Source organism: Lepus europaeus, chromosome 19 (genome assembly GCF_033115175.1).
Source record: "Lepus europaeus isolate LE1 chromosome 19, mLepTim1.pri, whole genome shotgun sequence".
In the NCBI taxonomy this organism is placed as follows: domain Eukaryota; kingdom Metazoa; phylum Chordata; class Mammalia; order Lagomorpha; family Leporidae; genus Lepus; species Lepus europaeus.
Window position 1 is genome coordinate 4,669,072 of NC_084845.1, and position 72,089 is coordinate 4,741,160.

The 72,089-nt window shown below is 41.3% G+C and overlaps 3 protein-coding genes across 3 annotated transcripts; all 3 read right to left on the reverse strand.

Annotated features, from left to right (window-relative positions):
- Positions 1 to 20,113: 20,113 nt before the first annotated feature.
- Positions 20,114 to 21,046, reverse strand: LOC133748717 (vomeronasal type-1 receptor 4-like). Its single transcript, XM_062177649.1, has one exon. The coding sequence runs from the start codon at positions 21,044 to 21,046 to the stop codon at positions 20,114 to 20,116; it is 933 nt and encodes a 310-aa protein (XP_062033633.1).
- Positions 21,047 to 21,068: 22 nt separating this feature from the next.
- LOC133748718 (vomeronasal type-1 receptor 4-like) lies at positions 21,069 to 30,672 on the reverse strand. Its single transcript, XM_062177650.1, has 3 exons — positions 30,575 to 30,672; positions 28,092 to 29,019; positions 21,069 to 21,092 (listed from the first exon to the last, which is right to left on the reverse strand). The coding sequence occupies exons 1-3, from the start codon at positions 30,670 to 30,672 to the stop codon at positions 21,069 to 21,071; spliced, it is 1,050 nt and encodes a 349-aa protein (XP_062033634.1).
- Positions 30,673 to 30,677: 5 nt separating this feature from the next.
- On the reverse strand, positions 30,678 to 58,279 carry LOC133748719 (uncharacterized). The gene is given in 8 exon segments (XM_062177651.1): positions 30,678 to 30,784; positions 32,824 to 33,043; positions 37,572 to 37,674; positions 37,676 to 38,084; positions 38,087 to 38,493; positions 43,712 to 43,856; positions 56,547 to 56,697; positions 57,410 to 58,279. Coding segments are annotated over 8 exon segments (2,412 nt in total).
- Positions 58,280 to 72,089: the final 13,810 nt, after the last annotated feature.

Here is a 72,089-nt window from a genome sequence, read left to right on the forward strand (position 1 = left end):
AAAAAATCTTTTTTTAAAAAAATAGACATGGCCTAATAATCTGGATATGTGATTAGAGCATGGCCTGAATTTAGACACAAGTTCTTTGTACTTTTTGCTATTATAAAGAAGGTCAAAATAGCTGCCCTAAGCAGGCTGTTTTACTATAGATATCTGAGGGTTCTTCTGGGTTGAGCAACTTGAAGCAAGAGTGGTACATTTTATATTTTGACAGGTTCTGGCAAGTTGCCCTACCCCAAAGCTACGGAGATACCCTTTTGGTCATAAACATGTGAAATTTAAACAATATTTGATTTTATATAACTTTCATATTTTGGAAATAGAGAAATTTCAACTCTTTATATTTCCATTTCCCAACTGCTTGTGAGTCTGAATAAATTCCATTGCTTTGTAGAAGTCTAAAATAGATTTTCAGGTTTTTCTGGGTTTTTCTTTGACATGTCATTAGGGACTTCTATCAGTTAATTTTTATGTATACCCTGATTCTTACAGTTTATAGTTTTTTGCATTTACCTGTGTTTGAGCCAACCTTCTTTTTTTTTTTTAAAGAGTTTATTTATTTATTTATTTGAAAGTCAGAATTACACAGAGAAAAGAGGAGAAGCAGAGAGAGAGAGTGGTAGGTCTTCATCCGCTGGTTCACTCCCCAGTTGGTTGCAGCGGCCAGCCAGGGCTGAGCTGAACCAAAGCCAGGAGCCAGGAGATTCTCCCACGTCTCCATTGCAGGTGCAGGTGCCCAAAGACTTGGCATGCATCGTCTACTGCTTTCCCAGGCCGTAGCAGTGAGCTAGATTGGATGTGGAGCAACTGGGACCCGAACCAGTGCCCATATGGGATGCCGGCACTGCAGGTGGGGTCTTTACCCACTACACCACTGCGCTGGCCCCACTTCCAACCCTTTTAAGGACACATCCAGTGTTGCCAACCAGAGCACCCAAAGTTTGGTGTCCTCACTTTTTATTGAAGTCTTTGTACATAGACATCATTGGTAAAATCATTGACAATGTTATTGAACTGCTGTGCCCTAGAGGTCATGTTGGTATCAACCAGACTGAAAACCCCAGTCCTACAATCTTGTGGGTGGTCTTCCTGACCTGGTCAGTCCTCCAACCTCAGTTTCATCCCATTGGCATAAATTATCAGGGCCACCATGACTGACAGAGGTGCTCCATTCACTCACTACAGAAATTTTGAGAGTTTAGCAGTTAATTCCTAGGAACAGAACTGAGGCCAGCCCAAAGCATCAAAACCTATCTTTCTTTGTGCTCTCTGCTTTTTATCTTGCTTTGGAATGCTTCACCTTTGCAGGATGACAAAATATGTTCCCTTTAATCCTAATATTCAAAATTATGTTGAATTCTTTATTTAACTTGGATATCTTGTAGCTATTTTACTAATTCATTTTTAAGTTTCAGGTAGCACAAAACTGTCTGTGTCTGTGATCAAAGCTCCACTCGTAAGTTAGCAAGCCCTTCCATTCTGTTTTTCTTCAAAGGTTATGTTGGCTGCCCTAGATATAGCAGAGAATTTTATTTGGAAGCCTTCCATTTCTTTTGAGTATGGATTGCTCTTTCTTCCACTGACGTCTTTATGTTACCACATATTCCAAATAAGATCTGTGCTTGCCATATTTTGTTAAGTCCCTCAGTAAAGCTAGAAATGTGTTAGAAATAGATATCGTACTACATTTGCTAATAGACAAAGATTTTCTTGTATAATGTGTATTGATTTCTAATTAATATCACTAGAGAAGAAAGGTTGTTTTATTTATTTATTTATTTGTTGACAGGCATAACTGAGAGAGAGAGAGAAAGGTCTTCCTTCCATTGGTTCACCCCCCAAATGGCCGCTACGGCCGGTGTACTGTGATGATCAGGAGCCAGGTGCTTCCTCCTGGTCTCCCATGTGGGTGCAGAGCCCAAGCACTTGGGCCATCCTCCACTGCCTTGCTGGACCACAGCAGAGAGCTGGACTGGAAGAGGAGCAACTGGGACTAGAACCCGGGGTACAAGCGCTGCAGGCAGAGGGTTAGCCTAGTGAGCCACAGTGCTGGAAGGTTGTTTTTAATATGTTCTCATGAATTCTTTTTAAAAATATTTTAGTAATATAAAGAGAACATGTTTCATATGTTTCTTTGTTTTTTTCTTTTTTTTTTTATTTGACAGGTAGAGTTATAGACAGAGAGACAGAGAGAAAGGTCTTCCTTCCATTGGTTCATTCCCCAAATGGCCACTATGGCCAGCACTGTGCTGATCTGAAGCCGGGAGCCAGGTGATTCTTCCTGGTCTCCCATGTGGGTGCAGGGGCCCAAGGACTTGGGCCATCCTCCACTGCCCTCCTGGGCCACAGCAGAGAGCTGGACTGGAAGAGGAGCCACCGAGACTAGAACCCGGTGCCCATATGGGATGCCAGCACTGCAGACGGAGGATTAACCAAGTGAGCCACGGCACTGGCCCGCTCATATATTTCTAAACTATAATTCTAAGAACATAAGGATACTTCCCTCCACCTTCCTCCTTCTTTTTTTTTTTTAATTTTGCAATAACAGACTTTTGATTTACTTTATAATCACAGGTTTAATAATTCACTAAATATAGTTTTCAACATGTAAAAAGTAGAAAGGCCACTGTTCCACAGGACTGTAGCTAGCCAGGGGCTATAAATGACAATTAAATCATAATATGTCAGTTTCACTCAAATGTTCAGGGATTTTGTTGTTATATATATATATATATATATATATATATATATATGTATGTATATATATATATATATATATATATTAGCTACCACAAATCAGAGAAAACATGATATTTTTCTCTTTGGGTCTGGCTTATTTCACTAAGCCTAATGATCTCCAGTTGCATCCATTTTGTTGCAAAAGACAGGACTTCGTTCTTTATTATAGCTGAGTAGCATTCCATCATTTATATATACCACGTGTTCTATATCATCAGTTGATAAACATCTGGGTTGATTCCTTTTATGAGTCCTTATAGTTCAAACATTTTTTTTCCTAGATTTCAGTCATGTCATCTGTGGAAAATAATAGTTCCAAGCTTTCACTGTATTAGTGTTTGCTCCTTTCCATCTTCTACTGGTCCTGCCCAGGCATTCTGTTCACTGGTGAAAGGCAGGACTCTACCCACAACCCTGGTGTCAGCCTACTTTCCTAGAAGTGCTTCCATTGTTTACTCCTGATCCTGATGTGCTGGAATTTTCTTGCTTAATAAAGATTCTTTTAATTTTCTATTTTTCATGATTTTAATTATTCAGTAACTTTTTTTCAAGAATCTACTGCTTTCATATATTTTTCTATCTCTTTATTTTAATGTATAATATTAATACATTTTCTATTTTTAAAGATTTTTTAATTTGAGAGAGAGAGAGATAGGTATCTTCCATTCACTTGGGCCAATCCAAAACCAGGAACCAGGAGCTTCTTCCAGGTCTCCCGTGTCGGTTCAGTGATCCAAGGACTTGAGCCATCATCTTTAGCTGCTTTCCCAGGCACATGAGCAGAGAGCTATATTGAAAGTGGAGCAGCCAGGACTCTAACCAGTGCCAGTATGGGATGCTGGCATTGCAAGGGCAACTTTATCCACAATGCCACAGCACTGGCCCCTTATTAATACATTTTCTAATCCTCATTCCTTTACTATTAGATAAACTCTATTTACCTATATTAATGGCTAAATACTGAAATTTAAATGTATAAGATTAAACTGATATTTACATGTGTTTATTTAGTGGAGACTGGAGTTGAAGTTTTATTAAACTTGTTTTGTCATGTTGCAGTTGTCATTCACTAGGTTACTATAATAATGCTGGAAATGACCAATTAAAATGAAGTATAATTTGTAAGTGTTCATTGTTCCAAAAATACTATTTTGTTATTAATTCACATAAGCAAAAAAATTAGCCAAAAACAATTCATTCAAACATATATGTTAGAGACCAACACATTTACTACCTATGGTGTGTATAGAAGACATGCCATCATTGCATAAGTAAGTTTTATATTTATTTTCACCTTGGATGTTTCCATAGCCTTACATCTATTCTGTACTATCACATTAATGAGTTAATAATAGTAAGAATAGTAACATGTGCATGCATGCATTTTTGTATATAATCACATTTAATGTGGTTTTATGTATCAGACTTGAATTTGTTTCAAGTTTTCTCAGGAAACTCACAACATATTTTAATGCTGTACCTGTCACTTAACTGTGTGATTCTCTTTTTTTTAAAGATTATTTTATTTATTTGAAAGGCGGATTTACAGAGAAGCAGAGGCAGAGACAGAGAGAGAGAGTTTTTCCATCTGCTGGTTCATTCTCCAAATGGCCCCTATGGCTGAGTCTCCCACATGGGTGCAGGGGCCCAAGGTCCTACACCATCCTCTACTGCCTTCCCAGGCCATAGCAGAGAGCTGGATGAGAAGTAGAGCATCTGAGACTAGAACCAGTGCCCCTGTGGGATGCTGGCATTGCAGGCAGTGGCCTCACTCTTTACACCACTGGCCCCTAGATCCCTATTTTTAATGGAGAAAATGAAGCTGTGTTGTATCAGAAAAGAAAGGCTTCATAATGTGGCATCTGTGCTCTAACCTTCCCCTTTGTTCAGATGATCTGCCTAATTCATGCTGGATTAATCATGCTTCCACAATCATAAAACTGGATAGCAAAATTTCAAAATACCTGATTTGTTGGTTTTACCTTTATGTTTTTTACTCAGTAATTCTTTTTTTATTATAATTATTTATTTGTGAGGTAGATATAGACAGTGAGAGGGAAAGATGAGAGAAAGGTCTTCGTTCCATTGGTTCACTCCCCAAATGGTTGTAACAATCAGAGCTACACCAATCCAAAGCCAGGTGCTTCTTCCCGGTCTTCCATGTGGGTGCAGGGGCCCAAGCACATGGGCATCTTCAGCACTGCTTTCCCAGGCCACAGAAGAGAGCTGGACTGGCAAAGGAACAGCCGGGCTGTGTGGGATGCCAGTGCTGTGGGAAGAGGTTAACCTACTGCACCACAGCACCAGCTGCAACTCTGTAATTCTTGGAAAGAGTGCTAGATATCTGTGTATTTAAGATGCTCCTAAATAGTCAAAAGGAGATATGAAAAAAATTATAAACAAAATTTTAAACTGTGTTCTAGATCCATATTAAGTACTCTCCTGTTAGTTGAATAAAGGGCTGGAATTATATTTTAGAGAAGCCACAATACATCATGTTCCTTTTTACTTATAAGCAGAAATCTCTCTCTCTCTCTCTCTCTCTCTCTCTCTCTCTCTCTCTCTCTTTGATTAGTATAGTATTTCCATCATGGAGCAAAGGAAAGAGCCCTGGACTGTGGAGAGTGAGCTGAAAATAGAAAAAAAAAAATCTTCGGAGCTCTCAAGGGTGTCTTCTTCTCCCATACTGCTCTGTAGACATGTAAAAAGTGTATCCCCCCACCCTCTCATGGAGCTGCAGCTCAGGTGGAGACAAAGGCAAAGTCTGTGTCATGACCTGCAGAGCTCTGTTACCTGGCTCCTGGGACCCCTCTGATCCATTATTATTGAGAGGGACAGGAGGACAACTTCAAAGTGTCCACTGTCCCCATCAGTCTCTCTCTATGTGTGCTGTACTGCATCTGGTCCTCAGTTCTTAATTCACAAGGAACAGAATGTCTGATACCAGGAGCTGCCTGGGTTTCATGCTCACCTCATGTATTGGGGAGATATTCTTAAGAGATGGGAAAACACTGGCTGTTCTTCCTTTGCATTTGCAGCCCTAGGACACTGCCTGGAGCTGTCTCAAAGTTGCTTTACCTCTTTAGGCCCCTCAGATATTTCTTTAGTTTTGCTTTTGCACCGTGTCAGGAATATGTAATGGGAGATTAGGGTGGAACCTCTGCGATGGTTATTCAGCAGGACCATAAAGACAGTAGGTAGAGCCATTGTCTTCTTTACCCCCAGTCCTACATGAAAAGCTTATCTCTATCTTTCAGATGCTCAGTCTATTCTTCTAAAATAAGGAATTTTATTTTAGTGCAGTCCTTGTCCCATAAATGTACAAGCTTTATCTGTGTTCCTCTATTTCTTGGATTTTTTATTGATCTCAGTATAGCACACTACTACTTAGCATATTAATTTTTAGTGCTTGGATACCCAAGTTTCCTCAGGACTTCCCATGCTGCTTCCCATATTGCATAGGGAAAGATTCTACATTCTTCCAAAGATCAGCTTACATAGAATAACACTGTGGTCTGGTGACTATCTAAATCAGTATGCCAGGGAGTAATTAATTAGTTGCCCTTCACTATGCAGGAGGCTTATCTCAGTAACACTATTTGGAACACAACTCAGTTCCTGGCCTTCTCTGGAAACATTTCTTTAAGTTGTACTGAGACCTTTATGCCAAGTCCTGAGTGGACCATAATGTTTAATGCTCAAGAATGTTTAAGGCAGCCTGAGCCTGAAGGCCCAGGTTGAAACTCTGACTCCAGTTTATATACTGTGTGAATTAGTGTTAGATCCAGAAATGCCATATGCCTAATATTTTGTCTGAAAAATTGTAAGAATTTTTCTCAAGAATGTTTAAATGAAAACGATTAGATTGCTTAGACTAAACATTCCCTTAAATTTTACCTTTTACATTTTAAGATTTATTTGGAAAAGTCACAGAGGGAGAAGGAGAAACAGAGAGAGACCTTCTACCAGCTGGTTCACTCCCCAGATGGCCACAATGACCATGGCTCAGCCAGGCCAAAGCCAGAAGCTAGGAGCTTCTTCTGGGTCTCCCACATGGGTAACAGAGGTCCAAGAATTTGGGCCATCCTCTGCTGCTTTCCCAGACCATTAGCAGGGAAGTGGATTGGAAATGGAGCAATTAGAACCCATATGGGATGCCAGTGCCACAGGCAGAGGATTAACCAAGTGAGATTCGCTCACGCTATGTAGGGTAAAAACTTCAGAGTTCTTTGGGTCATTAATGGTTTCAATTATATATATATATATAGATAGATATCTATATATGTGTGTGTGTGTATATATATATATATATATACACATATATGTATATATATATGTGTGTGTATATATATATGTGTGTGTATATATATATATATACACATATATGTATCTTTTTGCCGAGGGTTGCATATTCAGGATCTGGTGCTGAGGCAATTGGTCTGGGAACGAGGATGTCAGTATGAGTGTGGTGTCTGTGTGTCGTGATATTTGGATCTTGCAAACTCAACTCCCACTTAGAATGAAAGCACTTAATTAACATGATGCTGTTCATTCCACTCATGACGTGGGCCAGTGGTGCCATGGTTTTCCTTCTGTATAGGCACAAGCACCAAGTCAGTCACATTCATAGGAACAACATCTCACATCGATCTTCTCCCGAGACCAGAGCTACCCATAGCATCCTTGTCCTGGTGAGCACCTTTGTCTCTTTTAATGCCCTGTCTTCCATCATGGGTGGATAAACAAGTCATGATGCATCTATACAGTGGGATCACAGTGATGGGGAAAGCTGAAGATGATACACAGAACCACGTGGTTAATTATCAGAATTGTTACGCTGAGAAAGTGAAACCAGTGTCAGAAGTCACATAGTGCATGATTCCAGTTAAATGATCACACAATACCTAATTTTTCAGTTTAGCTTGGAAAGCTAACAGTATAATGACAGCAAGCAGATCAGATGTTCCCAGGCTATGGGTGGGGAGAAAATAGTGACTTCACGCATGCAGGAAGGCACTCTTTGTGGGGATGGAGAATCTTTTCTTCCTATACTATGGTGGTGGAAACTAATAGAACTCTACACCTGAAAGGTGTGCATATTCCCTCATGTAAATTGTATCTCTATAAATGACATCTGAATAATACCTATCCCATAACTATAAATATATTCACAATGAGGACTCTTCTTTAACAGAAGTTGCAAATCTCCCAGTTTATTGGATGGAAGATACCATAATTTGTAACACACATCCTCATTTCTTGTTGTCTTTTCCACAAGTCCAGTGAGGGAAAAGAATTACTTTGTGTGTTTTCCTCAGAGAGAGTGCTGAAGCACATAGAGCTTCATCCCTCACAGGCAGATCCCCCATTGGGGCCGGAGCAGGGAAGGTTGAAGGGTTTGGGCACCAGTAGTGGGACCCTCATCAGGAGCTCAGACACAGCTGTGGTTGAGATGTTATGTACAGCGGTGGGAAAGACTCCCTGCCACATCTTCAAGTACAACATTGAGCATAACTTTTCACAAATGCTGTTTGTCACGTTATGAAGTTTTTTATTCTTAGGTGTTGAGTGTCTTCATCATAAAAAGCTGTTGAATTTTGTCAAATGCTTTTTCTTTTAAAAATTTATTTTTATTTATTAGAAAGGCAGTCACAGTGTGTGGGCAGGGGGGATCTTATATCTCATGGTTAACTCCACAAACGGTTGCACTGAACAGGGGTGAGCCAAGCCACTGGGCCCTTATTGCATTCCTTTCCAAGGCACATTAGTAGGTTGCCAGATCAGAAGTGGAGCAACTGGGACTCAAGCTGGTGCTAATAAGGAATGTCAGAGTTGTAGGCCATGGCTTAACCTGCTGTGCCACAACACTGGGACCTCACTTTGCAGCAGCTGTGATGATACATGTGTTCTTCTTTATAATTCCGTTAATGCAGTTTAATGGTTCATTTTTATGTTGAATCACCTTTGGCTTCCACTTCTTCATAATGTATAATCATTTTTTAAGCCACAGCATTGTTTGCTTGTATTCTGCTGAGGATTTTTGCACCTATATTCATCTGGGCTAGTGGTCTGTAGTTTTCCTTGTGACTTCTTTGGCTTTGATATCAGGATAATGCTGATCTCACAGAACAAAGAAGCATTCCACTTTTCTGCTTTTAGGGGAAAGTTTGAGGGTTGGTGTTAATTGTTACTTAAATTTGATAGAATTTACCACAGAAGATATCTGGTCTTTTTCTTTGAGTAGTTTTAGAATTAATTCAGTTATTTTTTCTTCTTAAAAGTTGTGAGTGATATATTAAAAATTATATTTTCATTCGATATCTCAGTTTCCTTGCACAGAGTCCCTAAAGCATTTAGAATATCTTGATGGTGTAAGAGGAGGCTGTTTTCACATAAATAAATCTTTGAAAACAATGAAATATTCACCAGTCACCAACTTGGATTGTTATAAACAGGAAAATGTGAAGCATGATAGGTATTCGAAAGTCAGAGTTACAGAGAGAGAAAATCTTCCATCAACTGGTTCACTCTCCAAAAGGCCAGAAAAGGCAGGGCTAGGCAAAGCTGAATCCACGAGCCAGTAACTCCATTTAGGACTCCCATATGGGTGCATGAACTGAACTGTTAGGGACATCTTCCACTGCTTTCCCAGGCACTACAGCAGGGTGCTGGATTAGAAGCAGGCCAGCTGAAACTTGAACAAGAGCTCTGAGATATGATAGCATCACAAGCAGCAGCTTTACCCACTGTGCCACAATGCACCCCAGAACTTACTATTTTCTACTCCTCCTATAAGTGAGATCATGTATTGATTATCTTTCTGTGTCTCATTTCACTTGCACAATGTCCTTCATGCCCATCCATGTTGGTACAATGCTGGCATTTCCCTCTCTTTAAGGCTGGATATTATTCCACTGTTACGTACAGCATATCTTTGTCCACTCACCTTTCAGTACACATTTAGATGGCTTTCATGTCATAGATCACAGGAACAATGTAGTAAAAAACATGAGTTCAATGACTTATTGAAGGTCTCATTTCTTTTGTTTACAAAGGCACGGGTGGGGCCACAGGATCATATGATTGCCACATTTTTAATTTCTGAGCCACTGCTATGCTATTTTCCATAATGTCTCCATCCAATTTACATTCCTATCAACAGTGTACAAAAATTCACTTTTCTCCATGTTCTCCTGACACTTGTTGCCATTTCTTTATTTGAGGAGCTTTGTTATGTTCCACTTACTTGCTAATTTGTGCCACTTTCATTATGTCAAATTAAGGGAGCACCTGTGACTTTTCCACAGTCTCCACATTTCTTGTTGGAGTGAGGAACATTGAAACATTTCCATAATATAGGAATTAATGTGATAATTATATAGTAATTCATGATTATCACTCAAAGTATATTCCTTAAGTTAAAACATTTATTTATTTGAAAAATAGACTACAGAGAGACAGACACAGGGAGAGAGTGAGAGAGAGAGAGAGAGAGAGAATGTTGCATCCACTGGTTTACTATATAAATGGGTTCAGTGTCCAGGGCTAAGCTAAGGTGAAGACAGGGCAGGAGACAGGAGCTTCAGCCAGGTTTCCTATATGACTGCCAGCAACACAAGCACTCGAGCCATCATCCTCTGCTTCTCTCAGGTAATTACCAGGAAGCTGGGTCAGAAGTGCACAAGAGGCCGGCATTGTGGTTTAGAGGGTGGAGCCACCGCCTTCAGTGCTCAGAGATGGACAGAGCTGGCAGGATTCCCTGCTAGATTTCTCATATGTCTGGAGCCTTTTTCTCCCCAAATCTGACATAAAAATCATCAGATTTTGATACTTCATAAATACTAGTCTGCTTTATGAGTAGAATCAAATATAGCTTTGCAGAATTTAAGATTTAGATTTTTTTCCTTATCAATATTATAAAACATTTCAAATTGTTATAGTGATTAGTGAGGGACAAAGCCAAGATTGCAGTATAGAAACAGGACGTTCTGAGTCACTTGGGGAAAATAGATATTTAATAAGGAAAGGGGATACAGGTTGGCAACAGAGCTGCAAGAGTTTCATGCAGAGAAGCCCAGGAGTCCAGCGAGACTGAGCAGGCCCACACAAAGGGAACAAAGAGTCATGCGGGCATGACAGGGGTGCAGAGGAGAAGCCAAATGGGGAGACTGATGCCACACCCTCCCCCTTCCTGGGCAGACCAGATGAGACTCGAGGTTGCAAGTCCATGGAGCGCCAGTTAGCAGTGGGCAGGAGAACCAGGTGAATTGTGTTTGAAGTTCCAAGTGGGAAGCATAGGGGAGTACACAAGGATCTTGGGCACACCTCTGCCCATCCTTGTCTCCCCATCCCCCCAACAGGAACCCAGATGGGAGAAACCACATTGTCTGTTTACATCTCTGAATGTAAACAGAATGTGACCGCATATGCCTCCTGTGCACATACCCATCAATTGTGGGGACCACTTCACCACATGCCCCCCCATCCAGGAACAAGGATTGCAACATTTCAGAGTAATTTTCCCCCACCACCACACAAACTGTACAATGGAGAAAAGTTCTAAACATTGAAATCCCTAACTTGTTTCACACACCACAGCCTGGCCCAAGTAGGTGAGGCTTAGAGCTCCAGAGCTCTCCTATCTGCCCCCTTCACCATCCAGAAGTGAGCAGGACTTCAGAGGCGGGACTGTATGCTTCCACTGGCAATGCACAGACATATAGCAGCTCACAGCAGAGGGAAATCTCACCACAAGCACCAAGACACATATTTACAATAAAAGGAACCAGAAATGCTGAAGAACAAGTGGAAAAATTCTAGTAAGACTAGGGAAGACAGTATGAGCCACAGAAAGGAACACTACATCTCCTCTTTAATAATAGAAGTGGAAGAAGAGATTGAGGATATGCCAGAAATGGAATTCAGAATATTAATTGCCAGATTACTTAGAAGCAATCAGAAACAAATTCATGAACTAAATGAAAAGTGTTCCCAGGAAATTGAGATATGGAAGAGAAGTCAGAATGAAATACTAGATATGAAGAAATCAATAGAGCAAATAAAAAATACAGTGGAAAGTGTCAATGATAGAGTAAATGAAATGGAAGAAAGAATATCATAACTAGAAGACAAATTCTAGAAATAACACAGACAAAACACAAGAAGAAATCAAGAAATTAAAAAACACGATTGGAGATCTGCAAGATTTCAACAGATGATCCAACATTTGGATCCTAGGAATTCCAGAAGACATCATAACAGAAAGGATTAGAAGGCATTCTTAATGAAATAATAACAGAGAACTCCCCCCTTCTGGAGAAAGATGCACCCAAGTTCAGGAAGTGCACAGAACTCCCAATAGACATGACTAGAAAAGATCCTCACTTCGACAGAGTGGCAAAGCTTTCCTCAGTAACACATAAAAAAAGATCCTAAAATGTGCGTGAAATGCTAAATCACATTTGGAGGAAACACGATTAAATTCAACCCAGACTTCTCATCACAAACCCTACAGGCAAGGAGAGAATGACAAGACAAATTCCAAGTCCTAAGAGACAACAGTTGTCAACCCAGATTACTGTGCCCTGCAAAACTCTCATTTATGAATGAACGAGAAATGAGGATCTTCCACATCAAACAGAAATTGAAAGAATTTGTAACTACTCACTCAGCCCTATGAAACATGCTCAAAGATGTGCTACACAAACAGAGAAACAGGAACATCACTACAAAAGTAGATAATTACCCAGCAAAAGGTTAAATGAAAACCAAAGTACATAAACAGAACTATTTACAGAAACATGCCAGGGCAAAATTGGTACTTAACAATAGTAGCACTGAATGTAAATGGTCTCAACTCCCCAGTAAAAAGACCCAGATGGGCTGAATGGATTAAAAAAGAAAAGCCATCTATTTGCTGCTTACAACAAATGCATTTTACCAACAAAGATGCTTGCAGATTGAAAGTGAAAGGCTGGAAAAAGATAATCCATGCTAACAGAAACCAAAAAAGAGCTGGTTTTGGCCTTCCTAACATCAGACAGAATAGACTTTAACACAAAAACCATCAAGAAAGACAAAGAAGGACACTATATAATGATCAATGGATCAATTTATCAGGAAGGTATGACTACTATAAATGTATATGCACCTAACTACAGGGAACCTGGCTATTTAAAAGAAATAGTAAAGGATTTAAAGGGAGATATAGACTCAAATACAGTAGTAATGGGGGACTTCAGTAACCCACTTCAGCAAAACACAGATCAACCAGACAGAAATTCAACAAGGAAACAACAGTTTTAATCAATACCATCGACCAAATAGACCTAGCAGATATCTATGGAGCCCTCCACCCTACATGACCACATGCTAGGCCATAAAGCAAGTCTCAGCAAAATAGCCATCATACCATGCATCTTTTTGGACCACAATGTAGTGAAGCTGGAAATCAACAATTCAAGAATCTCTCCATCGTATGAAAACACATGGAGGATGAACAACATGTTACTGAATGCACAGTGGGGCATAGAAGAAATCAAAAGAGACATCAAAAAATTTTTTGAAACAAATAAAGATGACAATAAAACATTCGAGAATTTGTGAGAGACAGCAAAAGCAGTGTTAAGAAGAAAGTTTATAACAGTTGGTGGCTACAGCAAAAAATGGGAAAGTCACCAAATAAATTGGGGCCAGCACTGTGTACAGTGAGTTAATGCCCTGGCCTGAAGTGCTGGCATCCCATATGGGGCTGGTTTTAAACCCGGTTGCCCCACTTCCTATCCAGCAATCTGTGATGGCCTGAGAAAGCAGTAGAAGATGGCCCAAGTCCTTGGGGCCCTGCACCCACGTGAGAGACCAGGAAGAAGCTCCTGACTCCAGGCTTTGGATCAGTGGAGCTTGGGCCATTTTGGCCAATTGTGGAGTGAACCAGTGGATGGAAGACCTCTCTCTCTCTCTCTCTCTCTCTGCCTCTCCTCTCTCTGTGTAATTCTGACTTTCAAATAAATAAATAAATCTTTAAAATATAAAATAAAATGATCTATGCACCTCAAGCATCTAGAAAAGAAGAGCAAACCAAACCCAAAACCAATAGAAGGAAAGAAATAATTAAAATTAGGGACAAAATCAGCAATATTGAAACAAAAAATACAAAAGATGAGCAAAATGAAGAGCTGGTTTTTTGAAGAAAAAAAATGAAAATTGACACACCATTGGCCCAAAACCAAAAAAAAAAAAAGAGAGAGAGAACACCCAAATCAGTAAAATTAGAAATGAAAACAGAAATATAACAACAGACACCATAGAAATGAAAAGAATCACCAGAAATTACTATAAAGAGTTGTATGCCAATAAACTGGGAAACCTAGAAGAAATGGACAGATTCCTGGACACATACAACCTACCTAAATTGAGTCATGAAGACATAGAAAACCTAAACAGACCCATAACCAAGATGGATATTGAATCAGTAATAAAGCCCTTCCCAACAAAGAAAAGCCCAGGAAAGGATGGCTTCACTGCCTGACTCTACCAGACATTTAAAGAAGAACTAACTACAGTTAAGCTATTCAAAACAATTGAAAGGAATGAATCACCTTAATTCCTAAATTCAGAAAAGATGCAATAGAGGAAGAAAACTACAGACCAATTTCCCTGATGAACATAGATGTAAAAATTTTCCACAAAATTGTGGCCAATCAAATTCAACAACACATCAGGAAGATCATTCACCCAGACCAAGTGGGATTTATCTGTTGTGTCCAAGGATGGTTCAACATTTGTAAATCAATCAATGTGATGCATCACATTAACAAATTGAAGAAAACAATTATGTGATTATCGCAATAGATGCAGAGGAAGCATTTGTTAAATTATGATACCTTTCATGGAAATTCTCAGCAAATTGGGTCTAGAAGGAATATTCCTTAAAATAAGGCAATTTATGACAAACCCACAGTTAGCAACCGATTGAATGGGGAAAAGTTGGAAACATTCCCACTGAGATCTGGAACCAGACAAGGATGCCCACTGCACTGCTGCTATTCAGTATAGTCCTGGAAGTTTTAGCCAGAGGCATCAGGCAAGAAAATAAATGAAAGGGATTCAAATCAGTAAGGATGAAGTCAAACTATCCTTGTTTGCAGATGATATGATTATACATATAAGGGACCCTACTGGGACTCATAACAAGAATTTGGTAAAATAGCAGGATATAAAATCTACACACAAAAAAAACAACAGCCTTTGTATACACAGACGATGCTGTGGCTGAGAAAGAACATCTAAGGACAATCCCATTCACAATAGCTACAAAAAAAATTAAATTCCTTGGAATAAATTTAACCCAAGAGGTCAAAGATCTCTATAACAAGAATTACAAAACTTTATGCCAGTGCCACTGCCCACTTGGCTAATCCTCCGCCTGCAGGGCCGGCACCCCGGGTTCTAATCCCGGTTGGGGCACTGGATTCTGTCCTGGTTGCTCCTCTTCCAGTCCAGCTCTCTGCTGTGGCCCGAGAAGGCAGTGGAGGATGGCCCAGGTACTTGAGCCCTGCACCCTTATGGGAGACCAGGAGGAAGTACCTGGCTCCTGGCTTCGAATCGGCGAAGTGCGCTGGCCTTAGCGGCCATTTGGGGGTGAAGCAATGGACAGAAGACCTTTCTCTCTCTCTCTCTCACTGTCTAACTCTGCCTGTCCAGAAAAAAAAAAGAATTACAAAACTTTAAAGAATGAAATACAAGAAGACACAAAAAAATGGGAAAAAAACCTTCCATGTTCATGAATTGGAAGAATCAACATCATCAAAATGTCCATTCTTCTGAAAATAATTTACAGATTCAATGATATACCAATTAAAATATCAAGGACATTCTTCTCAGTTCTAGAAAAAATGATGCTGAAATTCACTTGAAAACAGAAGAGACCTCGGACAGCTAAAGCAATCTTAACAAAAACAAAGCCAGAGGCATCACAATACCAGGTTTCAAGACATACTGGGCAAAGGGTAAAGGTCAGTGTCCCACTTGTACCTTTTAGCAATGGCAACATCTGGGGAACCCAGGAGTCCGTCCCAGGTGGAGGCCACCGCCATGGCAGTGGTGGACTCCTGCATTACCGACCTGATCAGGTTAGTGTGGGGCTGGCACACAGGATCTGCGACTCAGGGCAGGGGGCGGACTGTGCTCTGAGCGCTGCTAATTTGGGGGTAGACTATGGTAGTTTGGGTGATGAGCTCTTGGCCTGCCACATGCCTTTTTGACAGTTTGTAAAGATAAATGTTAGGCAAGGGGGTGTGGAGGTGAGTCTAAAGAAACAATGTTTCTAGAAGCACCGCCCAAGACCTGCTCCTGTTTCTTGGCCATGCTGCTAGGCTTCTCCCGTCATTGTCCCAGGGTCATTCACAGAATATCCCTACTTCCAAGGGTTGTAGGGCTTAAGGAGGTGATTTATCAAAAGTAACTTGACCCTTGAGGATATTATTGGTCTGAGCATGTGTAAAATATTAAGTGGAGCAAAGATCGGAAAGATGGCACCCACCTCTGTCCCCATATTAATTGTTGGCAATCCTGTGGTGTGTTATATTGATGACTTATTTTTCAGTATTATAGTAACTGTGGCTTACCTTATAGCAAGCCCTGTGAGTCCAAATAAAAACCCATCAACACAATATTTATAACCTTCGGAAAGCTCTGATCAAAGAGTGAAAGAACATAATGCTAAATGAAAATAGTTGAGTTAGGTCAGATAGCAAGATTCTGATGGTAAAGGGGGAAAGACAGATAGTCCAAGAAAATCCTACCATTCCAGCAGTTCTCACTTTGATACATTGGTGAGTAGCTTTTCATTTCTACTGCTGTCTTAATTGTAAAAATAATAAGTGGAGGCCAGTGCTGTATCACAGCCCATTAAGCCACTGCTCTCAAAGCCAGCATCCCACATGAGAATCTAGCTTCCTGCTATTGCACATAGTAAGACAGGGCACGATGGCCCAATGACATGGGCCCCTGCCACCTGGAGTTCCTGTTATCTGGCTTAAGCATGGCCCAATGCTATGGGCTGTTGTGACTGTTTAGGGAGTGAACCATCATATGGAAAAATACTCTTTCACTCAGCTTTTCAAATAAATTTTTAAAAATAGTAATAAATGATGAGATATACTACAGTAAAAAAAAAGACACACTGCAAGGCAGTTATAATCAAAACAAACTGGTACTGGTACAAAAAGAGATGGATAGACCAATGGAACAGAATAGAAATGCCAGAAATCAATCAAAGTATCTACAACCAACTTATATTCAACCAAGGAGCTAAAACCAATTCCTGGAGCACGGACCATCTCTTCAACAAATGGTACTGGGGAAAATGGATTTCCACTTGCAGCACCTCTACCTTTCACCTTACATAAAAATCCATTCAACATGTATTAAAGACCTAAATCTATGTCCCAATATCATCAAATTACTGGAGTGCATTGAGGAAATTCTGTAAGACATCAGCATAGACAAAGAGTTCCTGGAAAAGACCCCAGAAGAACAGGCAATAAAAAACAAGAATAACAAGTGGAATTACATCAAATTGAGAAGCTTCTGTAAAGCAAAAGAAACAAGAAAGTAAAAGGCGACAAACAGAATGGTAAAGAATGGTAGAAATTATTTGTAAACCAGGCAACTGATAAAGGATTAATAACTAGAAAATCTAATGTGATCAAAAATCTCAACAGCAGCAAAGCAAGCAACCCAGTCTAGAAGTGGCCAAAGGACTTAAACAGACATTTCTCAAAAGAGGAAATTTAAATGGCCTACAGACACATGAAAAAATGCTCAGGGTCACTAGACATCAGGGAGATGCAAATCAATACCACATTGAGGTTTCACCTCACCCCAGTTAGAATGGCTTTGATACAGAAATCAACAAACAACAAATGCTGGTGAGGTTATGGGGAAAAAGGTACCCTAATTCACTGTTGGTGGGAATGCAAACTGGTAAAACCACTATGGAAGACAGTTTGGAGATACCTCAGATATCTGAGTATAGTCCTACCACATGACCCAGCCATCCCACTCCTTGGAATTTACCCAAAGGTAATGAAATAACCAAATAAAAGATTCATCTGCACTTGCATGTTTATTGCAGCTCAATTCACAATAGCTAAGACATAGAAACAACTTAAATGCCCATCAAAGAAGACTGAATAAAGAAACTATGGGATATGTGTTTTATGGAATAATACACAGCAGTTTAAAAAATGAAATCTGGTGTTTTGCAACAAAGTGGATGAACTGGAAAACATCATTCTTAGTGAAATAATCCAGTCCCAAAGGGACAAATACCATATGTTCTCCCTGATCTGTGATAACAGAGCACCTAAAATGTAACCTGTAGTAGTGAAACTGACACTTCGAGAAGCAATTACTTGAACAACACTTGTCTTGACTGTCAAAAAATAGTTTATTTTATTTTGTTATTTATTCTTTTTTTCTACTTAATACCATTGGTTGAACTCTTTACTTAACATAGAATTAATCATAGGTGTATTAAGTCAATTGAAAATAGATCCCAGTTAAAAATAAGAATGGGAATGAGAGAGGAAGGAGATTTATAGTTAAGTATACATTCCCATGGTCTTACACCTAAGGGTAAAACTAAAAACTTGCCATGAGACTCCAAATCCCATTCAGGTGGCAGGTACTAATGCCATCTTACTAGTAAGAGTGATCATTTTAAGTGCATTTAAGTGCATAGTTTAAGTGATCATAAAGATAGGAGTAAGTGTCAGATGATCACATAAGTAAGACCAAGTGTGTGCTAATAACAACAGAATGAAAAAGGAAAGTTTCTACCTGGGAAGCAGTCCACACAGCAGACTCATAGAATGACAAATGCCCTAAGCAGCACTCTGACCTCACAACCAGCCCAAAGCATGCAGATCTTTCTGAAAATCCCATGAGAGAATGTAAGGCGTGGAAAGCCAAGACTTAGTGGCAAAAAATATTCTGCATGAAGGATCTTTGTGAGTGAGAACCCAGTAGAAAGAAGGGGTGATCAAAGAATGATGTATTTTTCTCTGAAGGGAGGAGAGAACTTCCACTTGGCATATGGCCCTTTCTAAATACCTGCGGATTCTGTGGACTCAAAAAGCTTCTACAGCCTTGACAGCTCACATCAAGAGCTTTGGGTAGTCACTGACAAAAATAAGAGTGTTGGGGCCAGCACTGTGGCACAGCGGGTTAAAGCCCTGGCCTGAAGCACTGGCATCTCATAAGGGCGCCAGTTCAAGTCACAGCTGCCCTTCTTCTGATCCAGTTCTCTGCTATTGCCTGGGGTAGCAGTGGAGAATGGCCCAAGTTCTTGGGCCTCTGTGCCTATGTGGTATACCCGGAAGAAGTTCTTGGCTCCTGGCTCCAGCTGTTGTGGCCATCTAGGAAGTAAAGCAGTGGATGGAAGACCTCTCTTTGTCTCTACCGCTCTCTGTAACTCCATCTTCAAATAAATAAAATAAAGCTCTAAAATTAAATTATATAGCTATTAATGTGACAGTTGCATAGTAGTTCATTTTTATTACTTAAAAGCATATTTGCTTTTGAAATTAAAACATTTATTTGTTTACAAGGTATATTTGGGGAGAGAGAGAGAGAGACAGAGTGAGAGAGAGACAGACATGTTCCATCAGTTGGTTTACTACTCAAATGGCTTCAGTATGCAGGGCTGAGGCAAGATAAAACCAGGAGCCAAGAGTCAGGAGCTTCATCCAAGTCTCCTATATAACTGCTAGGGACCCATTTGCTCTGCCCATCATACTTCGCTTTCTCAGGCCAAATAGCAAAGTGTATCAGAAATTGAGTAATCTGTATACAAACTGGGGCCAATATGGTATTTACCCCCCTTGCCACAATGCCGTCCCATGTTCTTATTTCAAAGCACAAATGCATGCTCTCTTATTAACTCCTCTATGGTACTGGGATGGCTTCAGAAATGTGTTTATACTCCTGGATGGATTAGTGAATGAAGAACTCACCATTGTAATGGCAGATGTTTGGCCTATTGGTTAAGATCCCAAATAAAACTACTGCATCAAACATCAGAGTTACCAGGGTTCTGATGCAGCTCTGTCCCTGACCCAAGTTTTCTGCTGATGTAGACCTGGGAGGAATGGACAATGGCTCAGTAATAGTGGGAGATAAAAATAGAGTTCCTTGCTCCCAGTTTTTGTACCCGAGCTATATTACATGCATTTGGGTGTGAATCATGGTATGTTGAGCTCTATCTCTGTCGTCCTGTCATGTACAAGGTAAATTAATTAGTGATTTAATAAAGTGAAAATCATACTGATATCAAACCATTCTGTATAGTCACACCCTTTGCACTCCCAGGCTAAATATGGGATTCTGTATTCCTGGTGCAGGCACAGCAGAGCCTCTGTACCCTGGAGTCGTGGCTCATGAGAATGTAGGGGCTCACAGTGGGGAAACTCCCAGCAAGTAGTGCAGAGGTGTTCACCAGCCAAAAACTGGGATTTCTTATAACAGTCAAGCAAATATGTAAGATGGAGGAGAGAGTGAATAAAGACACAAAGGAGCTCACCAAGATGAGGATGCTTTGGGTGGCTCTGGACTCTGGGGAGGACCTGGAGGAGACGTTGGTCCCATGGATATATTGGATCTGCTTCTTGTGCCTGTACAGGGTGACAACCATGGAGCTGCTGGACCACAGCAAGAGGACCACAAAGAAAACATCTCGTAATAACACCAGTGCTGCATACAGTCTTCCATACTCTTTAAGTTTGTCATTAGTGATTGAATAGCAGTAGCCATAATCAGTTTTCTTTGTGACATTTTTTTCACTCCACTTTGCACTCACACCCGTAGGTACCAGGATATTTAGTATCATGTTCACAATCCAGAAGAGGATAACAGAAGGGCCAATATATTTGTGAGCCTTTGCTTTGAGCTCGGCCCACAGAGTGTTCCTGGGACTGACAGTGATGGCCTGGAAGATGCTCAAGAGGCAGGTGCTGCTAATGGACACATCTCTGCCCACTCTGTGCACATAGAACATGAGCTTGCACCCAATATCACTGAGGAAATGCTTCATCCCCAAAGCAGTCATGGTTTGGGGAACTCCTCTAGAGAGAATGACTAAGCAGTTGGCTACAGTCAGGTGTTTGATGATCAAATCTGTGGACCTAAACTTGCATCCTATGAAGTAGAGATAGAGATAATGAGAAAGAAGAGAGAAGTTCCCCAGGACTCCTGTAATGGTCTGTGATAAGTAAATCGTTCCCGTTGTCCAGTCTCTGGTGACCATACCATAATCTCCCAAAGCCTGATTATTGACTCTGAGCCTTAGATTCCTGTATGGGAAATGAGATAAGAGTTACATGTATTAATATCAACCAAAGTCAACACTCTCTATTCACAATATTGTCCACTTAAGTCAATTCACACTTAGAGGTAGCTCTTAAAATGTTTATGTCTTATTTAAAAAGTGTTGAGGTGCTGGTGCTGTGGCACAGCAGGTTAAAGCCCTGGCCTAAAGCACTGGCATCCCATATGGGGGCCGGTTCTAGTCCCAGCTGCTCCTCTTCTGATGCAACTCTCTGCTATGGCCTGGGAAAGCAGTAGAAGATGGTCCAAGTCCTTGGGTCCCTGCATCCATGTGGAAGACCTGGAAGAAGCTCCTGGCTCCTGGCTTTGGATCAGCACAGCTCTGGCTGTTTTGGCCGTCTGGGGAGGGAACCAATGGATGGAAGGCCTCTCTCTCTCTGTCTCTGCTTCTCTCTCTAACTCTGTCTTTCAAATAAATAAAATAATCCATGAAAATATTGAGGTATTTACAAAATATGACTAACAAATATGTGGTGAATTTGAGTAATTCTTGTATTTGTAAATTCTGAAATAAGCAGTATCCATTTGTTGAATTAAGATTATCACTTAGGCAGCAATAGTCTAGCCATTTGCCTAAATTTTAAGTTTTAGTTGTGTAATTTGGTGAGTTGAACCTGCATGGTCTTATAAAATTATATAAGACTATTGATATTCTTACCAAGCTAGTTATCTGTGTTCTTCAAATAACACATAATCATACATATTTTATTATGATTTCAATTTATTGCAGACTAGTAACTTTTTTATTAATTTTTAGTGCATGTTTAAACATAAACATTTACATCACAAGCCAACTTCAGTATGGATTAAGCATGTAGGTATCTTTTGATGATGTAAATAACTGATTATAGTATTGTTTTCTAATATCTTTCTCCTTTAAAATTTATATTTTATTAACAATGGGGTTGCATATTATGAAAGCAATGCAAACAGTAGTTGGCGTTTTTAGTACGAGAAACAGTTACCTAAGTGCTGGTCACATGTTCTGGTATAGACTATGGGACAGGAAACACTGTGATGAAGTCATTTATGGAGGAAACTAAGTATAACCACTTTACTGTCATATGCTTTCACTGTGACTCATAGATAATTAATGATTGAGTTTTCCATTTGATGATTTTTAAAGGTTACTGAGTTCTAGAGCTTGTAAACCACATGGAATAGCTAGGTTGCCCAATCCTCTGTATTTTATTACTTGAAACTGTGGAGCTTATGAATGACGTGAAAATATTTCCAGTTCAGAACAAATGCTGGAAGAGACATTCGTACATGGAAGCTGCCAGGTGATGTCCATTTACATGACATGCTTTCATGTGTCTTAAAAATCTTCCCTTATGTAAAGACCAGAACTAATCTTACCATCTCCATGGTACAAAGGATGTTTTCAGTAGGAACAATCACTGACCACTTGAGGATTCAGACAACAGAGTTTCAGAAAAACTTGCTGTTCCAGCAACTGCTCCAGGAATCCACAGTTTCTTCCAGAAGCAGAAGATACCTGTAGGATTTCCAAGTCTCTATCATAAGCACATGATAGATAGATATGCATCTCTGATCATTCTGAAACTGGAGTCTATGATTCCCATCCAGTAGTATGGAACAGCAGATTTACAGGTGCCACAGTCATTAAATACATCAATACCAGATTTCAGGATTATTTCTTTGAAACCACGAACATATGTCATTGAGGATGACACTGAATTACATGAGGAGCCCCCAGGATTGGAGTAGGGTGTAGGATCCCATCTCCCTGTCCTAGCTCAGCACACATCCCAGAATGCTTCCTCCTTCCTGTGAGGCTGGGGCACAGGACCAGGAGCAAGCACGGAGAATCCCCTTTCTCACCTGATCACTCACCCAGACTCCAGAGACGCCTCCTTGTTGAAAGCTTCTTTCTTTCCCACTGACATGGAAAATCACCAGTTTCTAGTCTCCAGGACAAGCACTGGAGACTACCCACAGTTGTATTGAGTGGGTTGGAGGCAGCTGGAACACTAGAAATGTGTTTGTGTCTGTGTGACCTCACCAACCTTCAGAATGCAATTATCTTTTCATCGTTAGCTGCAGTGAATTGAAAATTGGGAATCTGAGAATACTGTGAAACTTTTTTCACTCTTGGTAACTACCAGGAACCATTGAATCATTTTAGTTAATATCTCAAAGGAGACTGTTAATCTCTCACACTGACTTGTTTTTTTTCAGCTCCCTGGAGCAAGCAGGGTCTGACCTAGAGGGAGCAGGAGATCCTGAGCCTGACATGGGAGGGTTGGACAGTGAAACACCTGTGTCTCCCTGGATACACAGAAGATTTCTGTCTACCCCACAGGAGTTCCTTCCTGAACTTCAGACCACTAAGCTCAGCATCATTTATGTAATGAGCAGAGCCATTTGAACAATGCTCCTGAGAAAGGTTTTCAGAAACACAGGTGCAAGGGAGAACATGATGACCATAGTTTCCATTAGAAACCAGTGCTCTTTGGTTCAGCATTGTGCTTGCTGGTAAAAGCCACTCCCTGTGATGCCAGCATCCTATATGGACCCCTGTTCCACATTGCATCCCACTTGCTGCTAATGGCAGGGTAAAGCACAGATGATGGCCTAGGTGTTGGGCTGCTAGCACCCACATAGTAGACCCCAGTTTAGTCCTGGCTTTGGACTGGCCCAGCTCCAGCCATTGTGTTCATTTAGGGAGTGAACCTGCTGGTTTGAGATCTCTATATATAATTCTGCCTTTTGAATAATTAATGTTTAAAAAAGAGAAATAAACCATTGTTCTCTTTTGTTAAAAATATTTATTTATTTGAAAGGAAGATTTACAGAGAATCAGAGGCAGAGAGAGAGGGAAAGAGAGGTCTTCTATCCACTGGTTGATTCCTCAAATGGCTGCAATGGCTCAAGCTTGGCCAGTCAGAAGCCAGGAGCCAAGAGCCTCCTCTGGGTCTCAATTGCAGGTGCAGGGTTCCAAGGTCTTGGACATCTTCCGCTTCTTTCTCAGGCCATAGCAGAGAGCTAAATTGGAAGTGGAGCAGCCAGGACTCGAACTGGCACCCATATGGGATGCCAGCACTGCAGGCAGCAGCTTTACCCCATGCCACAGAGCCTGCCCCCATTGTTCTCTTTATATTAATGAAAAAGTGATTAAAAGAAGAAATAAATGGAAGGAATGAAGATGAAGGGAATTGTGTCTATGAAAAAAAGGTATCAAGGAAATTTGTTACATCTTCTTGGAGGAAATAAGTCACTCATTATCCACTAAAGAAAGAAAGCACTAGATTCACCTGGTACTCCATGAAAAACTTTTTGGAATTAAGGAGGATGTAGGGATTTTACACCAAAGTATTCTATTTTTAAAAGATTTATTTATTTTCCCTGAGAGTCACAGTTGCACAGAAAGAGAAGGAGAGAGAGAGAGAGAGAGAGAGAGAGAGAGAGAGAGAGAGAGAGGTCTTCCATCCATTGGTTCACTCCCCAAATGGCTGCAACAACAGAAGGAGCTGTTACAAAGCCAGGAGTCTTTGTATCTAGGTCTCCCACCTGTGTTCAGGAGCCCAAGGACTTGGGTCATCATCCACTGCTTTCCGAGGCCATAGCAGAGAGCTGGATCAGGAGTGGAACAGCCAGGGCTCGAACCGGCACCCATATGAGATGCCGGCACTGTTTATCCCGCTATGCCACAGAACCAGTCCCCCAAAGTATTCTTTCCAAGTTTGCATCTTCCTTTCTCATCTCCAGTGAACACAAGACACTAAAGAAAATAACAACATTGGATATACAGAAGTTTATGAGCACTAAAAAATGAGATAATAATTTAGCAAGCAGATTCTAAAATTCTCTCAATTACTAGATAAGTAATCTTACTCCTCAATTCAAGATAATTAAATGGTTACCATGATTTTCTGGCCCCACCCCCTTTTTGTTTATTGTTTGTAGTCTTGATTAACTTTCTAATTAATAAGGAGATATTACATGGGTAGAAATTCATTCTTTGAAATTTAATTCAGGGAAATGCACTATTTTCCCAAGCCCACTCTCTGACCTCGATTTCCTGGTCAGACTTTAGAGTCCTGGTATTGGACAGCCCAGAGACTGTTGATTGGTACCCTGTGCTCAGTGATGGACAGAGACGCCAGAATTCCCTGCTTAAATTCTCACATGTATCGAACCTTTTTCTGCCCCAAATCTGACATGATAAAAATCCCCATATTTTGATACTAAATATATAGTAACTTGTGTATGAAGAGAATCAAACATGGGATTGAGAATTTTACATTTTAATACTCTTGTTTCTCCTTATCATCAGCCTTACGATTAATAAATCACTATTTTCCTAACACTATGCATATTTTCCCTTGGGTGTTACTTCAGCAATATGTAATATTACCCAGCAAAAAGGATGTTGCTGATGTAATTATGGTTACTGCTATTTCCCTTTTCTAAAACTTTTTAAAAGGTTTATTTTTTATTTGAAAAAGTTTCAGAGACTGAGGGAGAGACAGAGAGCAAGGTCTTCCATTTGATGGTTCACTCCCCAAATGGCCGCTGCTGCCAGAGCTGGGCCAGACTGAAGTCAGGAGCCAGGAGCTGTCTTTGGATCGTCCGTGTGGGTGCTGGACCCTAGCACTTGAGCCTCCTTCTACTGCTTTCCCAGGCTATTTTCAAGCACTTGGGTCAGAAGTGGAGAAGTCAGTTTGCGAACTGGAGCCCATGTGGGATGCTGGTGCTACAGGCAGCTTTACCTGTTAAGCAATAAAACTGGCCCCAAGAACATTTGACATGATGAAAGATTTTTTTTTTTCATTTTGACTCTTTTAAACTTCTTAAGATGATATATTAAAATTGAACGAATATAGAGAATGCTGTGCTCATATAGTAAATACAACTAGACAAACTTGGAGAGAAACACACACCCATGAACACACCATCACAATCATTAACATAAATATATCCATCTTTTCTAAAACTTCAGCACACCCTTCTGATTTATTATTTTGTTATTATTACTGTCTATAAAATGGATACTTAAGAGCTACACTTCTAGTGAATTTTCAGTACATGATACAGCACTGTTAACCACACTGTGCTACATGACAGAGTTCTGGGCCTTTTTCATTTTGCAAACTTAAAACTTCTTATGACATGATTCATGCTTCCATTTTCTGTGCAACCCTGAAACCGTCATTATATTCTCTGCTTAACTGAATTTACTATATTTTAATTTTTTTAAAAGAAGAGTTAAAGGAGAGAATCCACTTAGTCACTCCCCTAGAAGGGTACAATGGCCAGGGCTAGGCCAGGCTGATGCCATGTGCCCAGAATTCCATTTGGATCTCACATTGGGGTGCGGGGACCCAAGTACTAGGGCCATCTTCTGCTGCTTTACCAGGCCCTTTCGCAGCATCATCGATTGGAAGCAGGCCAGCTGGAACTTGAGGAAGAGCTCTGATATGTGATGACAGTATGATGGGCAGCAGCTTTACCCACTGTGCCAAAACATGGCCCCTGAACTTACTACTTTGTATTTCTCATATAAATGAGATCATGTAGTGATTGGCTTTCTGTGTCTGACTCACTTCACTTACTTAATGTCCTTCATGCCCATCCATGTTTGTGCAATGCTAGAATTTCTCTCTTTTTTAAAGAATAGATAATATTCCATGTTTATATAGCGCAGCATCTTTATTCACTCACCTCTCAGTACATATTTAGGTTGCTTCCATATCATGGATATCATGAACAACGTAGTAATGAACATGAGTTAGATGATGTATTAAAGATCTCATTTCATTCCCTCTGGTCACATAGGCACAAGTGGGGTCACAGGGTCATATGATAGACCCATTTTTAATTATTGTGGCACTGCCATGCTGTTTTCCATAATGGAAATTTATATTCCTATCAAAATATACAAGAATTTACTTTTCTGCACATTCTCCCAACTTTGTTATATTTTCTTTATTTAAGGACTTTGCTAGGTTTCCTTAACCGGCTCCTTTCTGCCAAATTCATTACATCAGATTCAGGGGACACCTGTGGTTCTCCATTTCATTGGAGCAAGGAACATTAATAACATTTCCATAGGAATTAATGTGACAATTACATAGTAATTCACTTTTATTTCTTTAAATCATATTCTTTATTTTAAAAATTAAGACATTTATTTATTTGAAATGCAGAGTTATTGAGTGAGAGAGAGAAGAAGTGAGACAGGGAGAGATGTTCCATCCTCTGGTTTACTACCCGAATGGCTTCAGTGTACAGAGCAGAGCCAAATTGAAGCAATGAGGCAGGATCTTCATCCAGGTCTCCCATATGGATGATAGGGATCCAAGTTTTAGACCATTTTCCTCTGTTGTCTCGGGCCAAAACAGGGAGGTGGATCAGAAGTGCAGCAGCCTATATATGAACTGGTGCAATTTCAGATTAACCCCCTATGCCACAGTGCCATCCCCATGTTCTTTTTTTAAAGCAAAAATTCATGCTGTCTTGTTAACCACACTCTGGTTGGGACAGATCCAGAAATATGCTTAAACTTCCAGATGGGTTAGTGCATGAAGAGCTTACCATTTTAATGGCAGGTGTTTGGTCTGGTGATTCAGATCCCAGATCAAATTGCCACATCAAACATCAGAGTTACCAGGGTTGGATCCCCAGCTCTGCTCCCGTCCCAGTCTTGCTGCTGATGCTACCTTGGAGGCAGAGATAATGGGTCAAGTAATTGTGGGAGACTCAGAGTCCCTTGCTTGCAGTATTTGTGTTTGGGACAAGCTATTACAGGCATTTGGGTGTAAATCATGGGGTGGTTAGCTCTATGTCTCCCCTTTTCTCATGTACAAAATAAATTAATTAGTAAATTAATGTATTTTGAAACATTGAGAAAAAACTGTGGGAATATTCATATACTTTGCATGGTCTTGCTGAGTAGGGTTTTGTGTATTCCTGGTGCAGGCACAGCAGAGCCTATGTACTCTGGAGTCATGGCTCATGAGAATATAGGGGCTCACAGCAGGAAAACTCACAGAAAGTAGTGCAGAGGTGTTCACCAGCCACAAACTGGGATTGCTTAATACAGTTACTCCAATATGAAAGAAGGAGGAGAGAGTGAACAAAGTCACAAAGGTGCTCACAAGGACGAGGATGCTTTGGGTGGCTCTGGATTCTGGGGAGGACCTGGAAGAAACACTGGTCCCATGGATGTATTGGACCTGCTGCTTGTGCCTGCACAGAGTGACAACCATGGAGCTGCTAGCCCACAGCATGAGCGCAACAAAGAAAATATCTCGCAATAACACCAGTGCTGCATACAGTGCTGCGTACTCTGTGAATCTGTCACTATTGATTGAAGAGCAGTAGCCAAGGTCAGTTTTACTTGTGATGTTTTTGTCACTCCTGTTCCCAGTCACATACACTGGTACTATGGCATTTAGTATCAAGTTCACCATCCAGAAGAGTATAATGCTGTGGCCAATGTACTTGGGAGCTTTTGCTTTGAGCTTGGCCCACATAGTGTTCCTAGGACTGATGGTAATGACCTGGAAGATGCTCAAGAGGCAGGTGCTGCTAATGGACGCATCCCTGCCCACTCTGTGCACATAGAACATGAGCTTGCACGCTATGTCAGTGAGGAAATGCCTCATCCCCAAAGCATTTGTGGTTTGGGGAACTCCTCTAGAGAGAATGACTAAGCAGTTGGCTACAGTCAGGTGTTTGATGATCAAATCTGTGGACCTAAACTTGCATCCTGTGAAGTAGAGATAGAGATAATGGGAAATAAGAGAGAAATTCCCTAGGATTCCTGTGATGGTCTGTGATAAGTAGATCATCCCTGTTGTCCAGTCTCTAGTGACCAATCCATCATCTCCCAAAGCCTGATTATTGTCTCTGATCCTAAGATTCCTGTATGGGAAATGAGACAAGAGTAACATGTGTTAATATCAACCAGATTTAAATCTCAACACACAGTATTGTCCACTTACATCAGTTAACACTTTTAGACAGCTGTTTAATATGCATATTTATGTCTTAAGGCCATGTACAAAGTTTGATTTACAAAAATGTGGAGAGTTTTGAGTAATTCATGTATGCATAACTCCTCAAAAGGCAGAAGTATCCACTTCATTTGAAATGAAATTATCACTTGGGCAGCTATAAGCCAGCCATTTTCTAAGTTTAAAAATTTTTAATGTATAAAGTGGTGATTTGAACCTGGAAGTTACCTGGAAGCAGGTAACTTAATCATCTTGCTATTCTAAAAAACTAGTTAGATATGCACTTCAAATAACACATATGCATATTTATTTTCTTCTGATGTCAATTTATTAGACTAGTGGGAATTTCTTTTATCAATTTTTAATGAAAGTTTAATTCAATGCATATAAATTTTCACTGCATAAGCCTACATAACTATTGACTAAGCATTTAGGTAAATTTTTAAGATGTAAATCCTGTGATTGTAGTATTTTTTCTAATGCCCTTCTCCTTGAAAAACAGTATTTTATTATATCAAATTGGTTATTGGTTAGGAAGGTAATACAAACAATATATTTCTGTTTTACTACTGGACATAAGTGCTGGTCATAGGGTCTGATATAGACCATGTGACAGGAGACACCATCCATGATAAAATCATGTATCATGGAAACTAAATATTTCCACCTTAATATTATATGATTAAATTGTGTCTAACACTTAATAATAATTTTAATAAATATTTTTAAAGGTTACTGAGTACTAAAGCATTTAAACCCCATGGAATATCTAGGGTGCCCAATCCTGGGTAGTTTATCATTTGAAACTGGCACATGTGATTGACGTGAAAATATTTTCCATTCAGAACAAATGCTGGAAGACACATTTGTACATGGAAGTTGTCAGGTGACATGCATCTCTACAAGAGAAGCCTCATGTGGCTTAAAAAGCCTTTCCTTATTTAAAGACCAAAAATAATCTTACCATCTCCAAGTTACCAAGGATGTTTATAGTAGGAAACAATCACTGACTGAATTGAGGATTCAAACTACAGACTTAGAGAAAAACTTGCTATTCCAACATCTGCCCCTGGAATCCACAGTTTCTTTCAGGAACAGAAGATTCTTGTAGGGTTCTCCAAGTCTTTATCATAAGCACATGACAAATAGATGTGCATCTCTGGTAATTCTGAAAGTGGAGTCTATGATTCCCATCCAGTAGTATGGAACAGCAGATTTGTAAGAACCACCTTAAATACATCAGCATCATATATCAGGGTTAATTTCATTAAGACCAAGAACCAGTGTCATTGTACATGACACTGAATTACATGAGGAGCCCCCAGGATTGGAGTAGGGTGTAGGGCCCCGTCTCCCTGCCCTAGCTCAGCACACATCTCAGAATGCTTCCTCCTTCCTGTGAGGCTGGGGCACAGGACCAGGAGCAAGCACAGGAGAATCCCCTTTCTCACCTGATCACTCACCCAGGTTCCAGAGACGCCTCCTTGCTGAAAGCTTCTTTCTTTCCCACTAACATGGAAAATCCCCAGTTTCTTTTAGTCTCCAGGACAAGTGTTGGCATGAAGGTCACCACAGTTGTAAGGAGTGGGTTGGAGGCAGCTGGAGCACTAGAAGTGCATTTGTGTCTGTGACCTCACCTCCCTGCTGAACTGCAATTATCTTTTCATCTGTAGCTGCAATGAATAAAAATTGGGGATCTGAGAATACTGTGAAACTTTTTTCACTCTTGGTACCTACCAGGACCCAGTGCAGCATTATAGCTATTATCTCAAAGGAGACTGTTCATCTCTCACAGTGGCTCTTCCTTTTCTCAACTCCCCAGAGCAGACAGGGTCTGACCTCAAGTGAGCAGGAAGTCATGATTCTGACACGGTAGGGACAAGCAGTGAAGCTCTTGTGTATCCTTGGATGCACAGATTTCTTGTCTACCCCTGAGAGAATTCTTTCCCAAACTTCAGACCACTAAGCTCAGCATCATTTATGTAATGAGCACAGCTCTTTGAACAATGCTCCTGAGAAATGTTTTCAATGACAACAGGTGCAATGGAGAACATGATGACCATAGTTTACATTAGAAACCACTACTCTGGTTCAGCATTGTGCTAGCTAGTAAAAGCCACTGCCTGGGAAGTCCTTTAGTAACACCTGCTAATTTCCTGGCTGTTCAATTTCATATCTATTTCCCTGCTTATGGCCTAGAAATGCATCAGAAGATGGCCAAATTTTGGGCCCCTGGCACCCACATTGGAGACTACAATGAATTCCTAGCTTTGGCATAGGCCAGCCCCAGCCATTGTGTTCATTTGGGGAGTGAACATGATGATGTGAGCTCTCCATCTCAGTGCAACTCTACCTTTTAAATAATTGATGTTTAAAAAAGAGGAAGAAGCCATTGTTCTCTTTATATTAATAAAAATGATTAGGCCGGCGCCGCGGCTCACTAGGCTAATCCTCTGCCTTGCGGCGCCGGCACACCAGGTTCTAGTCCCGGTCAGGGCACCGATCCTGTCCCGGTTGCCCCTCTTCCAGGCCAGCTCTCTGCTGTGGCCAGGGAGTGCAGTGGAGGATGGCCCAAGTCCTTGGGCCCTGCACCCCATGGGAGACCAAGGTAAGCACCTGGCTCCTGCCATCGGATCAGCGCGGTGCGCCAGCCGCAGCGCGCTACCGCGGTGGCCATTGGAGGGTGAACCAACGGCAAAAGGAAGACCTTTCTCTCTGTCTCTCTCTCACTGTCCACTCTGCCTGTCAAAAAATAAAAATAAAGAAAAATAAAAATGATTAAAAGAAGAAATAAAGCTAGAGGAAGGAAGGAAGATGGAGAGAATTGAATTGTATCTATGAAAAAATTACTTAAAAAATAAATGATACAGCCTCTTGGAGGAAATAAATCTCTTATTATCCACTAAAGAAAGAAAGCACTAGCTTGTTCAGATACTGCATGAAAAATTTTTTAGAAGATTGAGGAAGTGAGGATTTTACACCAAAGCGTTCTTTTCCAGATTTTACCTTCCTTTCTCATCTCAGGTCGACACAAGAACTTGAAGAGAATAGTATCAGTGGATACACAGAAGGTTGTGAACCCTCAGAAGTGAAACCATGGTGTAATAGGCAGATTCTAAAATTCCCTTAATTAGTAGATTCCCTTAATTAGTAGATTCCTTCCTGAATGCAAGTGAATTGAATGGTTACCATGATTTTTTGACCCCACCCCCTTTTGCTTATTGATTGTAGTCTTGATTGACTGTGCAATTAATGAGGAAATGTAACATGAGTTGAAATTTATTCTTTGAAATTTAATTCAAGGAAATGCACTATTTTTCCCATGTTCTAAACCTAATACACCTCAATTTCCAAGTCAGACTTTAGAGCTGTGGTATTGGACAGCCCACAGACTGTTGGTTGATGCCCTGTGTTCAGTGATGGACAAAGCTGCCAAGATTCCCTACTTGATTTCCTATATGTCTGAGGACTTTTGTTACCCCAAATATGACATGATAAAATACCAGATTTTGTTATTTAATAAATAGTAACCTGCTTTATGAAGAGAATCGAACACAGCATTGCAGAATTTAAGATATAGATATTTTCTTTTTCTTTATCAGCAATGTTATAAAAATAAAGGTTTAGAGAAGGACAGGCACATCCTTGCTAATTACCAGGAATTATTACAGCATTATAGTTATTATTTCAAAGGAGACTGTTAGACTCTTACACTGATTCTGTCTTTTGTCAACTCCCCAGAGCAGACAGGGTCTGACCAGGAGGGAGCAGGAGATCCTGAGTCTGATGTTGGCAGGATGGGCAGTGAAGCTCCTGTGTCCCCTGGATGCACAAAATATTTCTGTATACCCCAGAGTTTGTTCCTTCCCAAACTTCAGACCAGTAAGCTCAGCATCATTCATGTAATGAGCAGAGCAATGAGGAGAATGCTCCTGAGAAAGGTTTTCAGAGAAACTGATGCAACGGAGAATGTGATAGTCCTTGTTTACATTAGAAACCCCTTTTTGGGGAACAGCATTGTGGCTAACTGTTAAAAGCCATTGCCTGCAACACCAGCATCTTATATGGACACCTGTTCATTTCCCTGTTCATTCCACTTCTGATCCAGCTCTGTCCTTACGGCCTGGGAATAGCAACAGAAGAGGGCTCAAGTGTTAACCCCCTCCTTCCACATGGGAGACCCCAGTGATGTCCTGGCTTTGGCCTAGCCCAGCCCCAGCCATATGGTTATGTGCAGAGTGAACGTGCTGATGGGAGATCTCTCTAATTTTCTGCAACTCTTCCTTTCAAATAAATAAATGTTTAAAACACGAAGAAACCAATGTTCTGTTTATATTGATTAAAAAAGTGATAAGGAAAAGAAGGAAGGAAGATGCAGGCAAGTTTATGACAAAAATTATTTTTAAAAAAGCACAAACTGGTACAGCCCCTGCAAGGAAATAAATAATGTAATAGCCACTAAAGAAAGCAAACACTTGGTTTGTCTGGTGCTCCATGAAATTTTCTTTGGAATTACAGAAGATGTGGGGATTTTATATGGAAGCATTCCTTATGAGTCTGCACCCTTCTTTCTCATCTCCAGTGGACTCAAAAGCTAAAGAGAATCACATCAGTGGATACACAGAAGGCTATGACCCTCTGAAGTGAAACCCTGATTTAGCAGGCAGAATCTAATATTCCCTTAATTACTACATAAGTCATCTTATGAGATGAGAACTGAACTGGAGAACTGAAGAGTTACCATTGTTTTCTGCCTCCCCCTCTTTGCTTATTGCTTGTAATCTTGATTGGCTTTGTGATTAATGAGGAAATCAGGGTGGGAGGGTGGATATGGGGAAAAGAACCACTATCTTCCTGAAGTTGAACCTATGAAAAATGCATTCATTAAATAAAAGATTTAAAAAATAAAAATTATAAATCAAAAAAAAGAAATTTAGTACAAAGAAATGCACTATTTTCCCAAGTCCGCTATCTAATTTAGTCAGACTTTAGACTTGTGGCATTGGACAGCCCATAGACTGTTGGTTGATACCAGGTGCTCAGTGATGGACAGAGCTTCTGGGATTCTCTGCTGGATTTCTCATATGTCTGGGGCCTTTTTCTACCCCAAATCTGACATGATAAAAATAAAAGATTTTGATATTAAGTAAACAATAATTTCTTTATGAACAGAATCAAGCATAGAATTGTAGAAGTTAAAATTTCAATACTCTTTTTCCTAGTCATCAACCTTACAACAAGTAAAGGTGGTAATAATTTATGGATATATTGAAAAGTTTAAATACATTTTTTTCATTGATAAAATTACTCTGCATATTTTCCCTTGGGTGTTACTTCTATCATATATAACATTTCCCAGCAAAAGGAACATTACTGATGTAATTATGGTGACACCTATTTCCTTTTTTAAAATTTTTGAAAGATTTATTTATTGAGGCTGGTGCTATGGTGTAGCAGTTAAAGCCACCTCCTGCAGTGCTGGCATCTCATGTCTGCTCCACTCCAATCCAGCTCTCTGCTGTGGCCCTTTTTAAAAAAAAAAAAGATTTATTTATTGGTTTAAAAGTCAGAGTTTTGGGGAGCGAGGGGAAGACAGAGCAAGATCTTCTGTCTGCTGATTCACTCCCCAAATGGCTGTCATAGCCAGAGCTGGGCCAGTCCAAAGCCAGGAGCCAAGAGCTGCTTCTGATTCTTCCACCTGGGTTCAGGTTCCCAAACACTTGGGCCATATTCCATTGCTTTCCCAGGTGGTGGCTAGGAGCTGGATCTGAATTGGAGCAGCCAAGATTCATACCAGGGTCCATATGGGATGCTGACCCTGCAGGCAGCTTTACTCGTTATGCAAAACAACCAGCCTGAAGAAATGTTTGACATAATGAAAGCTTTTCAGTTTTTACTCATTTTTAACTTCTTAAGTTGACACATTGAAATTAAGTAAACATACAGAATGCTGGGCACATACAGCAGATACAGCTAGACAGACTTGGAGAGAAACACACACCCATGAACACAGCACTGACATAAACACATCCACCAAACTACATTCCGCCTTGGTGAGTCATTATTGTGATTTTGTTATTATTGCTGTCTATAAAGAGGACACTTAATATAAGGGTCACCCTTGTAGAGGATTTTCACTACATGATGCAGCACTGTCAGCCACAGCCACTGTGCTGCATGGAAGAATTCTGGGCCTTCTTTGGTTGCAAACCAAACTTCTCACATTGTGATTCACGCTTCCAATGTCTTCTCTCTGCAGCCCTGCAACCACCATTGTACTCTCTGCTTCTTTGAATTTACTATTTTTTAAATTTTTTGAAATGCAAGAGTTAGATAAAGAGAGACTCCACTGACTGACTCCCCACAAAGGCCACAATGGCAAGTGCTAGGCCAGGATGATGCCGGGTGCCAGGAACTCCATCTGGATCTCATGCCGGGTGCAGGGACATAGTGCTAGGGCCATCTTCCCCTGCTGTACCAGGTGCTCTGCCTGGGTGCTGGATTGGAAACAGGCCAGCTGGGGCTTGAACAAGAGCTCTAAGATAGGGTGACAGCATCATGGGGAGCAGCTTCATCCACTGTACCACACGCAGCTGCTGGATCTGCTATTTTCTGTGCTCTATATAAGTGAGATCATGTAGTGACTGTCTTCCTGTGTCTGACTTACTTCACTTACACCGTGCCCTTCATATCCATCCACATGGGTGCAATGCTAACATTTCCCCTTTTTTAAGGCTAGATAATATTCCACTGTTATATAGCACAGTATCATTACCCATTCACTTGTCAGTACATTCTTAGGTTGCTTCCATATCATGGATATCATGAACAATGCAGTAACACATGAGTTAGATGGTGTATTAAAGATCTCATTTTATTTCCTCTGGCTACATAGGCACAAGTAGGGTCACAGGGTCATATGATAGACCCATTTTTAATTTCTGACCACTGCCATGCTGTTTTCCAAATGGTTCCATCCAATTATATTCCTATCAGGATGTACAAGAATTCACTTTTCTCCAAATTCTCCCAACTCTTGTTACCATTTCTTTATTTAAGAAGTTTTATTATGTTCTCTTAACTTGCTCATTTCAGCCAAATTCATTACATCAGATTTAGGGGACACCCATGGTTCTCCATAATCTCCACATTTGTTTGGAGCAAGGAACATTAATAACATTTCCATAATATAGGAATCAATGTGACAGTTACATAGTAATTCGCATTTATTACTTAAAAGCAATTTCTTCATTTTTAAATTTAAATATGAATTTATTTGAAAGGCAGAGTTACTAGGGGTAAGGGGTAAAACAGAAAGGAGAGACAGAGAGAGAGAGAGGGAGAGAGAGAGAGAGAGAGAGAGAGAGAGAGAGAGAGAGAGAGAGAGGTTCCAGCTGCTGGTTTACTACCCAAATGATTTCATGTCCAGGGCTAAGGCAAGCTGAAGCCAGGAGCTGGTCTTCATCCAGGTCTCCTATATGGGTGACAGAGACACATGCAATCTGGTCATCAACCTCTGCCTCCCAGCCCATTAGCAGGAAGCTGGGTCAGAAGTACAGTTTTCTAGGCCAGCGCCGTGGCTCAACAGGCTAATCCTCCACCTTGCGGCACCGGCACACCGGGTTCTAGTCCCGGTCGGGGCTCGGATTCTGTCCCAGTTGCCCCTCTTCCAGGCCAGCTCTCTGCTGTGGCCAGGGAGTGCAGTGGAGGATGGCCCAAGTGCTTGGGCCCTGCACCCCATGGGAGACCAGGAGAAGCACCTGGATCCTGCCATCGGATCAGCGCGGTGCACCAGCCACAGTGCGCTACCGCAGCGGCCATTGGAGGGTGAACCAACGGCAAAAGGAAGACCTTTATCTCTCTCTCTCTCTCACTGTCTACTCTGCCTGTCCAAAAAAAAAAAAAGTACAGTTGTCTGTGTATGAACTGGTACCAATATGAAATTTACTCCCATGCCACAATGCTGTCTTGTTACCCACACTATGGTTATTGGGTATGACTTCAGAAGTGTGCTTACACTCCTGAATGGATTAGTGCATGAAGCACTTCCCCTTGCAATGGCAGGTGTTTGGCCTGTTGGTTCAGATCCCAGATCAAATTGCCACATCAAATATCAGAGTTACCAGGGCACAATATCCACCTCTGCTTCTGACCCAGCCTTGCTGCTGATACAGACATGGGAGGCAGGGACAACGGCACACTAATATGAGTAGCCCTGAATAGAGTTTCTTGCTCCCAGTGTTTGTGCCTAAGATCAGCTAATGCAGGCATTTGGGTGTAAATCATGGGATATTGAGCTCTATCTCTGTCTCCTGTTCCATTGTGTACAAAGTAAATAGTGAATTAATGCAATGAAAATCTTACTGAGAACAATCTACTGTGAATATTCATAAACTTTGTACTCTTTTGCTAACTAGGGGATTCCGTATTCCTGATGCAGGCACAGCAGAGGCTGCGTACCCTGGAGTCGTAGCTCATGAGAATGTAGGGGCTCACAGTGGGGAAACTGCCAGCGATTAGTGCAGAGGTGTTCACCAGCCACACACTGGGATTGCTTAACAGTCAAACAAATGTGAAAGATGGAGGAGAGAGTGCTCAAAGACACAAAGGTGCTCACCAGGATGAGGATGCTGTGGGTGGCTCTGGACTCTGGGGAGGACCTGGAGATGACATTGGTCCCACGGATGTATTGGACCTGCTGCTTGTGCCTGTACAGGGTGAAAACCATGGAGCTACTTGCCCATACCATGAGTGCCACAAAGAAAATATCTCGTAATAAGAGCAGTGCAACATACAGGGACTCTGAGGATCTGTCTCTTTTGAAAGAATAACAGTGTCCATAATCAGTGTTCTTTGTGATGTTTTTGTCACTCCTGTTCGTGGAAGTCACAAACATGGGCACCATGACATTTAGTATCAGATGGACCACCCAGAAGAATTTAATGGAGGAGCCAATGTACTTGTGAGCCTTTCTTTGAGCTCAGCACACTGTGTATTCCTGGGACTGATGGTGACAGCCTGGGAGATACTCAGGAGGCAGGTGCTGCTAATGGATACATCCCTGCCCACTCTGTGCACATAGAACACAAGCTTGCACCCTGTGTCACTGAGGAAATGCTTCATCCCCAAAGCTGCCATGGTTTGGGGAACTCCTCTACAGAGAATTACTAAGCAGTTGGCTACAGTCAGGTGTTTGATGATCAAATCTGTGGACCTAAACTTGCATCCTGTGAAGTAGAGATAGAGATAATGGGAAAGAAGAGAGAAATTCCCCAGGATTCCTGTAATGTTCTGTGATAAGTAGATCATCCCCGTTGTCAAGTCTCTGGTTTCCATCCCATCAGCTCCCAGTGCCTGATTATTGTCTCTGATCCTGAGATTCCTGTATGGGAAATGAAGGAAGAGTTACATGTATTAATATCAACCAAATTCAGCAATCTCTATTCACAGTATTCTCCATTACATCACTTCACATTTACAAATAGCTGCTAAATATGTTTCTTTATATCATGTTTCAAAAGAATTGAGTATGTAACTGTTCAGGCTACTTACAAAATATGCTATATGAAATGTGATTTTGAGTAATTGTTGTATTAATAACTCCATGAAAGGCAGCAGTCTCCATTTCATTTGAAATAATATTATTACTTAGGTAGCATCCATTTTTCTAAATTTTAACTTTCTAATGTCTAATGTGGTGAGTTAATCATGGTTGATTTGTAAAAAATGTAGGTTCTTTTACCATCTTGCTCTTCTTATGAAAATAGTTAGCTATGTTCTTCAAATAACACATACTCATACATATTTCAGTGCATTGTCAATTTATTGTGGACTAGAAGTAATTTATTTTATCAATTAATGCAAGTTTAACTCTATACATAATGATTTACAGCATAAGCCAACCTAAGTATTGATTAAGCATTTTTGTGTCTTTTGAAGATATAAATCAACTGATTGTAGTATTTGTCTAATGTACTCTTTAAAAATTGTATTTTATTGCACTTTGATGTGGCACCAACTAATTAGCAAGCATGAATTTTTCAGCTAAGAGTGAAAAAAAGAAAATCTATTATGGCTTGAAGTTAAAGATCAGAACTCCTGACTACCATTCTATGACTGATCAAGAGACCAATAGTTAAAAACCTCAGCAGGCCTTGTTCACAATACGCAGGAAAAAAAATGCTGCAGTTTAGATGCCTCTGGAATTTTTCCACAGTGCCACAGGTTTGTAATACTTGAAGCCCTATATTTCTTTTTTTTTCACTCTTTTTTTTATTAAACTTTTATTTAATGAATATAAATTTCCAAAGTATAGCTTGTGGGTTACAATGGCTTCCCCCCTCCCATAACTTCCCTCCCGCCCGCAACCCTCCCCTTTCCCGCTCCCTCTCCCCTTCCATTCATGTAAATATTCATTTTCAATTCTCTTTATATACAGAAGATCAGTTTAGTATATATTAGGTAAAGATTTCAACATTTTGTCCCCAGAGCAACGTAAAGTGAATAAACTACCATTGGATTACTAATTATAGCATTAAATAGCAATGTACAGCACATTAAAGACAGAGATCCTACATAATTTTTTTTTCAAATTAATTAATTTTCTATGCCATTTCCATTTTAACACCAGGTTGTTTTTTTTTTTTTCATTTCCAATTCTCTTTATGTACAGAAGATCAATTCGGTATATAATTTGTAAAGACAAGTAACTGCTAATACTAACTGATAGAATCAAAAAGGGAGAGAAAGATCCAACATGGGAACCGGGATACACAGCAGACTCATAGAATGGCAGATGTCCTAAACAACACTCTGGCCTCAGAATCAGCCCTCAAGGCATTCGGATCTGGCGGAAGAGCCCATGAGAGTATAGCAGGCATGGAAAGCCAAGATATCATGGAAAAAAAAAAGACCTAAATGAAAGATCTCTTTGAGTGAGATCCCAGTGGAAAGAACGGGGCCATCAAAGAAGGAGGTACCCTTCTCCGAAGGGAGGAGAGAACTTCCACTTTGACTATGACCCTATCGGAATAAGATCAAAGTCAGCGAACCCTAAAGGCTTCCATAGCCCTGGCAACTCATAACTAGAGCCTAGGGAGATTACTGACGCCATGAACAGGAGTGTCAAATTGTTAAATCAGCAACAGGAGTCACTGTGTACTTACACCCCATGTGGGATCGGTCCCTAATGTGTCGTCTAAAGCGAAGTGATGCTATAACTAGTACTGAAACAGTATTTTTATACTATGTGTTTCTGTGTGGGCACAAACTGATGAAGCCCTATATTTCTAAGAATATATTTCTTTCTCAGTTGTTTCAAGGAAGCCCAAGGCTTTGTCATTTTTAAAGGGCCCAAGATTTTTTTCCAATAACAGACCAGCTTCTTTTTCCTGAAGTTACCGATTAATTTATTTTTTGTTGTCAAGCATAAGATACAAAATATGATGCAATAAATTATTTTGAAAAGCAGTTGTGTGAATATTTCAACTACTCTGTGTTGGGTGTCTGTGAAAATACACAGGTGGAAACAGAGGTGCAAGCCCGAGGCAATGTAATGTGCTGTAAGGCTAGTGAAATGGGAGCTTTTTGGAATGAACTGAATGCTGGTTCAGGGAACTCCATAATGAAGTAGAATGCTGTTCCTGTATTAATATTCATTGAGGGCCAGGAATGTGGCAGGTACTATGAGTGTAATTCATAATTTGAAAGGAAAACTATAAACTGATATTTTGATTGGAAAATGAGCCTTAACACGTTAAACCTGTATCCTGAGAACTAGCCTCAGGCTCAGTATTCTCATTGTCTTTGCAAGATCTGAGCAAATATGATGAAGTAAAATGAATCCACTGTATGTATAATTGACTTTTTGTGGCACTTTTAGTTTATAGAAAGTATACTCTCTAAAGGGAATTTTCAGAAAACCTGATCCTTTTACTGATTTGAACAGTTATGCTGAAATCAACCTTTCACAGTACATGAACTGCATTCCACATCCCAGTCTAACAGTTTAGTGATGTAAAGAGAAGTACACACTAAACTACAGTGCTTTGATTTGTTTTATTTTATTTTTTGACAGGCAGAGTGGACAGTGAGAGAGAGATAGAGAGAAAGGTCTTCCTTTGCCATTGGTTCACCCTCCAATGGCCACCGCGGTTGGCGCGCTGTGGCCGGCGCACCACGCTGATCTGATGGCAGGAGCCAGGTGCTTATCCTGGTCTCCCATGGGGGTGCAGGGCCCAAGTACTTGGGCCATCCTCCACTGCACTCCCTGGCCACAGCAGAGAGCTGGCCTGGAAGAGGGGCAACCGGGATAGAATCCGGTGCCCCGACCGGGACTAGAACCCGGTGTGCCGGCGCCGCAAGGCTGAGGATTAGCCTAGTGAGCCGTGGCGCCGGCTCGATTTGTTTTATTTACTGGCCCTGTCTCAGGAACATCTTTGACAGATGGTAAAAACAAAAAAACAAACAAACAAAAACAAAAACAAAAAACTTTTTTTCAACTTCTCCTATGAGTGACAACTGAAGTTCTTAATTGTTGGGAAAGAACACTAGTGCTACCTCTGTCACCAATGAGGTGTATGGAGGAGGCACCAGCCATATAATAGGGGGTGTTTGTGAATTTTGTTTAAACTCTACTGTATATTGAAATGAAGTTCGTATATTTGTCTTGATAATGTTTGACTGATGTAGATTGTCTTAGAATGAATATTCGTAAGTACCCAGAACTTTAAATCAGATGCCATCCATGAAGAGCTAAGTTCCTAACATGTATAGTGTATTCCAATTCAATTTTACTGGAACTATTAAATAAATATTATTTTCTTTAAGATTTATTTGATAGTAGATACATTGTTTGGTGTCAGAGGACCTTGACTGGGTTAATTTTATGTCCAGACATCAACCCAAAACTTTGTACTGTACTATCTTGCTCTGAGTAGTGTCAACTGGGTCATCTCACACTTGCCTCATTGGTTGTATGAATTTCCAGTGACACTGTGGGAGGAAAAACAGGGTTAGAGAAACAAGTGGAAAAAATGCAGTGATATTGTAATCTAAACAAGGGCCTTATGTTTATTGCTAAGAACTGGTGTTATCAACCATTTTGGAAAGAAAGGGTCCCTTGACATATATTAACATAAGAGTAATGTTCTTTTAGTTTTTCTTTTAAAAATTGTATTTTATTAAACCAATTCTTTGGAAGGCAATGCAAACAGTAGTTGGCTTTTCTAAAAAACTGCATAATACCTCATCTGTTTTTCAGGTTTATTTTCTAATAGTTGTCTCATTATTTCCTTACTTTTTTTAAAATTTTGTTTAAGAAACAAGTTCATGCATTTAATTAGTATCAGAAACTGATCTCTAAGTGCTGGTCACATGTTCTGTTGTAGACTGTGGAGCAGGAGAAAATGTGATGAAGTAATGTATGCTGGAAACTAAATACTACTTTAATATCATATGCTTTTATTGTAACTAATCATTAATTAATGGTTAAGTTTTCCATAAAGATGATTACTGAAGGTTACTGAGTACTAGAGCATGTAAGCCACATGGAATAACTAGGGTGTCCAATCCTGTGTAGTTTGTCACTTAAAACTGTGGAGCTTGTGAATGACATGAAAATATTTCCAGTTCAGAACAAATGCTGGAAGACACTTTCATATGTGGCAGCTGCCAGGTGACATCCTTCTCCTCAGGACATGCCTCATGTGGTTTAATAGTATTCCCTTATGTAAAGAGGGGAAATAATCTCACCATCTCCATGCTACCAAGGATGTTTTCAGTAGGAAACTGTCACTGACTCCATTGAGGATTCAGACAACAGAGTTAGAGAAAACCCTGCTATTCCAACCACTGCCCCTGGAATCCATGATTTCTTCCAGGAGTAGAAGATTCCTGCAGGGATTTCCAAATCTTTCTCATAAGCACATGACAGATAGACGAGCATCTCTGATAATTCTGAAAGTGGAGTCTATGGCTCCCATCCAATACGCAGAACAGAGGATTTACAGGAATGACAGTCCTTAAATACATCAACACCATATTTCAGGATTATTTCTTTAAAACCAAGAACTAATGTCATTGTGGATTACACTGAATTACATTAGGAGCCCCCAGGATTGGAGTAGGTGTAGGACCCCGTCTTCCTGTCCTTCCTCAGCACACATCTCAGATTCCTTCCTCCTTTTTTATTTATTTATTCGTTGCCAGGCAGAGCTAGACAGCGAGAGAGTGACAAAGAGAAAGGTCTTCCTTCTTTTGGTTCACTCCCCTAATGGCTGCTACAGCCAGTGCTGCACTGATCCAAAGTCAGGAGCCAGGTGCTGCTTCCCAGTCTCCCATGCGGGTGCAGGGACCCAAGCACTTGGGCCATCCTCCTCTGCCCTCTTGGACCACAGCAGAGAGCTGGACTGGAAAAGGAGCAACCGGGACTAGAACTCGGCACCCCCACTGGGACTAGAACCTGGGGTGCCAAGGTCGCAGGCAGAGGATTAGCCAAGTGAGCCACGGCGCCGGTCAAATTCCTTCCTCCTTGATGTGGGTCTGGGGCACAGGACCAGGAGCAAGCACAGGAGAATCCCCTTTCTCACCTGATCACTCACCCAGACTCCAGAGACACCTCTTTGCTTACAGCTTTCCTCCTTCGCACCGACTTAGAAAATAACCAGTTTCTTTCAGCCTCCAGGACAAGTGTTGGCAACAAGGTCACCACAGTCAGCACTGGGTGGGCTGGAGGCAGCTGAAGCACTAGAAATAGTGTGCACCTGTGACCTCACCGCCCTGAAGAACTGCAATTCTATTTTCACCTGCAGCTGCACTGAAAGTGAAGTTGGGGTTCTGAGGATGTTTGTGAAAACTTTTTTCCTCTTGCTCATTACCAAAAGCAATTAGAACTCTATAGTAATCATCTCCATGGAGAATGTGAAGTCTTTGAAGTGGCTCAAAATTTCCCCAGCTCCCTGGAGGCAGACAGGATCTGGCCAGGAGGGAGCAGGACATTCTGATGTCTGCCAGCAGAGGGAGTGGCAGGAGACTCATGGGTCTCCCAGCATTTGTAGATTTCTTTCCTCACAAGACTGAGTTCTCTCCAACTTGAGACCTCCAGGCTCAGTACCATTGATGTGATGAGCATAGCAGAGTTAAGGATGCAGCTGGGAGAGGCTTTCACAGATAACAAGTTTTGTGAAGAACCTGATGGTCATAGCTCACATAAGAAACCAGGGGTTCTGTTGACAATGACAGTCTGTTTGGAATTGCAGAGGATTATGGGAGTTTTATAGGAAAACATTCTTTATCCCAATTTAGCTTTCTTTCTCATCTCCAATAGATACAGGAAGCTGAAGAGAATAATATCCATAGACATACAGAAGTTAATGTGGGCTGGGGCTGTGGCTCAGTATGTTAAGCCTCCGCCTATGACACTGACATGCTCTATGGCTGCTGGTTCATATCCCAGCTGCTCCTCTTCCAATCCAGCTCCCTGCTAATATGCCTGGGAAAGCAATAGAAGATGGCCCAAATGATTAGGCCCCTGTACTCATGTGGGAGATCCAGAAGAAGCTTCTGGCCTTGGATCAGCCCAGCTCTGCCTTTATGGCCATTTCGGGAATGAACCAATGGGTGGAAGATCTCCCTCTCTCTGTCTCTTCCACTCTCTGTCTGTAACTGTGCCTCTCAAATAAGTAATTCTTAAAAAATGAGTTAATGAGCCCTCATAAGTGAAACCTTGATTTAACGAGGAGATGTTTAAACTCTCTTACCAGATAAGCCATATGACCTCCTGAATTCAACAAACTTGAATGGTTACCATAGTTTTATATCTCTATATTTTTCTTTTTAATTTTTATTTGTCTTGGTTGATTTTGTAGTTAATGAGAAAATGCCACATAAATTCAAATTTATCCTTTAGTTTTTAGTGGAAAGAAATCCATGATTTCCCCCAGGTCTACTGCCTAATTACCCCCGACTTCCAAGTCATTCTTTGGAGACATGTTTTCCAGAAGCTACAAGCTGTTAGTTGGGACCCTTTGCTCAGTTATGGACAGAGGTGCCAGTGTTCCCTGCCTGTTTTATGTCTTGAGATTTTTTTTTAATGCCCAAATCTGGCATGATAACGATCCCTCATTATCTTAAACATTATTTCCGGAATACTGTATAAATATATATCTTAATTATCTACTTTTTTTTAATTTGACAGAGTTAGACAGTGAGAGAGAGACAGAGAGAAAGGTCTTCCTTCCATTGGTTCACCCCCCAAATGGCCGGAGCTACCCTGGTCCGAAGCCAGGAGCCAGGTGCTTCTTGGTCTCCCATGAGGATGCAGGTGCCCAAGTACTTGGGCCATCCTCCACTGCCTTCCCGAGCCATTGGAAGAGCAGCAACCAGGACTAGAACCCGGTGCCCATATAGGATGCCAGCACCGCAGGTGCTGGATTAATCGAGTGAGCCATGATGCCAGCCCCAAAATCTGCTATTTTATAAATATTAAAGAACAGTAAACATCCAATATTTTATAAAAATCATAATATGTTATATAAATGTTAACATCTGTTAATGCATTAATATAATTTACTAGAATATATATTATTTCTTAGGAATCATACTTGTCTTATTAAGAAAGAATTAAAAATAGCATTATGGAATTTAAAATTTCAGTTGTTTTTGCTTTTCCCTTATCAACCTTAACAGAAATTAATGGTCTCAGCATTTTATGGGTATATCAGCAATTTCATTTAAAACTTTTAACTTTCACTTATAATTCAGTAATGGATTTCTTTCCTCAGACGTTACTATGCTGGTTGCACTACATTATCATTTAACCAGAGGGACATTCCAGCTGTAACTAGGCTGGCATCTATTTTTTATACAGCACTTTTCTGAGGAATGTTTAACATAAAAAATGCTTTTTAAACTTTGATGCCTTTGAAGTTTTTTTTTTTTTTTTTGACAGAGTGGACAGTGAGAGAGACAGAGAGAAAGGTCTTCCTTTTGCCGTTGGTTCACCCTCCAATGGCCACCGCGGCCGGCACGCTGCGGCTGGCACACTGCGCTGATCCGAAGGCAGGAGCCAGGTGCTTTTCCTGGTTTCTCATGGGGTGCAGGGCCAAAGCACTTGGGCCATCCTCCACTGCCTTCCCCGGTCATAGCAGAGAGCTGGCCTGGAAGAGGGGCAACCGGGACAGAATCTGGCACCCTGACCAGGACTAGAACCCGGTGTGCTAGCACCGCTAGGCGGAGGATTAGCCTGTTGAGCCGTGATGCCGGCCTACCTTTGAAGGTTTTAAATGGACTCATTTCAAATTTACATACCACTAGAATGCTATACATATATAGTGTATACAGTTTAATGAACTTGGACATAGATGTGCACCTGTGTAGCCATCAACCTATCCTTCACCCGCAAAGTTCCTTCCAGTCTCTTTATTTGTTGTTATTATGTCTGTATTTGTGCAAGGGCAGCTCACAGAAGTTCTACCCGCTGATTAATGACTTCAGTGTGGAATACCACATTGTTTGCCACAGTCACTATGGTGGATGGCAGAATTCCAGGCCTTCTTCATCTTGCATTTTAAATGTCTTGAAATGGCTGGTGCCACTGCTCACTTGGTTTATCCTCTGCCTGAGGCGCCAGACACCAGGTTCTAGTCCCTGTTGGGGCACCGGTAATGTCCCAATTGCGCCTCTTCCAGTCCAGAACTCTTCTGTGGCCCAGAAAGGCAGTGGAGGATGGCCCAAGTACTTGGGCCTTGCACCCACATGGGAGACCAGGAGGAAGCACCTGACTCCTGGCTTCAGATCAGAACAGCGTGCCAGCCGTAGCAGCCATTTGGGGGGTGAACCAACGGAAAAAGGAAGACCTTTCTCTCTCTCTCTCACTGTCTAACTCTGCCTGTTAAAAAAAAAATGTCTTGAGACATTTAATAATGTGGTGAATCCCTGCCATTTTCCTCACTCCACAGCTCCTGACAGCCACCACTGTACTCACCACTTTTTGAATTTATTATTTATATTCCTCTCGTAAGTAAGTGGGATCATGTAGTGACTGTCCATGCATTTCTGGCTTATTTTACTGTCACAGAGTCCTTCATGTTCATCCATGATGTAAATTTCAAGATTTCCCTCTTTTTAAAGAAAAAATAATATTCCACTGTGTTACACATCTCAATCTATCAATTCACTTGAAAATGGATATTTATGTGGCTTCTGTGTCTTGGATATTGTGAATGTGCAGTCATGAGCATGAGTGCTATTAAGGCTTCAAATCCTCATTTAATTTCCTTTTCCTGTATACCCAGATGTGGGATTACTGGCTCATCTGATAATTCCTTTTTTAATTTTTAAGGAGCTGCTGTGGTTTTTTTCCACAATGTTTCATCCAGTTAACATTCACACAACTATGTACAGCAATTCATTTTTTCCGAATTCTCCCTAGCAATTATCTTTGCTTTCTTCTTTCAGTCTCTCTCACTCTCTCAGTAACAGCTGTCCTATAAAGTCTGTGGTAATGTCTCAGTTGTGGCTTCAATTTTCATGTCGCTGATGATTATTCATATTGAGCCCCTTTTCATAAACATGTTGGGCATTTGGATGTCGTCTTGGAAAAATGTCTGTTCAGGTTCTTTGCTCATTTTTGAAGCAAGATATTTGTTATTTTACCACTGAGTTGTAGATATTCTTTATATGCTTTGGACTTTAAAATATAATCAAAAATTTTCATTATTTCTTCCAATTACATAGTTCATATTTTACTGATTATTTTTTGTTGTGCTGAAACTTTCTAATTGATATTTTATTATTGCAATTTTCATTTTTATTTTATGTGCTTATGATATCAAATCCACACACACAAAAAATAATTATTGGCAAGACCAGTGTCACAGCTTTTCTCAAGGTTTCATCTAGGAATTTCAGGTTTTCTTGTGGGGTAGCAAGATCTAGGTTCTTGCTCTGACAGTAGAAGGAATTCTAACTTAAGACTTAAGTGTATATCATCAGAGAAGCAAGATTTTGTTTAAATTGTGGAGAAGTCATGCATCAGGTACATAAATGGGAGTAGGAGGGTCAGCCATGGGAATTGTATTACAGTGAGCATGTAAAGAGCTAGGGGGCACCACAGGCTGCAGCGTGCAGCCATGTTCGTTAGTTTTAGCTGCCACCTGTTCTCTGCAGTGATTCTGCATGAGCTTCGCTTTTCCACTACATGGAAAGGGGTGGGGAGTTGGACAGTACATGAGAGACTGCAGGGAGGGGCTGGTGACCTCTGCTCCTCTTTGTTAGCTGCCTCTCTGCCAACATTAATTTGAGGTGTTAAATTTAAGTCTCTAATTCACTTTGAGCTGGTGTGGTTATAGTGTGTTACGGGTACAGTTCATCATTTTACATGCACATCTCTAGTTTTCTCTGCACCTTTCACTGAAGGGACTCTCCTTACCCCATTGTGCATGCTTGGTACCGTTGTTGAAAATGAATGGATCACAAATGATGGGGTTCTTTCAGATTCCTGATTAAGTTCCCACAAAGTGTATATGTCTGACTTTCCCAGTACCCTACTGTTTGCATACCCTGGCTTTCTAGTACGTGTTAAATCAAGGAGTGCAGGACTTCTAGGTTTGTTCTTTCTCAATATTGTTTTGGCTCTTCGTGATTTTTGTTGTCCTGCATAAATGTTAGGATTTTTGTTTGCTTCTGTAAAACATATCATTGGGATTTGGGCATGGATTAAATTGAATCTATAGATTATGTGGTGATAATGTTCATTTAAATGCTTTAGTTTTTCAAATCCTGCAATGTAGATTATCTTTTCATCTATTTATGTCTGCTTTAATTCTTTTCATTAGTGTTTTCTGGTTTTCTGTGCGAGTGTGGAGATTGTCTTACTCCCTTTCTTTAAATTCTTGCTCCTCCAACTGATTCTAATGAGCCCCTGGGAAGTTAATCAATACAGAAATTCAGGCTCTACCTCCACCAGGCAAGATCATAGTCTACATTCACAAGATGTCCAGATCGCTTCTTTACACAGTGGAATTTCATAAACACTAGTCTAGAACATTAGTAAAGAAATATCTTTTAAATGTTTTCACTGCAAAAATGAGGTATGTGAGGTAATGGGTTTGTTCATTAGTTTGATAAAATCATTTCACAACATAAGCATTTGGTCAAATATCGCATTGTTATCGAAAAATATATAACATATTCAGGTGTCTGACAATAAATAATTAAAATTGAAATATGTATGAATTATATCCTTTACATAATGTCAATTTTGTTGCTTACTGATTTGTTTTCATGTCTTTATGTATAAAATAAGTAATCTTTCATTATCAAAATAGAAGTTACCAGTTTAATGTTTAAATTATAGCCTGGGATATTTCTTTACATCAGAATAAGTATATGTATAAACATATACAAGGAGATTTTCCTAATTTCAATTGGGATAACACTAAATTTCTTAACATACACAAATGACTAAAATGACTCACATATATTTCTGGGAAAAATTCTCAAATGTCAGGCTGTGGAATTAGTTATCAGAGCAGAGGTTTCTAGGGGGTGGCTTAATTCAATGAGCTGCCATGATAAAATACCATTCGCTGTGTGACTTAAATGGAAGATACACATTTCTCATGGTTCTGGCTGGAGGAAGATTTAAGACCAAGTGCTAACATGGTTGCTTTTGTCAGAAGTCACTTTTCCTGGCTTGTAAATGGTCACTGTCTTGCTGTGTGCTCACCTGACTTCCTCTCTGTGTAGTCACAGAGGTGAGAGTGGAGGGAGAGCTCTTATCCTTGTCTCACAAGGACATTGATCTTGACCCCCATTCTCATAACCTCATGTAACCTATGTGACTGCTCAAAGAATCCATTTCCAAAAACAGTCACAGTGTAGTCAGGGCTTCAGCATGTGTGGAATGTTTTTCCAGTGGACATGTATGGTATGAGGATGACGTGGAGATAGAAAGTGGAGAAGCCAGAGAACAGTGGAGGTTCTGAGTTCAACCAGATAAGCAGAGATAAGTGGTCATATCAGGTGGATCAGATGGCAGAGGCCATGGGTTTCTCTCTCTCTCTCTCTCTCCCTCTCTCTCTCATATGTCAACGCCTTTTCATTCTAGAATCGTTTTAAAGCATTCCATTGCTCTGTGATGCAGGTCTGGAACCCTGAGCAAGCATCCCCAGTGACTGGCTGCACCTAGCAACAGTGTGATTCAGACAGTGGGGTCAGCCTCCCCTTTTGGAGGGGCTCAGGCAAGGCTGCCACACCGCTGAGTTCCTGATTCCATGCAGCATTGACTCCAATTTCTATTTCCTGTGGTGTTTGGGGCCCATCTCTCTGTGGTTTCCCACCTATGAGGAAGTGGTTTTTTGTACTATCTGAGCAAACATAATTCTGGTCCAGGAACTGTGGATCCAGGTTGCAGCATATGCTGACCTGACATGGGTTTGATCAGCTGTACAGTCAGAAGACAGGGTCTCCACACAAGGCTGCTTTCATTGTATACAGCATCCTCAAGTTTAATGAACCCCTACACCACCCTCACTTAAATCAGCTGGGGATCCCCATGAAAACCCTCATATTTGCTCATCGGCAAGAAGGACTCAAACAACTTGTGGAAATCTGTCGTGGTCATAATTTATTATGGACAAAGGATGCAGAACACATAGAACAGAGTCTGGGAGGCATCCAAGCAAGGCGCTTTTAGACATTCTCTTCCTTTTGGGTTTTGGACACTCTCACTGCCTCCTGTGATGTGTGACAATACACACAGAAATTTGGCAACCAGGAAAGCTCACCTGAACTTCAGGTATTGTCCTATTGATGGACATTTAGTCTCTTCTGGGAGCTTGCAGATAATCTCCAGCAGTTGAGCGAAACAGCCAGATCTCCCTCTAGGTAAAGTTAGCTAAGTTAGTGAACCACTGACCCATGATTACATAAGCTTCTGTTTGTATTAGAATTGTCAAAGATCCTACTGGATCAGGGTACAAGCCCTTGCCCAATACTGGATCCCTGCATTGAATGCAGCTTGTCTCACAAGGCTTAGACTCATAACTTTCTCCTCAACCACTTTTCTGATTTTCTGTCTGTTAGGGACCCATTCGCGGAGAAAGTAAGCGTGCTATAGCTTAGTTTGAATGAGGAAATGGCCTAACCACAAAACCGTTATAATGGCCTAACCGCAAATCAACCATCATAACCATCATTGCTATGACTACAGGACCCTGGGAGGTCGGCCTGAAGTGGGGGCTGACCTCTAGAAACCATATATAAGGGGACCCTCAGACACTGTAAAGCAGAGGTTGCTCAGCCTCTCTCCCTGGTCAATAGTGCCTTGTGCCCGCGGGGAGAAGCTCCTGGTCTGTAGCACCTTGTGCCCACAGGAGTAGGCTTGAGCTATCTCTCCTCCTAGTCGCCTAGAGTATCAATAAAATGTGTTTAGCTTGACTTTCCTCAGTCTCTTCGACTCTTCCTTCATGGCAACCTGGCCAGTTCCCAGAGAGGGAGATCCTGACACTGTCCCTCTTACTTAATCCATCATGCATGCTGTTTTCTTCATGTACTGCTGGACTGACCAAATTTGGATACACATTAAATGACCATACAGAGTGAAAACCATGGAGCTGTTGGCCCAGAGCAGGAGCTCCAAACAACAATGACAGAAGAATACGATAGCTGCCTACAGTGGGTGTGTGAAGTCCAGCAGGATAGTAGACATAACCAATGTTACTTGTGATATTTTGTTACTCAACTTGCCAGTCACGTACAAAGATGTCAAACACAGGCATCGCGTTCTGGAAAAGCAGATGGCATTTGTGGTGCCCATGTACTTGAGAGTTTTCATGTTCTCATCACCTGGAGTTGCTTGGACTGATTGTGATGGCCTAGAAGATGATCAGGAGGCAGGAGATACCAGTGAACAACCCTCTGACACTCTGTGTTCCAAAGTTTTAAACATGCAAGTAGCCATTGTTGGGAGGCTCTACCAGGGGCAATGACTAAGCACCTGGCTACAGTTAGACTCTTGAGAATCGAGTCTATGGACCTAAACTTGCACCCTGTGACATAGAAATAGGGATAATGGCAAAGAGAGAAATTCCCCAGAATTCCTATGAGAGTTTCTGAGAAGTAGATTATGCCCATGGACACATCCCTGGTGACCGTCTCACCAGCTGCTGATGCCTGATGCTTGTTTTCTGAGCCTGGGAGCCCTGCAGAGGAGGAAGAGGCCTGAGCTGCATGGGCCATGTGAACTGAAACACAGCATCTTCCCCTTAGTCTCCACTTAGATACATTTACTGCAACGCCTCTCTAGTTCCCATGCATCCCAAAGTTGACTTTGTCCCTTTAATGAGCATCCACAGAACAAGGATTACTGACATGAAAGCAGAACATGCCTATGCCTTATGTCCTTTAAAACTCTGAGAAGAGCTGATGCTGTTGTGCAGTGGGCTAAGCTCCACCTGTGGCACCGGCTTCCCATATGGGTGCCGGTTCGTGTCCTGGCTATTCCACTTCCAATCCAGATCTCTAATATGGCCTGGAAAGTGGTGGAAGTTGACCCAAGTGCTTGATTCCCCACACACATGTGGGAGACCTGGAAGAAGCTCCTGGTTCCTGGATTCGGATTGGCCTGGCTCCACCATTGCAGTCATTTGGAGTGAACCAGCAGATGGAAGACCCCTCTATCCATTTCTCCCTCTGTCTGTAACTCTGCCTCTCAAATACATAAATAAATCTTAAAAAAAAAACTCTGTGAGATAAGTAGCACTATTTTCACTGTAAAAGAAGGAGTCACTTGTGTAGACTAAGGTATTGAATTGATTTTTCTCAGTTTCACACTTTCTTGAAATAAGTAGGGAATTGAATTTGTCAGGGCTGGTCAGATTATGCTACAGAATATTCTTAAAATGATGCTGGAATTTATTTTGTTATGTCCATGCCTTGTGGTTTCATTTTACATTGATATTTTAGTTTCTAAATTTCTTTGGATTAAGTTTCCATATGTGTGCAAAGATTTGATATGTATGGATTATGAATAGTTATCTTAACACAATTTATACTTAGAATTTCAAAAAAACTGCATGGAAACTATCAATTTGTTTTTTTTTTCTATTTATTTATTTATTTATTTATTTATTGACAGGCAGAGTGGACAGTGAGAGAGAGAGAGACAGAGAGAAAGGTCTTCCTTCCTTTTGCCATTGGTTCACCCTCCAATGGCCACCGCGGCCAGCGCACTGCGGCCGGCGCACCGCACTGATCCAAAGGCAGGAGCCAGGTGCTTATCCTGGTTTCCCATGGGGTGCAGAGCTCAAAAACTTGGGCCATCCTGCACTGCACTCCCGGGCCATAGCAGAGAGCTAGACTGGAAGAGGGGCAACCGGGACTAGAACCCGATGTGCCAGAGCCGCAAGGTAGAGGATTAGCCTGTTGAACCATGGCGCCAGCCTTTCTATTTATTTTTTAAAGAGTTCTTTTATTTAATTGAGAGGTAGTTATAACCAGTGAGAGGGAGAAACAGAGAAAGGTCTTCCATCCACTGGTTCATTCCCCAAATGGCTGCAACAGCCAGAGCAGGTCTGATCAGAAGCCAGGAGCTTCCGAGTCTCCCATGCAGGTGCAGGGACCCAAGGACATGGACCATTTTCTCCTGCTTTCCAGGCCATAGCAGGAGAGCTGGATCAAAAGGGGGCAGCCAGGACTTGAACTGGCACTCATATGGGATGTTGGTGCCACAGGCAGAAGATTAACCTACTGCACCACAGTGCCAGCCCCCCAGAAAGTTTTAAAGAACATATATTTGCCTCTGCATGAAACAGCAACAGTCCATAATCTGCTTTATACCCACACTGAAATTGCACCTATCATGGGAATCACTGAACATTATATTGTGCCCTAAAATACAGAACCCTAAGCAGTATGTGACAAAACATGGTGGGACAGAACCTCAATGTTACATCTTTCAAATCATATACTTAAATTTGATTAATACTTGACTCAAGTAGAAGTATTGTGGTTAAGGCAAGATTTGTAAATCAGTAAAATATAAGGCATAAGGTAAAGATAGCATATAAGGTGTTCAATTTTGTGTTTTAAAAGTGATTTTAAAAGTTTGGGATTGACAGGAAAATATGTTTATGCCAGAGAATATATCAGAAGAACTTCTTGTGGCTGACAGCTGCTGTCTGAAGCTGTGTGTAATGTTACCACTTCCTTACATGCTAAGTCTCCACCTTGAACATAGAAAACAGTCTCTGTGATATCAGGAGACCAAAAGAGTTTTCCTAATAATTAAGCAGTTCTAGCATCCAGTATTGCAGGATGCATTTCCACACAGTAGGTGCCTGCTGGACACACAAGCTCTGCACGGTATCACATCAGGTCATTCTGTGGATTCACATGTCCGTGGCTAGCACTGTGATGTCATAGTGTGTCTACAGTCATCCTGAAAATGTTCTGTGAATCTCACAGGAGACTGAGGACAGATCAACTTTGGTACTAATGTCCCAAGCACATCGCACATGGGGTTTCATTATCACTTGAATGAAACACCCACAATCAGTGTCATTTGGTTCACCCTGCAATACATAACTACCATCAGTGACTCTACAGGGTTACAACCTTTCTCTAGTGGCTCAGCTCATGCCTCATAATTATTATTTTAAAAAAAAAAAGATTTATTCATTTGAAAGGGAGAGTGACAGAGACTGAGAGGCTGAGGGAGAGACAAGAGATATATGGAGATAGAGATGATAGAGATAGAGATGATAGAGATAGAGATAGAGATAGAGATAGAGATAGAGATGATAGAGAAGAAAATAGAGTTAGAGGGGGCTGGCGCTGGGGCATATTGGGTAAAACCACCACTTGCAGTGCCAGCATCCCATATGGGTGCCATTTCGAGACCTGGATGCTCCACTTCTGATCCAGCTCTCTACTGTGGCCTGAGAAGGCAGTGGAGGATGGCCCAAATTCTTGGGCCCTCGCACCAGGAAGACCTGGAAGAACCTCCTGGCTTCTAGCTTCAGATTGCTGCAGCTCTGGCCATTGCAGCCATCTGTGGAGTGCCCAGTGGATGAAGGACCTCTCTCTCTCTCTCTCTGCCTCTCCTCTCTCTGTGTAACTCTGACTTTCAAATAAATAAGTGAATCTTTAAAGATTAATACAGATGAAGTTGAGATAGAAAAATCAAGAATTTATAACAAGCAGAATGCAAAGAACATGATAAATGGCTAAATCTACTAATCAATATAGACATTATGATATTAATTATAAATAAGATTAATTATTCCTGTGAGTGTCAGACATTTTATTATGTTCAATGGGAAATATTTTCAAAATATATAGCTAAAAAACCTGGCCCAGTACCAGCCATCATGGCCATCTGCAGGGTGAACCAGCTGAAGCCCTCTCACTCTGTCTCTCCTTCTGGTCACTATGTAACTCTGACTTTCAAGTAAACAAATAAATATGTTTTTAAAAAGGATTAAAATAGAAAAAAGAAAAATATACTTATATATTCCATGTAATTTGCCATCATTTATACAATCTATAATTAAAGGCATAAAATATTAAAAACATTTAAGAAATTAACTTGGAATAAATTAAGGTAGAGTTAGGAAATTGACCATGAGCAACCCATGAGTATATAAGAAATGGATGAGTCTAATCTCAAATGTATACACTTTCATATCAACCATGAAGGAATAATTATTCCTAATAGTTTATCAGGTAGATATTTTTCAAGGTATATGGGTTAAATACAAATAATAAAAAGGGAAAATATATCGCATGTAAATTAAACCAAGTAAGTACTTCTCACAGTAATATACATACAAGGATAAAGCAATTTGTTATTATTTTAACAAGTATTATTTTTCATTTCTTTTTTCATTTTTCATTTATAATTTTCTAATAGCATTGAATGATGCAAAACAAACATAATGTGACTGATTCTATATACATGTATACACGTGACTACAAAATATATGTACATGCAAATATGTACACATACATATATATTGCTTTAGTATCTAATATGCGTCAGGTGTTTCTAAGTTTTTCATGTGAGCTAACACCATCTGGTTTCTATTTTTGTGGCACAAGATTACAGACACATTAGGCCAGATTAATTTTTCATTTCGAATATTTTAATCTTTAATACCTTACATAAGCTTTATGGTATAAACAGAGAGAGAGCATTAGTAAAATAACTCTCGCAATGACTAGGAACTATTCAAATTATTTTGAAAATGCTCAGGCCAAAAATGCTATAGGAACCAAATGGACTCATGTCTTACACCTTCCAAAGGCTCCTCCCTCACTCCCTCCACCACAGGGTTATTTCCTGACTTGAGAGACAGGAGAGGGCACCGTGGGACCTGCTTCCTGCCACTCTGCCCAACTGGCATCTTCACATCACAGAAACAATGGACGTACAGAACCCCAGCCTGTGCCGTTTACACTCGGGACCATATGTGTTTTCAAGAGGCAACAGTCCCTTGAACTCTGGAAACTCTGACAACATGCAGATAAATGAGCAATTCCAGTCCAGTTTGTATTCATCTACATGCAGATGACTACTAGTTCTCTAGGAATATCAACACACTAATACTCTGAAACTGAACTACCCTCCAGGTAAAGTCCATGCTATTCAGGATTCCATGGCAGAGTTTTTGTTTCTTCAGTATCTTGAATGATGTCTCAAATTGTGTCCATATTTGATGGAAACATCCCTGCCCTTCCACAGCCACTTAATGTCTGGACATTTTACTGTGCGAGATGAAAGTTACACTCTCAGGGACTTCTCCATGTCACCGAGGAATCTGTTGTTTTAGCTTATATAACCTCTTAGCTCCTCCATTGTAGCAAAAAATAAAATTTCAGTTACATATATATTACTGTGATAATATCTCACATTTTTCTTTAAAAATACTATTCAATAGAAGAGGGAGGAGGTAGAAGGGTGAGAGTGTGGAAGGGAGGGAGGGTCGGGTGGAAAGAATCACTAGATTCCCATATCTGTATTTATGAAATTCATGAAGCTTGTATACCTTAAATTTTAAAAATGAATAAAATGTGACTTCTATAAAAAATAAAATTATTCAATTTACTGTTTATTTTCAAGCAGAGCTCAACTGTATCATAGGACAGGTTCTTGTAAAATGCCTGCTTCTGAAATGTATTTCCTGTCTGAGGAGGGTTACAAAGTAAATGGCCAGCCACTGTGAATATCCAGAGTTTACTTCTCAGAGCACAGAGGACTTTGCTGCTATGATCCAGGGAAGGCAGTGTGTGGGTACCCTGGAGTCATAACTCATGAGAATGTAAGGGGTGACGGTTGGGAAACACCCAGCTATCAGTGCAGAAGCTTTCACCAGCCACATTTTGTGAATACTGAAAAACGCTAAACAAAATTGTAGAATGGAGGACAGGCTGCACAGCAATACAAAGGTGCTCACCAGGACAAGGATGCTTTGTGTGGCCCTGGACCCTGGAGAAGATCTGTGGGAGAGAGCTTGTATATATTGGACCTGCTGCTTGTGCCTGTACAGGATGAAAACCATGAAGCTGCTGGCCCAGAGCATGAGCCCTACAAAGACAACATCACGGAATAACATCAGTGCTATGTGCAGTGAGACTGTGAATTTCCCATGAGAAATAGCAGAACAGTAGTCATAATCCATTTTACTTGTGATATTACTGTTTTGCCATTTGCCAGTGACATGCATAGGTACCATGACATTAAGTATCATGTTCAGAATCCAGCAGAGAATAGTGGAGGGGCCAACATACTTGGGAGCTTTTACTTTACATTTGATCCACCTGGAGCAGGTAGGACTGATGGTGATGGCCTGGAAGACACTCAGGAGGCAGGTGCTGCCAATGGACACATCCCTGCTCACTCTGTGCACATAGAACACAAGTTTGCATCCAGTATCATCGAGGAACTGCTTCATCCCCAAGGCTACCATGGTTTGGGGGACTCCTTTCGAGAGAATGACCAAGGCATTGGCTACAGTCAGGTGTTTGAGAATCAGATCTGTGAGCCTAAACTTGCATCCTGTGAAATAAAGGATGAGATAATGGAGAAGAAGAGAGGAATTCCCCAGAATCCCAGCCAGCGTCTGTACTAGAAAGACTACTCCTAGGGCCAGGTCCCTCGAGGCCATGCTGTCAGTTCCCAGCCTCTGCTGCTCATCTTCTGAGTGAGAATCCTGCAAGCGAATATGAGGCAGTGACCACACAGTATTCTTGTTTTCCTCGGAAAGATACGGAGAAGCTAAGTAGGGAGAGTTAGTGATGTGTCTAATCTGAACAACATGTGTGGCTCAAGAGGGGGCTTGGAATTGGCTGGCTGTTCAAAGCAGTGCACTTGAAGGTGATGCTGCAGACCTGTTGGCTGTGTTCCTCACATAATGCAGTGTCTACTTAGTCATTCTCATACCTGGTGATTTTATCTTAGACAGCTGATTTCATTACTTTGTCTATAAGTCTACATGACTGTATAAGGACTGAAGCTGTAAGTTAATACCAGCTATGAATAAGATTTATATATCTTAACATTCAGATTTAAAATTTTGAAATAATTCTTTAGGGACACATTCCATACAAAATTCTGTTTAAAAATGCATTTGCCTGTTTATTGATATGGCCTTCGACAAGGATTTCTATTTTTAAAGATTTGTTTACTTCCTTATTTGAAAGAGAGCGAGAGAGAGAGAGAGAGAGAGGGAGAGAGAGAGATTGATTGATTGATTGATTGATTGATTTCATCCGCTGGTTCACTCTCTGGCTGTAATGGCTGAGGCTGGTCCAGGGTAAAGCCAGGAACCAGGAGTTTTTTCCATCTGCCATGAAGGTTGCAGGGTCCCAAGTACTCTGGCTATCCTCTGCTGCTTTTCCAGGTGCATTAGCAGCAGGATGGACTGGAAGTGGAGCGAACAGGACTCGAACATGTGTCCATATGAGTTGCCAGTGCAGCAGAGGGCAGCTTAGCCCACCACACCACAGTGCCAGTGACAAGGATTTCTTTTATGCCCAAATAGAATTGGCATCTGTCACAGGAATCACTGAACACTATGCTACACCCTAAACTATGTGACATGAAATACCATATATGATATGATAAGTATGATAAAAGACTGTAGGGTAGAAACTAAATCTTACTAATTTCAGATCATATATTATATGAATAAATACTTGACACAGGTAAAATCAGTAGAAATGAGGTGAGATTTCCAAAACATACTAAATTATAAGCTATCCAGTAAAAAGAAAATGCAAGCTGTTAAGTTTTGTATATTTTATAAGTTGAAACTGTAGATTTGGGGATTGATGTGAAATATATTAAGATCAGAGACTTCAGCACAGGAAACTTTTGTGCCTGAGAGCCACTTCCTCTTGTGCTCACTGCCTAAGCTGAAAATGGAGAACACTCTCTCCAATATCAGGAGACCATAGATGTTTCCAGAAGGAAACAACCACTGTCTCATTAGGTAATTCTAGCACTCAGCATCGTAGGGTGCATCTCCTCCAGCAGGTGCCATCAGGACACAACAGGTCTGCACAGCACCAGATGTTTCCTGTGGGTTCACATCTCTGCTACCAGCTTGGTGCTGTGAGTGTACTTTTGAGGGGCTGGTTTTGTGGTGCAGCAGATTAACCACCTCCTATGATGCCAGCTGCTCATTTGAGCACCGGTTCAAGTCCTGGCTGCTCCATCTCTGATTCAGCTCCTTACTACTGTGCCTGGAAAGCAGATGAAAACAGTCTAAGTACTTGGGCTCCTGCCACGCACATGGGAGACTTGGAAGCAGTTCCAGGCTCCTGGCATGCACACTCTCTCTCTTGCTCACTCACTCTCTCTCTTTCAAATAAATAAATCATTAAAGAAAAGATAGTTCACATTCAGTCATCCTGAAAACACTATGCAAATATCATAGGGATGACAGAACAGAAATTTACTATGGAACTGAAATCCTTAAGCATATTACAAAGCAGGTTTCACTATTAATTTGATTAAATTCCACCCATAAGCACAATTTCGATAGCTTTTTTTTGTAGTCAGAGCCCAATGTTATTGTTACAACCCATTTTATTTTAAAAAAATAGAAATTTCCTCAAAAGGATACATTAGTCCATTTCATTATTGGTAAAAGGCATTGTTAAACAGAAAGAAAGCCTAAACATCTCCTGTATTTTAGCAGATATGGGTCTCATGAAAATTTAGGGCCATCTTCTCACTGGATGGCTGGACACAGCCCTTGCCTACTTTCCTGCTGGACTGTGGTCTTTGCATTTTTCATCCGCTGAACACTCTGTGTGGTGGAGCATTATGCCTTGTACTGTAATACAAGTTAAAAATGTTATCTCAAAAAATAAAGAAAACATTAACTTGAAAAAAAAGTTTAGAAACCTGTTACAGGAACATGTTTTTACAGGAGCGAGGTTGTATCCTTATGACCTCATTTTACCATAGAACAAAATTTATTTAAGTTTTCAGTGTTAAATATGTAAAAATTAAGATTTAAACATGAAAATAGGCAGCACAACATGGCTCATTTTGGTTTATAGTAAATGACACAACTGCCTTTGGGGGCTGCTGTCAGGTTAGGCCCTCATCTCTCTACAAGCTCTGCTCAAGCCTCAGAATGATCTCTGCTTCCTGGAGGGGCTGTGGCAGCAGGCTGGATTCCCAATGCAAACCCCCTTCTAACAGGATCTCTTACCTGGCTGCAGATTGGCAAACCTTGGCTTCAGACCCTCTGTCTCAGGCTGCAATGGCAAACACTCACCTGTCTCCTCTGATAAGAGAGCGAGGGCTCAGGGTGATGTTCACAGCACCAGTGCTTGTGTTGGGATGGAGACCTTGGGAAATGGTGTGATATGATGTGTGATGTCGCCTCCCCTCAGAGCAGCCATTATCTTATCACCTGTCCCTACAAGCAGAGGACAGGCCTGGGGCAGTGAGGATATTTGTGAAAAATGTTCTCCAGTTCCTTGTGACCAGAAACCAATTAGAGGCTTGTAGTTACCATCTGCCAAGAGACTATGGCAGTGCCTGAGAGTCTCCTTCATTTCCCTGATGCCTGGAGACAGAAAGGTTGCACAGGAAGGCAGCAGCTCCTGCTGGGGTCTGCGACAAGAGGGGCTGCCTCATGCTCATGTGTCCTCCTGGGTGTTATGATGCCTGAGAGCTTTCCTATTGCAAAGTGTATTTTCCACAACTCCCGGGCCACTGAGCTGATGAATCATTTAAGTTAGCAGACAATTATAACAGCACATCCTCTGAGGAGGATATTCAATGGGATACAAGCAAAAGAAGATGAAATTTCACTTAGAAAGCATTGGACTTTTGCCCACAGCTCAATCTCATTTAGAGTGGAAATGCAGTGGCATGACAGTGTTTGTGACAGAGCAGAGTGATGTGAGGGCCCAGGGAGGGGCCAGCGGTGCACAGGAAGAGAGCGTGGGGGCGCGACAAGACAGAATGCAGAGGGAGAGATGGGAAAGAGGGTCTAAGGAATGAGAGTGCTGAATTCAGAGCGGTCAAAATGTGGGATTGATGCTCCAAGGGTGCCAGGTGTGCAAGGTGACTGCACAGGAAATGGTGTGTGTGAGTTGATAAGGTGTGCAGGGGGTCATGGGGATGAGACAGGGGGTCAAAGGGATGGCTCCCAGTGTAGAATGCGGCTAAGAGCAGAGTAGGTAAATGGCACGTGAGACTTAATGTCTATGAGAGGCAAAAGGATAATGACAGAGAGGCTGACAGGTGCCACATGTGGGTCCTAGGGGCGACCTGTAGCCCAAGGCAGAGGTGGAGGGTGGAGGGGGGTGGAACCTGAGTACTAAGCAGGGATCACGAGCACAGGGAGACAAAATGGGATCAGGCTGTGAGATAGACAGAGGTGGTAGAGATGGTGGGGTAACAGGAGCAGAATCTATGGCTCAACCAACCCCAGCTGTCACTGCCTTGCACCCTTGGTCCCTCCTCCCTCTCATCCTCTCCCTTCTCTCCCAATTCATTGCAGAAGCACATGCAGTGACCTGCACTCAGAGCCCCCTCTGCCCAGCTGCCCTCTGGGCAGCACCAAGGCCCTAGGACCTGGCATCAAGAACTACTGTGCAAACTGGCAGTGCACAGGGTGCCCAAAGAGCCCAGCTCCCTCGTGGGCCCTTGCAGAATGTCCTCAGAGACCTGCTTGTGCTGCTGGCCCTACGTCCTTATCTCCAGAGTTCAGTTTTCCCTGAGTCTTCACTGCTGCTGTTCCCTCTGTTCTGAGTCTTGGTGCCAAGTGTGATCAGTGCAGGTGCTCGCTAATGTGCTCAGTTAGGAATTTCCTCCCCTCAGTCTCCATCCCCAGCTCCATCTTCCTTTCTCAGAAGAGCTCAGAGGACGACAGAGATCAGGGTGGCTGCTCCTTCTGCTCCTGGGGAATCACAGTTTCTTGACACCCAGACACAGTAATAAATAAAGGACAAAAAGGACTTAAAATTTCATGGGTGAAATTTTCAATAAAACATGGTCTCCATTCAGTGCTGTATCTTTATAGATCACTTGGGATCTTCCTATGTTCAGAACAAGTAAAATCCAATGACCTCATGTAAATAAGTGATCAAATACATTACAGAACCAAAATTCTGCCCTTTTTTAAAAAAAGTATGCACCACTCCCCCATCTACATATAGATGGGACTCATCACACTCAATCCAGGGTTTGTCCACAGTTGACTCACATAGTTCATGTGAGTTGCAAACACAGATTCATGCATATGGAAGCATAGAGGACAAGCTCAGTTAGAGCCAATTTTGTGGAGGCTGGCATGATGGTAGAGTGGGTTAAGCCCCTGTCTGTGATGCCAGCATCCCACTTGGAGCAATGGTTTGAGTCTTGGCTGCTCTGCTTCTAACCCATCTCCTGGTAACTTACCTGGGAGAACTGCAGAACATGGCCCAAGGGCTTGGGCCCCTGCCACCCGTGAGGAAGACCTGGATGGAGTTCCAGGCTCTTGGTTTGGCCTAGCCCAGCCCAGTCTCTTTTATCCTTCTGGAGAGTGAATCTGCAGGTGGAAGACCTTTTTGTCTGCCACTCCGCCTTTCAAAGAAATATTTACAAAAAAAGACTCACTTTCATGAAAGGATGTGTGTTGCTTATGAAATATAGCTTGGTTCTGAAACAGCTGCCTTCTGTAGCCAACTCTTGTCCTACAGAAGTCCAGACAAGAGTGCAGCCTTCCCAGGAGGGAGGAGTGGACAGTCTTCAGTGGGCACAAGCAGTGCTGTGAGATTAATGGGTGTGTGAGGGGCGGGGATGCCATGCTTTAGCCTGAAGCACATGGAAGTGGGCTGGAGGCTGCAGCACCTTCATCACCACTGATGTTGGGAAAGGGTCAAGGTGGATAAATCCCAGCCTGGCCTGGCCACATGGCCATTTCTCATAGTGAGACCCCAGATGTGTTTAATGGGATCCCCACATCTTTGGGCGGCTGTGCTTAGCTAACTGAGTCTCCTCCCTGGCTTTCCTTTGTGCTGATTCAGGTGGTTTCTGTTTTTGCAGAGGTTCAGTCAACTCCTCTGAGGCTGGAGCCAGGGTGGAACATTAAGAAAGTGGCCCAGGAGAACCTAATGTGGAACATAACTTCCAGTGTTCAGTATGGTGATTTCCTGACCCATTTCTGGGGACTGGATCCAGGTTGTGTTCCATTGAGGCAGTACATGGCCAGCTGTGTGTGCACTGACTGACTGGGGTGGGTCAGTCCAGCCCATGTTTTCATGACTACAGCCTGATTCTTGACCATCACTGGAAAGGCAAGGGAAAGCCAGGAAGGAGGCGCATCTGTGACTCTGAGCTGGAGTCATGTCCTGAGAGGTTGAGAGGAGGGACAGCAGGGCTGTGTTTAGGGCTCATTGGATACACAACAGCCTTTATGCTGGTAAGGATGAATAATGTTCACTTCCAAATGATACTGTTCAACGCACATGAACAGCCTGAATATTCTGAAAAAGAAGAGTTGTAAACTCTCTTTGACAAAAAAAGTTCCCTTCTGAGTGTTTCAGATATCTACAGATGCATTATGAGAAACCATGTGATAGAGTTATCTGGACCAGAACAACAAGGCTTTGAAGTGGATCCTTTAATGTGAGAGCTTGCCTTTCCAATGAGATGGTACATTTACTTCACCTAGCAAAAATCATAACTTCATCAACCTAGATGTCTAATGATAGGAGTTTCATGGAGTAATGTGACCTTATCAACCCTGTTGAATAGCTGTAACATATTGAAAGGATTCTCCTCTAGCTCTCAGTAGAGCAGGAATCCTCCCAGTATAATAGAGAAAGCAGGAGAGATCTTTTGTCTTATATCAAAGACTAGCACATTTCAAGTACTGGTTCTGTTATGAAGTACAACATTTTCCAAATTATATAACAGTTAGAGTTTAAAATACCCATTATATTGCTGAATGAGAACTAACATAACTCCTACAACTCCTAACCCATAATACCAATCCCCCTTTCTAGGAACTAGTGCTCATAATGATCCTAATAATAACCTTTCTGTTATTCAGAAAAGCAGTTATACACACATAGTTAAAATCAGGCATTTCATTTTGCATTGTTGTTGTATTTTAAGTATAGCCTGTGAGTTTTACCACATAAACCATATATTCAAGAAATTTTTTGACCTTAACATAAAACCCATAAACTGAAAGATCATTGTAAAAATTTAAAGGCAGAATAAGAAAGGAGGGGAGGGAGGGTCGCTGGGAAGGTAGGGTAGGAAGTATCACTGTGCTCCTAAATCTGTGATCATGAAATACATGTAATTTGTTCTCTCCTTAAAAAATTTAAAAATTGCAAGTTCACAGAAGTGAAAAAAGAAGTCTCCTGTTGGTGGTAAATAGGCTGTTTTCAAATTTTCATTCCTTGGAATCTCGAATTTTCCAACTGGGAATCATTAGGCTTAGTGAAATAAGCCGGAGCCAAGAGACAAGTATAAGATGCATTTTCTAATTTGTGGTAATTAATATGTAGAGAGCGTAAAATTCTTTAAAGTCTGTGAGTGAAATTGAATCCTTTAGATTTGATTTCTTTTTATAGTCCTTGTCTGTATTCATGCTGAAAAATGGTCACTCAACTTTTTACTTGACGAACTCTACATTCAGTGGAGCACTAGGCCATTGAATATAAAGGGAGTTAAAAGTATGTTATCACAAAAATTCAAAAGAAAAGAAGGAAGTGGGTGAGAAGGAGGTAGAGAGGGAGGAAAGCAGGAATAGAGGAGGAAGGCCATATTATACTCTTAAATCGTTACCCATGAACTACATTAATCTATTTTCTATATATACAGATTAAATTTTTTAAATGTCAATAAAAATAAAGTTTAAAATTTAATCCTAATAATAATTCTGCAATTATTTTCTTCAGTGACGCCAACTTAACACAAACTCATTTCAGTGAGCAGGAGATGTGCTGTGTGACAGCTGACTGAAGGGGGTGCATTTGCACTTAGAATAGACAGTGGCACAAGGCCATCGCCAATCCTTGCCCATATGGAGGTGGCAGCAAGGTCACACTGTACCCTGGGCAAGCGTGTGGAGAATTCAGGTGTGCAGATGGAGTGAGCTGGGGGTGGCAAGGACCATGGGGAGGTTTTTCATTCCTCTCTCCCCCCTAGGTCTGCGCCTCCCTTTTCTTGCACTGCCTAGAATGCGAGGAGAGCCAGGTCCTAAGCTTCACATTCTTGCTGCCCGTGCAGGCACCCATGGGAAGCCCCATAGTCCTGGGCTCTTTCAGTCTGTTTTTCACCTATCACCTCCTCTTCCACTGAACCACAGAAGATATGAAGGTGAAAGGGTCACTTGTGCCAAGAGAGCTATAAAAGTCATTGTTTCTCTTTCTGAAAACTCCCATGAAACTGCAGTTCATCTTTAATGCTGCCAAAGTCTGAGAAGAGAGGGAAGTGACCAGGAACACAGTGTGTGAGTACAACTCTGTGCTAGCAAGGATGGCACAAGCCAGGCCCATCCGGTTAGTGTCCAGCAGGTTGCTTGCTGTTTTCAACTCAATCAAAGAATGGTGCCACATTTTCAGATCTCTCAAGGTCTCAGCTGGTGAACATTCTGTTCCAGGAAGAGAATGAACACCAAGCAAAGCATTTTCAGGTTATTTATTTCATCCTATTTTGCATACCTTAAGAATAGGAGAGTGGGATGTAAAATTATTCCTCTTTGTCCCCCACATGGTAAACAAATTTACTGCATGTTCCATGGAATATTCTCTCATTCTCTAACCCATCCCATGAAGGACCCTTATACTTCCCATTTGCAGAACATCATGCCCTTATCAGTATCCTATCTATCAAAACTGTTAGAAACTTATTGGGTTTTAAAGTGGGATGTGCCATAAGGTGGCATGTACCAATGCCATCTCACTAGTCCAAGTGATCAATTTCTGTTCACAATTGATCATAATGATAGGACTAAGAGTCAAAAGGATCACATAAACAAGACTAGTGTCTGAAAATACTAACTGATAGAACAAAAAATGGGAGAGAATGATCCAACATGGGAAGTGGGATACACAGCAGACTCATAGAATGGCGGATGTCCTAAACAGCACTCTGGCCTCAGAATCAGCCCTTAAGGCATTCAGATCTGGCTGAAAAGCCCATGAGAGTATTTCAGGCATGGAAAGCCAAGACACTCTGTCAAAAAAAAATGACCTAAATGGAAGATCTCTGCAAGTGAGACCCCAGTAGAAAGAACAGGTCATCAAAGAAGGAGGTCCTTTTCTCTGAAGGGAGGATAGAACTTCCACTTTGACTATGACCTTGACTAAATATGATCAGAGTCGGCGAACTCAAAAGGCTTCCATAGCCTTGGCAACTCATGACAAGAGCCTAGGGTTTTTACTGATGCCATAAACAAGAGTGTCAATTTGTTAAGTCAACAACAGGAGTCACTGTGCACTTACTCCTCATGTAGGATCTCTGTCCTTAATGTGCTGTACATTGTGATTTAATGCTATAACTAGTACTCACACAGTATTTTTCACTTTGTGTTTCTGTGTGGGTGCAAACTGTAGAAATCTTTACTCAGTTAATACTAAATTGATCTTCTGTATATAAAGATAATTGAAAATGAATCTTGATGTGAATGAAAGGGGAGAGGGATCGGGAGAGGGGAGGGTTGCGGGTGGGGGGGGGAAGTTATGGGAGGAGGAAGCCATTGTAATCCATAAGCTGTACTTTGGAAATTTATATTCATTAAATAAAAGTTAAAAAAATAAAGTGGGATGTGTTATGTTTGTTATATTGGTCTTGTGTACAGTCTGTCTTTACTCCAGGTTATTAAACTACTAATATATTTTGAGGTGATTTGTTACATGAAAATCCTTAAAAAGCTATTTGGGGGGCTGGTGCTGTGGCATAGCAGGTGAAGCCTCCACCTGCTGTGCCAGCATCCCTTGAGGGCACCAGTTCAAGACTTGGTTGCTGCACTTCTGATCCAGATCTCCAGTATGGCCTGGGAAAGCAGTAGTAGATGGCTCAAGTCCTTGGGCCCCTGCACCCACATGGGAGACTTGGAGGAAGCTCCTGGCTCCCGGCTTTGGATCAGTGCAGCTCTGGCCATTGCAGCCAAATAGGGAGTGAACCAGTGGATGAAAGACCTCTCTCTCTCTGTGTCTCTCTCTCTGCCTCTTCTTCTCTTTCTGTGTAACTCTGACTTTCAAACAAATAAATAAATCTTCAAAAAAAGAAAAGATATTTGGAACAGAAGATAATAAACATTGGAGGTAATAGGAGGTACTCATGCAGGAAATGACTCACCACAAGGTAGATTTCTGCTATAAAAATACAAGAGAACCAATCATCAGAGCTTAAAGAGCCATTAATTTTCTGAACACAAGAACCTTTTTTTCCCTTTTTTTTTAAGATGAAAATCGGCTGTGCCGATCCAAAGCCAGAAGCCAGGTGCTTCTTCTAGGTCTCACACGCGGGTTCAGGGGCCCAAGGACTTCGGTCATCCTTCCTGCTTTCCCAGGCCATAGTAGAGAGCTGCATTGGAAGTGGAGCAGTCAGGTATCAAACCAGCACCCATTTGCGATGCCAACACTTCAGGCCAGAACGTTAACCCACTGCAACACAACACCAGCCCCCATATACTTTTTTCTTGATCCCAGTCTCTCTCCTTCTCTCTCTCTCTCTCTCTTTTGCTCTCTGTGTTTCCCTTGTATTGCTGTACCTTTCAAACACATAAATAAAATCTTTTAAAAAAGGCCCTACATGGAATGCCAAGACACTGTGCCAAAAAAATGACCTAAATGAAAGATCGCTGTGAGTAAAATCCCAGCGGGAAGAATAAGCAATCAAAGAAGGAGGTACATTTATCTGAAGGGAGGAGAGAACTTCCACTTTGATTATGGCCTTGTTTAAATAAGGTCAGAGTTTGTGAACTCAAGAGGCTTCCATAACCTTGGCAACTCATGACAAGAGCCTCGGGTGATTACTGATGTCATAAATAAGAGTGTCAATTGTTAAATCAACAATAGGAGTCACTGTGCACTTACTCCCCATGTAGAATCTCTGTCCTTAATGTGTTGTACTATGTGAATTAATGGTAAAACTAGTATTCAAACAGTACTTTATACTTTGTGTTTCAGTGTGGGTGCAAATTGTTGAAATCTTTACTTAGTTAATACTGAATTGATCTTCTGTATATAAAAATGAATCAACGAAAAGTGTGATGGAAGAAGGAGTGGGAGATGGGATGGTTTGTGGGTGGGAGTGTGGTTATGGGGTAAAAACTGCTATAATCTGAAAGTTGTACTTTCAAAATTTATATTTATTAAATAAAAAACCTCAGTGTTTAAAAAAATAATTCTTAGTACAGTGTTGGTCTTCTGTATGTAATGTCAATTAAAAATGAATCTTAATGAAGAATGGTAGAGGGAGTAGGAGGTGGGATGGGAGTAGGATGGAAGCGTGGGAATGGGAAGAAGAACCACTATACCCCTAAAAGCTGTACATATGAGATTTTTATTCATTAAATGAAAACCTTAAAAAAAGAAATGTGGTGCCTGGTGTGAGGGAGGGCAGCCACTTTCTAAGTCTTGATCCAGAGAAGTGTAACTGTGGAATTTCAATGAGATGTCTGTTCCAGACCTGTGTGTATGACACTAAAATGTCTACAAAAGATTTTAAAAATCAGTAGGATGTTGATAGATCACTGCTGGAGTGTCATAAGGAGGTCCATGGGGGTACTTAAAGGTATTAGGTAACTACATTGTGACTAACTCTTGTATTTTCCAGGATACAAACTGGTAGATTCTGAAGATAGAACTGTCAAAGTGAAAACTGAAATGCATGCAGATGAAGGGTTTTCAAAAGCTTTGTGGAAAATTCATGTAACAACAACCATCCTTGGCTTCCAAAAATGTTTTGCACCAAACTAAACATTTTACTTAATTTCATCTTCCCAAAAACCTTTTTGAGGTACTATTGTGATAGTTAAAATATGCCCCTCTTCCAGGCCAGCCCTCTGCTGTGGCCAGGGAGTGCAGTGGAGGATGGCCCAAGTACTTGGGCCCTGCACCCCATGGGAGACCAGGAGAAGCACCTGGCTCCTGCCATCGGATCAGCGCGGTGCGCCGGCCGCAGCGGCCATTGGAGGGTGAACCAACGGCAAAGGAAGACCTTTCTCTCTGTCTCTCTCTCTCTCTCACTGTCCACTCTGCCTCTCAAAAAAAAAAATATGTGCACTAAAAGAGCAAACACATTCCATGAACTTTTCATCTGCTGATTTAGCAAAATCTTGTGAAAATAAGGAAAATATTGACTGTTAAAAAAAGACCTAAAATAAATGAAAGTAGAAAGAGTAGAAAATTTTTTATTCTAGCAGGGCTGCCACAAACCAGATACTGGGAGCAGGCTGCAGCCTGGTCCAGATACAGGAGCTGGATGACCATTGGCCACAAGGGGCTCCTTCCAAAGACCTCTCTCAGAGTCTGTGTGAGTCAGCCCCCTCCTTATGCCTGTATTCAGCCCAGGTCAGGCACTAAGAGTTTCTGTCCTAAAGGGAGTTGGAGCTGAGCTTGCAGGGGAAGCTTTGCTTTAGGTGAGTGAGAGCTGCCTGTGTGCTGGGGTGGTCTTGTCTACTGGGATTCCCTGGGCCAGCGCTGGGAACCCCCAGGCTGGGTTGTGTCCTACAGCTGAGGGACAGGGAATGTCGGCCTTGCCAGACCTCCAGGGGACCTTTAGCTGTCATTGACCTTACAGTCAGGATTTGTCTCCTATAATGTCCTATACATGGGGACACATACATCAGAGTAAGTAGACAGTGGTGTTAACACAGCTGGTGTTATTCTTACTGACACTGCTTTGTAAATCTGACTTTGTGCTCTTCCAATATTAATGATATACAACATTTAGGTGTAATTTGACTTCATATGTCTACATGTATGCATACATAAACACTTGGAAACACAAAAATACATGTCCATGCACTTGGAAATAAGCACCAGGTGGGGGCAGGGAAGGAGACTGGCTCCCAGTGGCTACTTCGTCTTGAGTTCAAGGCTAAAGGAAGGTCCCACCATAAACTTATTTCCTCACCTGGGAGACAGGGGAGTGCACATGGAAGCTGTTTCTTGTCCACACACCCAGCTGGCCTCTTCACTGAAAGATACAGAAGCTCCCCCAGCAGATCTCACCTCCATGCTGGGGTGTTTGGACAGTGTGCTCTGCCCCTCAGTGTCATTCATAAACAGCAGAACATGCTTCGTGCTACCCCGTGCCCCACTCCAGGTCACACCGGCCATTTGTACATGAAAACGATTGAAGTAACCGATCTCCTTCATAACATCTGAGTTCAGAGGATGCATTCCCTACATGCACAGTACTGCAGGATCCTCAAGGCTTCTACTCTGGGAAACTTAATGTTCTCTCCACTAATTTCCATGCTATTCACTGTTCCATGGAAAATTTCTTCATTTTTCTATATCCTGATGCCCACCTGAAATGTTGCCATTATTTATGGACCTTTTGTCACATTCCCATAACTGTTCACTTCTGAGAAATTCAGTGTGTCAGATTCAGGTGACTCCTACAACTTCTTAGCAATTTCTACATTTTGTGATGGAGGCAGGAACACTATAACACAATATGGAATTGACATGATAATTACATTAATTTATTTATAATTACTAATACTTTTATTTTTTATTTAGAGAAAAATTCAGTCTGTCTTGTTCACCAGACTCTGCTCCTGGGACTGTTTCAAGTTTCAGTGTTTAAACATTCAGAGGGCTTCAAGAATAAAGAACTCACATTGTGTTTGGCAGGCATTTGACCTAGCAGTTAAATGGCCACTGAAGACGAACATATCCAAAATCACATTAGCTGGGTTTGATACCCAGCTCTGACCAGAACTCAGTTACCTGCTAAGGGAGACACTAGGAGGTGGTGTTGATGGCACAAGTAATTGAGTTCCTGGCTCTGGCTTTGACCTCGATCCAGACCCAAGAGAAATGTTTGGGGAGTGAATTATAATATGGTGAGCTCTGTCTCTGTCTCTCAAGTAAATAAATGAATGAATAATTTTAAAAAGCATCAGAGAACCAACCTTTGTGAATACAGATACAATTTACACACTTACGCTAAGTAGTTGATTCTGTATTCCTGGTGCAGGCACAGCAGAGCCTGGGCATTCTTGAGTCATGGCTCATGAGAATGTAGGGGGTCACAGCTGGGAAACTCCCAGCAATTAATGCATAGCTGCTCACCAGCCATAAACTGGGATTTTTTAAAACAGTTAAGCAAATAATAAATTTAGAGCTAATCTTCATCAAAAGAAAATTATTGAGTTATTGATGCAAAAGAGAGATAAATAGTAAAGGAATCTTATCTATAATACTCAAGCACTTCAATCAAACAATAAGAAATGGGAGACCAGGATAAGCACCTGGCTTCTGGCTTCAGAT

Excerpts from the sequence above, each read along its gene's own strand:
- LOC133748717 (XM_062177649.1), bottom strand. The coding sequence starts at position 21,046 with ATGGTCACCAGAGACTGGACAACGGGAACGATTTACTTATCACAGACC.
- LOC133748718 (XM_062177650.1), bottom strand. The coding sequence starts at position 30,672 with ATGCCAACACTTGTCCTGGAGACTAAAAGAAACTGGGGATTTTCCATG. Across the intron at positions 29,020-30,574 it reads GAGGCGTCTCTGGAACCTGG|GAATCTTAGGATCAGAGACA; the intron begins GTGAGTGATCAG and ends TTTCCCATACAG. Across the intron at positions 21,093-28,091 it reads TCATGAGCCATGACTCCAGA|GAATCTAAGGCTCAGAGTCA; the intron begins GTACATAGGCTC and ends TTTCCCATACAG.